This window comes from Triticum aestivum, chromosome 7A (assembly GCF_018294505.1).
Source record: "Triticum aestivum cultivar Chinese Spring chromosome 7A, IWGSC CS RefSeq v2.1, whole genome shotgun sequence".
In the NCBI taxonomy this organism is placed as follows: domain Eukaryota; kingdom Viridiplantae; phylum Streptophyta; class Magnoliopsida; order Poales; family Poaceae; genus Triticum; species Triticum aestivum.
Genome location: NC_057812.1, coordinates 164,833,940 through 164,906,028, shown reverse-complemented (window position 1 = coordinate 164,906,028; position 72,089 = coordinate 164,833,940). Strand labels below are relative to the sequence as shown.

General features: G+C 44.6%; 2 protein-coding genes and 2 long non-coding RNA genes across 9 annotated transcripts in view; 2 read left to right on the top strand and 2 right to left on the bottom strand.

Moving 5' to 3' along the window:
- The first annotated feature begins 26,365 nt into the window (after positions 1-26,365).
- LOC123152146 (uncharacterized) lies at positions 26,366-30,283 on the top strand. Of its 6 annotated transcripts, none has more exons than XR_006476049.1 (5): positions 26,366-26,639; positions 26,702-26,804; positions 27,141-27,395; positions 27,891-27,991; positions 28,110-30,283. It is a non-coding gene; the product is annotated as an uncharacterized lncRNA (long non-coding RNA). The 6 variants fall into 6 exon arrangements; XR_006476048.1 differs by lacking the exon at positions 27,141-27,395 and having other exon boundaries at positions 26,379-26,804; positions 28,110-28,244; positions 29,631-29,712; positions 29,857-30,283; XR_006476044.1 differs by lacking the exon at positions 27,141-27,395.
- Positions 30,284-40,617: 10,334 nt separating this feature from the next.
- Positions 40,618-42,950, bottom strand: LOC123152126 (F-box protein At5g03100). Its single transcript, XM_044571753.1, has 5 exons — positions 42,753-42,950; positions 42,475-42,635; positions 41,375-42,216; positions 41,154-41,297; positions 40,618-41,055 (listed from the first exon to the last, which is right to left on the bottom strand). Exons 3-4 carry the CDS (start codon positions 42,206-42,208, stop codon positions 41,163-41,165), a joined length of 969 nt encoding a protein of 322 aa, XP_044427688.1. The 5' UTR covers positions 42,209-42,216; positions 42,475-42,635; positions 42,753-42,950; the 3' UTR covers positions 40,618-41,055; positions 41,154-41,162.
- Positions 42,951-44,855: 1,905 nt separating this feature from the next.
- On the bottom strand, positions 44,856-49,167 carry LOC123151243 (uncharacterized). Its single transcript, XR_006475557.1, has 3 exons — positions 48,004-49,167; positions 46,967-47,582; positions 44,856-45,648 (listed from the first exon to the last, which is right to left on the bottom strand). It is a non-coding gene; the product is annotated as an uncharacterized lncRNA (long non-coding RNA).
- A 19,776-nt stretch (positions 49,168-68,943) lies between these two features.
- Positions 68,944-72,089, top strand: part of LOC123151664 (F-box/FBD/LRR-repeat protein At5g22660) — a 4,606-nt gene continuing 1,460 nt past the window's right edge. The window contains exons 1-3 of the mRNA XM_044571339.1: positions 68,944-70,281; positions 71,621-71,782; positions 71,866-72,070. Coding sequence (XP_044427274.1) covers positions 69,364-70,281; positions 71,621-71,782; positions 71,866-72,070 — 1,285 coding nt within the window. The 5' untranslated portion in view covers positions 68,944-69,363. The remainder of the gene's footprint in view (positions 70,282-71,620; positions 71,783-71,865; positions 72,071-72,089) is intronic.

The following is a 72,089-nucleotide window of genomic DNA, read 5'->3' as shown; positions in this document are numbered from 1 at the left end:
AAAGCTCGAACCCAAGTCGGAAAAATGCGTATTCATAGGATACCCTAAGGAAACTGTAGGGTATACCTTCTACTTAAGATCCGAAGGCAAGATCTTTGTAGCCAAGAACGGATGCTTTCTGGAAAAAGAGTTTCTCTCGAAAGAAGTAAGTGGGAGGAAAGTAGAACTCGATGAAGTACTACCTCTTGAGCAGGAAAGTGGCGCAGCGCAGGAAACCGTTCCTGTGATGCCCACACCAACTGAAGAGGAAAACAATGATGATGATCAAGGTACTTCGGATCAAGTTACTGCTGAACTTCGTAGGTCCACAAGGACACGTTCCGCACCAGAGTGGTACGGCAACCCTGTCCTGGAAATCATGTTGTTAGACAACAATGAACCTTCGAACTATGAAGAAGCAATGGCGGGCCCGGATTCCAACAAATGGCTTGAAGCCATGAAATCCGAGATAGAATCCATGTATGAAAACAAAGTATGGACTTTGACAGACTTGCCCGATGATCGGCGAGCGATAGAAAACAAATGGATCTTTAAGAAGAAGACGGACGCGGATGGTAATATTACCATCTATAAAGCTCGACTTGTCGCTAAGGGTTATCGACAGGTTCAAGGGATTGACTACGACGAGACATTCTCTCCCGTAGCGAAGCTAAAGTCCGTCCGAATCATGTTAGCAATTGCCGCATACTATGATTATGAGATATGGCAGATGGACGTCAAAACAGCATTCCTTAACGGGCATCTTAAGGAAGAACTGTATATGATGCAGCCGGAAGGTTTTGTCGATCCTCGGAACGCTAACAAAGTATGCAAGCTCCAGCGATCCATTTATGGACTGGTGCAAGCATCTCGGAGTTGGAACATTCGCTTTGATGAGATGATCAAAGCGTTTGGGTTTATGCAGACTTATGGAGAAGCCTGCGTTTACAAGAAAGTGAGTGGGAGCTCTGTAGCATTTCTCATATTATATGTAGATGACATACTCTTGATGGGAAATGATATAGAATTTCTGGACAGCATTAAGGCCTACTTGAATAAGTGTTTTTCAATGAAGGACCTTGGAGAAGCTGCTTATATATTAGGCATCAAGATCTATAGAGATAGATCGAGACGCCTCATAGGTCTTTCACAAAGCACATACCTTGATAAGATTTTGAAGAGATTCAGAATGGATCAGTCCAAGAAGGGGTTCTTGCCTATGTTACAAGGTGTGAGACTGAGCTCAGCTCAGTCACCGACCACGGCAAAAGATAAAGAAGAGATGAGTGTCATCCCCTATGCTTCAGCCATAGGATCTATTATGTATGCCATGCTGTGTACCAGACCCGATGTAAACCTTGCCGTAAGTTTGGTAGCAAGATACCAAAGTAATCCCGGCAAGGAACACTGGACAGCGGTCAAGAATATCCTGAAGTACCTGAAAAGGACGAAGGACATGTTTCTCGTTTATGGAGGAGACGAAGAGCTCGTCGTAAAGGGTTACGTCGACGCTAGCTTCGACTCAGATCTGGATGACTCTAAGTCACAAACCGGATACGTGTATATGTTGAATGGTGGAGCAGTAAGCTGGTGCAGCTGCAAGCAGAGCGTCGTGGCGGGATCTACGTGTGAAGCGGAGTACATGGCAGCCTCGGAGGCAGCACATGAAGCGATTTGGGTGAAGGAGTTCATCACCGACCTAGGAGTCATACCCAATGCGTCGGGGCCGATCAAACTCTTCTGTGACAACACTGGAGCTATTGCCCTCGCCAAGGAGCCCAGGTTTCACAAGAAGACCAGGCACATCAAGCGTCGTTTCAACTCCATCCGTGAAAATGTTCAAGATGGAGACATAGAGATTTGCAAAGTGCACACGGATCTGAATGTCGCAGATCCGCTGACTAAACCTCTCTCGCGTGCAAAACATGATCAACACCAGAACTCTATGGGTGTTCGATTCATCACAATGTAACTAGATTGGTGACTCTAGTGCAAGTGGGAGACTGTTGGAAATATGCCCTAGAGGCAATAATAAAAGTATTATTATATTTCATTGTTCATGATAATTGTCTTTTATTCATGCTATAACTGTATTATCCGGAAATCGTAATACACGTGTGAATACTTAGACCACAATATGTCCCTGGTAAGCCTCTAGTTGACCAGCTTGTTGTGATCAACAGATAGTCATGGTTTCCTGACTATGGACATTGGATGTCGTTGATAACGGGATCACATCATTAGGAGAATGATGTGATGGACAAGACCCAATCCTAAGCATAGCATAAAAGATCGTGTAGTTCGTATTGCTAGAGCTTTGTCAATGTCAAGTATCTCTTCCTTAGACCATGAGATCGTGTAACTCCCGGATACCGTAGAAGTGCCTTGGGTGTATCAAACGTCACAACGTAACTGGGTGACTATAAAGGTGCATTACAGGTATCTCCGAAAGTAGCTGTTGGGTTGACACGGATCGAGACTGGGATTTGTCACTCCGTATGACGGAGAGGTATCTCTGGGCCCACTCGGTAATGCATCATCATATTGAGCTCAATGTGACCAAGGTGTTGGACACGGGATCATGCATTACGGTACGAGTAAAGTGACTTGCCGGTAACGAGACTGAACAAGGTATTGGGATACCGACGATCGAGTCTCGGGCAAGTAACGTACCGATTGACAAAGGGAATTGCATACAGGGTTTGATCGAATCCTCGACATCGTGGTTCATCCGATGACAACATCGAGGAGCATGTGGGAGCCATCATGGGTATCCAGATCCCGCTGATGGTTATTGACTGAGAGCGTCTCGGTCATGTCTGCATGTCTCCCGAACCCGTAGGGTCTACACACTTAAGGTTCGGTGACGCTAGGGTTATGAAGATATGTATATGCAGAAACCCGAATGTTGTTCGGAGTCCCGGATGAGATCCCGGACGTCACAAGGAGTTCCGGAATGGTCCGGAGGTAAAGAATTATATATAGGAAGTGCTATTTCGGGCATCGGGACAAGTTTCGGGGTTATCGGTATTGTACCGGGACCACCGGAAGGGTCCCGGGGGTCCACCGGGTGGGGCCACCTGTCCCGGGGGGCCACATGGGCTGTAGGGGGTGCGCCTTGGCCTTCATGGGCCAAGGGCACCAGCCCCTATAGGCCCATGCGCCTAGGGTTTCCCCCTAGGAGGAGTCCTAGTGGTGGAAGGCACCCCTAGGTGCCTTGGGGGGGAGGGAAACCTCCCCTAGGCCGCCGCCCCCCCTAGTAGATCTCATCTACTAGGGCCGGCGCCCCCCCTGGCACCCCTATATATAGTGGGGGAGAGGAGGGACTTCATACACCAGCCCCTGGCGCCTCCATCTCCCCCCGTTACGTCTCTCCCTCGTAGTCTCGGCGAAGCCCTGCTGCTGTGACGCCCTGCATCCACCACCACGCCGTCGTGCTGCTGGATCTTCATCAACCTCTCCTTCCACCTTGCTGGATCAAGAAGGAGGAGACGTCTCCCGTCCCGTACGTGTGTTGAACGCGGAGGTGCCGTCCGTTCGGCGCTGGTCATCGGTGATTTGAATCACGTCGAGTACGACTACATCATCACCTTGCAAGCTTCCGCACGCGATCTACAAGTGGTATGTAGATGCAAACTCTCTCCCTTGACTCGTTGCTTAGATGAACTCATAGATGGATCTTGGTGAAACCGTAGGAAAAATTTTAATTTTCTGCAACGTTCCCCAACAATATGTTCATGGTTCACTTATGGTGGGTTGCGAGAGTGACAGAAGCTTAAACCCGAGTAAGTGGGGCATGACGTATGGGAGTAAACAGGACTTGATACTGTAAGTGCATCTAGTGCCCCTTAGTGATTTTGGTGTATTGAAGACTTATAGGTTAAGGGACTAATGTGTTTATGAGTGTACACAGGTCTATAAGTCAATGAGGAGTTTGATATTTACAAAGTAAGTCGACCCCTAAAAATGAAGTTCTTTGACTGAAGACTTTGGACTTATGAAGACCATCTGAAGACTTTGAAAGTAAAGAAATTGGTGCAATCCTGAAGACTTGGTATTCATTCGAGGAACATGAAGCTTGAAGACTTTTGTTTTTATAGTTTCATTTTCTCTTTCTTAAGTCGTAGGAAACACCGTACTGTTAAAGGGGGTCGAGGAAATACTAAGCAAAAATTTCCATGTGATGCTCAACTCAAAATCCTACACCTATCAATCCCTTCGAGTGAAGCCATTGGAAATCTGATACAGTTCAGTCATATTCTTCAGTGAGAGAGACGAAGTTCTTCTGATCTCTGAGGAATTTGTTCTGACTGAGGAGTTAGGAATTCGCCAGTGCGGATTGCCTACATAGTGAGGAACATGATTGCCCTGAGGATTTTGATACTCAAAACTCCGACCATTGTTGTGCTATGCGCCAGTTGTCCCAAAATATCTATCCACCTAACGGTCATATCATTGAAGGGCATTTATGTCTTATCATGTCGGGCTGCTCCCTAGGCTATAAATAGCCGCCCCCTACAACCACTAGCTGGTTGGCTGCTCCGAGAGAAACTGACACTTGTCATTTGAGAGCATCCCATCCTCCGAGGACTTTGAGCGAAAATCATCAAGTGAGGAAAACCCAAACCCAACACCTACAAACCCCAAGTGATTGAGCATCACCGAAGAGATTGATCCTGCGTGGATCCGACGCTTGTTACCTTTGAAGACTGTGCTTCTTCCAAACGGTTAGGCGTCAAGGTCTAGAGCATCCAAGAGGAATTGTGGATCGCCGAGTGACCAAGTTTGTGAAGGTTTGGAAGTCACCTGAAGACTTACCACGAGTGATGGGGCGAGGTTTGTGTGACCTTAGCTCAAGGAGAATACGGTGAGGACTGTGTGTCCGGGACTGTGTGTCCTCAGGTTTAAATACCTAGCCGCTCCAACCAGATGTACAACTGAGACAGCAGTTGGAACTGGTATACCAAATCATTGTCTTCACCAAGCTCACTGGTTCCATTTCCTCAACTCTTTCATTTCCTCATAATTGTGTTGAGTGATTGTTCATATCTGTGTTTGAAGACTTTGACTAAAGACTTTCTCAAATTCCTTAGCTCAATTTCTTTAGTCTGTTTGTCTTCATCCTGTGTTATCGTGTGCTTACGATTTCTGTACTCTGTGCTTGTCTTCATTTCATCGTGATGATTATGCTTGTGTTCTGTTATGTTTAATTTTGAGTACTTATTCCACTGCTAATAGTTCTTCACTAAGGAATTTCTTCACCTGCAAATTCCTGAGTGAAGAATTCATAAAAATCGCCTATTCGCCCCCCCCCCCCGCGCCCTCTAGTCGATATAACGCACTTTCAATTGGTATCAAAGCAAGGTACTCCCTTGTTCTGTGTGATTTTGGTTTAACCGCCTGGAGTTTTAGTTATGTCGACCGCAGGTAAGAAGAAAGTGACATGCCCCATCTTTGACGGTCACGAGTATCCCAAGTGGAAGGCCATGATGAAGAAGCGCCTCATGGCGATGAACAGCGAGCTGTGGACCGTCACTGAGATTGGTCTGATCGATCTGTGCAAGATGGCGGAAGCTGATGACATTCGCAAGTACACTCTTCTCAACCTCACGGTGAAGGACGTCGTCTGCTCCTGTCTGTCTCAAAATCAGTTCAGGAATATCATGCATCTCGATCATGCGAAGCTTATCTGGGACCGTCTCTCTGAGGTCTATGAAGGTCATCGAACCTGTCATGATCCTTGGTTTGAGGACTTCAAGGAATCTCTCAAAGCGATGACATTCGAACCAGAATCATCATCTTCTGCATCATGCCTTATGGCAAAAGATGCTAAGGTAACTGAATGCTACCTATCCGAGTCTAGTGATGATGAATCTGGTGATGAATTTGGACCCAACTATGTCAAACTTGCTTCCCTTGCCACTAAACAACAAAGAGCTTTAGAAAAAGTTGAATACATGCTAAATAAGAGCGATGATATGTTGGGTGAAGAAATGGATCAGTCAAAAGCTCTGGATGAAAGTCTTCGGAGACTTCATACTAAGTATGACACCCTTCAAGATCATCATAACACTCTCTTATCTGATCATGAGAAGCTTTCATATGAATTTCTTCAAAGAAAGCAAGATCTTGAAAAGCTAAGAGTGAGTTATGAAGATCTTCAGAAGGAGCGCGATTCATTACTTGCTCAACAAATTTGCGCTTCTCAGGAAGAATTTGTTCCTCCATGCTTGAAGTGCATTGAACGTGAATCTGCTAATTCTTCACCTGAATGTTCAAATGCTGCTAATGTTTCAAATTTTTCACATGCCTGTGCTATCACTAATTCCTCATCTGAGGACACTGCTAGTATCACTGACGATGCAGGGCTGAAGGAATTGTACATGACAGGCATGTACAAAATCTTCAAAGGGCATCAGACTCTTTGTGATGTGCTTAAAAAGTAGATCCTCAACAGGAACCCAAGAAAAGAGGGTATTGCCTTTGAGAGGAAACTCAATGCTGATGGTACATATTGGAAGCCTGAGCAGTACCCCAAAACCTCATGGGTTGCTGCAAAGGGACCTCCAGTTGATCCATCTAACTTATCTGGCTTTGCATGTGAATCTCCTCGTTCTGATGATGAGTCATTTGACTCCAACTATAAACTGTTCAAAAATCAGAATGGTGAAATATTTGCTAGATATGTTGGCACTAACTGCAGGAACGGTCCTCCTATGAAGAAAATCTGGGTTCCCAAAAGGTGCCTTGAAAGTCTTCAGGTGAATGTCCTCAGGACACCACCTGTGAAGAATAGGAACCCCAGATCAAATTCTTCATATGGACCAAATTCCTCAAAAGGATCAAAGTCCTCATATGAATATCATCATGCTAACAACTCTATTTTGTAGGGAAGAGCTAAGGGCTATGAATATGCGCATTATTCTTCTAATCATTATGTTCATAAGTCCTCGAAGAATTTCTCTGCTTATTCATATGCTTATCCTAACTCCTCTTATGTGAAACGAAATGGACTGGCTTCTATGCCACCTTTCTCGTATGGAGCTCGCAGAGTGATGAACTCTTTGCCACCCCTTCAGATGTGGGTGGTGAAAAAGAACTAATCTCTTCTGCAGGGTCAGGTCTCCAGACGTACGTAATCGTCTGAAGAATTTGCTGGAGACCTGAGTGTGCCTGAAAGGACGCAGGCTAATCATGAAGAAATGAACTTTCATTTCTCACGTTGTCATACTGCTTTATCTGTTCTGTTGCTTGATGAAATTGATCTGATGAATTGATGTCATATTCTTCACTGATGAAGTATATGAGTTCGTAAGTTGCACTAATTCATCTGCAGGATGATCAACCCAAAGCCACTGAGTGGGTCCTCGATAGTGGATGTACAAATCACATGACTGGTGACAAGAATCTATTGATGGATGCTCCCTTATCACCATCGCATCTGAAGCATATCATCTTTGTTGACAAAGGCAAAAGTCAGGTATTGGGTCTAGGTAAGGTTGCGATCACGAAGGATCGACACATGGACAAAGTCATGCTTGTCGAGTCTTTAGGATACAACCTCATGTCTGTCTCAATGCTTTGCGATCTTGATATGGTTGTTGTCTTTGGCAAGTACCGTTGTGTTGTGGTTATGTAAGCTGACAATTCCAAAGTCATCGTAGGCTTTAGGAGAGGAGACCTGTATATTGTTGATTTCTCTGCAGGACCGCAACGAGCCATGTGTCTACTTGCAAAAGCTTCAGAAGGCTGGCTCTGGCATCGACGACTTGGTCATGCAGGCATGAGGAATTTGTACACGCTTGCAAAGAAGAAGCATGTCATTGGCATCGAGAATGTCAAATTCCTCAAGGACCACTTATGCGGAGCCCGTGAAGCTGGGAAGATGACAAAGGCTAAGCATCCAGCAAGACTATCATGACCACCACTCGTCCATTTGAATTGCTTCACATGGATCTCTTCGGTCCTAACCATTATTCTGCAGTCTCAAATGAGGCATCTCAATATGGATTTGTTATTGTTGATGATTACTCTTGATACACATGGGTACACATTGTTACTTACAAACATGAAGTGCAGGAAGTCTTCAAACGATTTTCCTCGAGGGCTTCAACCAACTTTGGTGTGAAGATCAAGCACATCAGAAGTGACAATGGAACTGAGTTCAAGAATTCTAGTCTTGATGACTATCTTGATGAACTTGGTATTACTCATGAGTTATCTGCTCCTTATACTCCTCAGTAGAATGGCGTCATGGAGCGCAAAAACAGGACTCTTGCGGAGATGGCTCGCACTATGCTTGATGAATATAAAACGCCTCGTCGTTTCTGGATTGAGGCAATTGATACTGCGTGCCACATCATCAACAGAGTATATCTTCACAAATTCTTCAAGAAGACTGCCTATGAACTCCTCACTGATAAGAAACCCAATGTAAGTTATTTCAAAGTCTTCGGTGCTAAATGTTGGATTAGAGATCCTCATCACAACTCAAAATTTGCACCGAAAGCACATGAAGGTTTTATGCTTGGTTACGGAAAGGACTCGCACACCTACAGAGTTTTCAACAACGTTCTTCACAAGGTTGTTGAAACTGTAGATGTGCGGTTCGATGAAACTAATGGCTCGCAAAGAGAGCACCTACCTTCTGTGATAGATGAACCAGCACCTGAGGAAACTATCAAGTTCAAGGCTACTGAGGATGTCATTCCTACTGAAGAATCTGCTGAAGAATTCATTCCAAAACATGAAGAACGTCGAGCTAATGCACCTGAAGAAAATACTAAAGAAAATGGTGCTGAAGAAAATGCTGATCAAATTCCTCAACGACAACTAGCTCATCCTCGCGTTGCAAAAGAAGTGCAAGTTGAAAAGATCATCAATGACATTAAAGCGCCAGGTCCTTTCACACGCTCAAAAGCTTCACATTTATCTAACTTTTGTGGGCACTATGCTTTTGTCTCTATCACAGAGCCCACTAAGGTAGATGAAGCATTTCTGGAGCCTGAGTGGATTCAGGCCATGCAAGAAGAATTACATCAGTTCGAGCTCAACAACGTCTGGGAACTGGTCAAACGTCCAGATCCTCGCAAGCACAATATCATTGGCACAAAATGGATCTATCGCAACAAGAAAGACGAAAATGGCCTTGTGGTAAGGAATAAGGCACGACTTGTAGCTCAAGGCTACACACAGGTTAAAGGAATTGATTTCGATGAAACTTTTGCACCTGTTGCTAGACTTGAGGCTATTCGCATATTACTTGCTTATGCTAACCATCATGATATCACTCTATATCAAATGGATGTGAAAAGTGCATTCCTCAATGGTAAGCTTGAGGAAGAAGTATATGTTGCTCAACCCCCAGGTTTTGAAGATCCAAAGCATCCTGACAAAGTCTTCAGACTCAATAAGGCCCTCTATGGCCTCAAGCAGGCCCCACGGGCGTGGTATGATACTTTGAAGGAATTCCTTATGAAGAAAGGCTTCAAACCCGGTTCACTCGACCCTACTCTTTTCACTAAATCTTATGATGGTGAATTGTTTGTGTGCCAAATATATGTTGATGATATTATCTTTGGCTGTACTGACCAACGTTATAGTGATGAATTTGCCTATATGATGAGTGAAGAATATCAAATGTCTATGATGGGAGAATTGAAATTCTTCTTAGGTCTTCAAATTCGTCAACAACGCAATGGCATATTCATATCTCAGGAGAAATACCTCAAGGATGTACTGAGGAAATTCGGCATGCAAGATTGCAAAGGTGTCAAAATTCCTATGCCCACAAATGGCCATCTGTGCACTGATGAAAATGGTATCGACTTCGATCATAAGGTATACCGCTCTATGATTGGTTCTTTATTGTACTTATGTGCATCTAGGCTAGATATTATACTTAGTGTTTGCATGTGTGCCCGATTTCAAGCTACACCGAAGGAATCACACCATAAGGCTGTGAAGCATATTCTTCGATATCTAGCTCACACACCAACACTTGGATTATGGTACCCCAAGGGCTCGGCTTTTGATCTCATTGGATATTCTAACTTTGACTATGCTGGTGATCGTGTGGACCGCAAGTCAACATCTGGTACATGTCATTTCCTCGGACGATCTTTGGTCTGTTGGTCCTCGAAGAAACAGAACTGTGTATCACTATCTACTACTAAAGCTGAGTACATTGTCACTAGTTCTTGCTGTGCTCAATTGCTATGGATGAAGCAAACTCTCAAGGAATACGACATCAACATGAAGAATGTGCCTCTCTTATGTGACAATGAGAGTGCCATCAAGATTGCTCACAACCCAGTTCGGCACTCGAAGACAAAGCACATTCAGATTCGTCATCATTTTCTTCGTGATCATGTGTTGAAGGGCGACATTTCTATTGAGCATGTGAAGACTGAAGAATAGCTAGCCGATATCTTCACAAAGCCTTTGGATGAGAAGATATTTAGCAAGTTGCGGTGTGAGCTAAATATCTTAGAACCTTCGAATGTTCTTTGAAAAGGACACTCATCCTAACACTTATGCAAAATTGATGACTTAGATGTGCAACACATGAAGAAACGTTTTTCTTCAATCAATGAAGAATAACACTCTAAGTGTGAAGAAATTAGCGAAGAATTTGATTCTTAGAACCCTACGACAATTGTACGCGGTGTCTGAAATCATCATTCTTATACGGTGGGTCACGCCACCACCAAAAGTTGAAATTCCTCAGTTGTTCAAATTCTTCAACTTTGCATTGTCTTCACTATTTCCGCCGTTTTTCTTCATTGGCGTTATATATATATATATATATATATATGAGTTTATGTCCTCTACAGCATTCACTTATGGCTATTTCTTCAAGTTGGTTTTTCTGCTAACTGAATGTGATCGGACCCCTCCCCCTCTATGCTATACTCAACCCAATCTGTTCACAAATTCTTCATGTGCGTTCTATTTGAAACTCGTTCAAAATCTTCACTGTGTTCTTGTCAGCTGAAGAAATTGCGAACGGAACTTCAAAACCTATCTTATCTAAATTTTCGGCTTTGCCGCTCAAACCGTTCCGCATCCCATGATATACTTATGTATTCACCCACGATCGCACACGATCTCCACTTCTCAGTACGTGGGTGACACATGTCAAGCGAATGAGAAGGGTCAGGGGCTTCGGGCGAACAGTTTTTCACCGTGACTATAAATACCCCCTTTCCCTTTCTCACTTCCTTTACTCCGCTCGACCTCTCTCTAGCTCGAGCTTCTCAAACCCTAGCGCCGCCGCTACATCATCATCTCCGGTGAGGAAAAGCTTCACTGCCTCGACCTCATCGCCGTTGTACTCGCGCCGGCCGCGGAAATCTTCACTCTGTCGCCGCCGTAGCTGTCTTCCTCCGCCAAGTTAGGGCGTGGAAGATCTGCACTAACGAACTTCACATCTCCACATACCAGTTCGTCGTGTTCTTCGTCCAGGGTAATTAAAAGTTACTTTTACTTCCCTCGTTGATTCAAATGATTTCTACAAAATCCTCAAAGATGTTTTCTTCATATCTTCACACACTAAAACACCTCACGTGTCGTCTGTTCTTGATTCGTTTCTCTAAGCTATGTTTTTCTTCAAGATTCCTCAAATGTGTGGATTTTTGATCTATACATCTCTGGAACCTAAGACAAAGAATGCTTAGTGAAATTCTTCAAGACTCATCTGGTCAAATTCCTCAAACTTGTACTTTATAAAAAACCTTCTGAGAATGCATATGACCTCTCCAAATTCCTCGCAACTATACTCTGTTCACAGGTACTCATGTCAGCTGCTCAATCACTAGGTTCTCATCAACTTAACTCATTTGTAGCGTTCCTCGAAGAAAAGTTGCATACCTCTTCAGAGAATTCAGTTGTTCAAATTCCTCAACTGAAGGAAATGGCTGATGGTAAGAAGCCACAGAAAGGAGGAAAGAGGCCTGAGGTCAACACTGCCTTTGAAATACCTGAGGACATCTATGTTGGGTACTGCACACCCCCTGAGGAAGATAAAAATCAGTGCAAGGTGCGCATTCAAAAGATTGAGAGGAGATGGGCAAGAGAGTGGAGGGAGTACAGATATGTCACTCCCAAATATATGAAGAAATTTGCACTAAATCCTCCATGCCCAAGACCTCTGTTGGCACATGGCCAAATAGCTGATCCCACCAGCCTCAAGCGCGGTGAGGACTATCCTGACGAATGGGCCAAGCGCCAGGCCAAGTTGGCCAAACAAGCAAAAGATGCAGTGAGAAAATTCAATGAAGACTCTACTACCGCTGCTGCTGTTGAGGCCTCTGTAAAGCCGAAGAAGGTAATGCCAAAAAAAGCCTGCTCACAAGCCCAGTGCTTCACCAGCAATGCCCTCACGGCCAAGTTCCTCAGCTATGCCCTCACGGCCAGATTCCTCAAAGCCCTCATGGCCAATTCCTCACGCTGATCCTGCTCCTCCAAAATCTTCGATTGCTCCGACCAAATCCTCAACACCTGTGCATCTCACCATGTGCCAAAGGACCACAGGCATATCTATTGCCTCAGGAGCCTCTGCAAGTTCCTCAGCTGCTCCCTCTCTTCTGAAGAAGAAGACCACTGTTGGACGAGGTCCTCGACCAAGTCCTCACAAGAAACAAGTTGCTTTCTAAGTGCCCTCTGATGATGATGAAGCTGATGATGAAGAACTAGCAGAAATCATCAGAGACAGGCAAGTCAGGGCCGCTAGAGCCAAGGGTACAAGTGTGCCTCTACTTTTGGATCTAAAGTTGATCCTCGAGTACATTGATGTTTGGCATAAGGACCCCAACACTCCCATGCCTGACTTCAAGCTGACTCATGGCCAAAGTCATATGTTGACTCACTTCATACAGGAAGAGAAATGGAAGTTTGAGAAGGCCAGGCAGATCAAGAAAGCGTAGTACAAGAAGGAACGCTTTGTGAAGAAAAACGTTGTCTCTATGACAACTGAAGAACTTGTCACTATTCAAACTGAGATCAAGAAACTCAGTGATGAATTTGATGCATACCGCGTTGACTTGCTTGGAGCCAAGGTTCGTTTTGTGAAACTTGCTGACAACTTCACCTCAAATGTTGCAGCCCCAACACAACAGGAAATTCCTCAGGCTGAAGCATCTGCTTAGCCGACTGAGGAACATGCCAGCACTGCTGATGAAAATCAGGCTGCTGAAGAAAATGTGAGTTCCAGGGCTGATGACTGCATTCCAGCCATTGAAGAAATTGCCAGGGCATCCACTAGTGGTGCGCCTGAAGAAAATGAAGAAACTCAACCCAATTCCTCTGCTCCTCATGCACCTACATCAACTCCAATCCTTCCATCTGCATTAGATGTGAAGAAGACTAAGCCTGCAGAGCGTGCAGCAGTGAAGAAAAGGAAGGCATCAACTTCTTTAGACTCTTCAGCCCTGAAGAAGATGAAGCCATTGACTAGCTCATTTGCAAACCCCATTGATGTTGTTCCTATCTCAACCATGCCATCAAAGGACCTTGTTCCTTTTGATGAAGAATATGTGATTCCAAGTGAATCCGATGAAGAGAATCCCTCTGCTGCTTCGTCGGAGCAGATGTGTGAAGAAATTGAAGTGGATACAATCCCTTCAACACCAGTTGTCTCCTCGCCTATGCCTCAGTTTACTGCTGAAGGGGCCGGCGTTGAAGAAATGGAAGATGAAGATGTGGACATTGGCTGTACCACACCTATGCTAAGTGATGAATTTTGGGAAAGTCAGCACCCCAACTCTCCACTCTTCACACCATTACAACAAATTCCTCAGACCCCAGAAACTACTGTACAAATGGGATCTGATGAACCACATGCCACATCGTCTGTCCATGAAGAAATTCCAGCCACTAGTGCTAAAGATCATGTAAATGAAGAATTGAAGTCCCAGGCTGCCACTGAAGCAGCACCTGAAATTCCTCAGCCTGTGGAACCTGAGATCAAGATCCTAGAGGTTTTCATGCAATTGACTGACACTCCTCACCCCAAGCCAAAGGATCCATTCTCAAAGAAGCAGAAATTCAAGGTTGATGATTTCTTCGGCGAGCACGTGTTCTTCACTGACTACAATCCTTATGACTCTGCTCGTCTAAGGAGGAAGCGTTTCTAGACTGCAAGCCAGGCCAACTTCTATTCTTCGCTACTTTTCAACAAAGACAAAATCTTCTACCATGAGCATATTCCTCACATGGACATGGAATCATTACCTTGCTTCTCTCCTGTGCTCAGTGTTCTTCATGATGCAGGCCTCCTCAACTTTTGCTCTGACATTGTTGATTGGAATGAAGAGCTTATTCTTCATTTCTACGCTACATTGCATATCATAGGTGATCCTGAATATAACAACGCCTGGGTCTTGGACTGGATGACCGAAAACACTCACTATAAGGCACCGACCGCTGAATTGCTTCACGCCCTGCCCATCAGTCCACCCAGTGAAGGAGCTCGCTGCCTGTATCATGAACTAGAACTCACAGCTCATTACATGCAAGTGTTAATGAAGCCTTTGAAGCCCGGTCAGGCCCCAAGGACCAAATTCCTCGTGAAGGATTTACTCTATGTGCCTAGAACTGTCTATCGCATTCTGACGAGGACAATGAGTCCCATCAAAGGCCACGACTCATCTGATGAGGAAATAGTTGGCATCATGAAGAATCTGCTATTCAACATCATTCATAGCATTCCTATCAACTATCACGATTTCTTCATGAGGACTCTGGCAAATGATGCACTTTCTCCATTTGAGCTGAAACCTTATGCACCTTGGATTATGAGATTCCTCAGGACAAGGTCTTCACTCAACTACAAGGCTGATTTTCAGAATCACCTTAGCTATCTGCCCCCGATTGAAGTCCTCAAGCAGGCTTTTACTTCAACTGATGAAAAGGGTAAGGCTCCTGTTGTCATTGATGAAGGCATTCGTCCATTGGATGGTCAGTTTCACAAAGCTGCATCTTATTCCACCAATGATGACTCTGCCACTCATGACTCTGCTGCCAATGCACCCAAGTCTACTCCTCAAGCCACTGCTCCTCGTGTGATGACTCACCGTGAGCTTCTGCTTAGTCTTCACCAGAAGGTGGATCGAAACCATAAATGGGTTAAGCGTCAGTTTGGTTCATCTCTTCACAACATGACTACTACACACAATCCAGTGAAGAAAAACCATTACTACCTCCATGAAGTCTTCGGTCGCACCTGGGCTATTCTATCACATCTGTATGGTGAAGAAGATCTCAAGAAAATGGGTCTCAAGGAAGATTTTGACTGGTCTACGCCTCCACGGAAGAAATACAAGAAGGTCAAGGTTCCTCCTTTGGTGTCCAGCTCATATTCTTCATCGCGTGACACCGATGAGCATGAAGACTTGGACGACACTGCGGCAGGCCCTTCCATGACAAACGACCCCAACAACGTTGGCGCTCCTTCATCAACTTGATATTCTTTAGGGCGCTAGTCCTCATTTTCGATCCTTTTGGTCATTCGATGACAAAGGGGGAGAATTTTGAGTTAGTCTTCAAGCGGGTGTGTCTATATGGGCGTTTTTTTGCAAAGTTACAACTCTCACTCTTCTGAAACTTTATTGGATCAAGTTGTAAACTTAAACCCGATGGTGCTCTGATACTTTTGATGTGTCTTTCTGCATGCTTATTCCTCATATATGTTAATGCACGCATGCTGAATTACATCAGTCACCATATTTCATCATGCATTTCAAATTCCTCATTATGATATGTCAAATGCGTGTATGAATTACAAGATATAGGGGGAGATCTCCATGATTCTACTCCTCAAGTGTGCAATGCTTCAAAAGCAAATTCCTCATCATGCACATCTTCAGGGGGAGTTCTTTTATATCTTGCAATCAAATTCCTCAATATCAGTATTTACACTTCATATGTTTATCCCCGTTGAAAACTTAACCTATATTTTCATCAATCACCTAAAAGGGGGAGATTGTAAGTGCATCTAGTGCCCCTTAGTGATTTTGGTGTATTGAAGACTTATAGGTTAAGGGACTAATGTGTTTATGAGTGTACACAGGTGTAACGCCCCGGACACACCCGCTGGTGGTCGTTACTCCTGGCGAGATCTAGACTGGCCCCACAGATCAATACTAGTCTTTTCTGCGCACTTTGTCCTCACTCATGCGCACCCGGGAGCAACTTCCCGGTTGGTCACCCATCCTGACACTACTCCAAGCTGAGCACGCTTAACTTTGGAGTTCTGTCTGAATGGGCTCCCGAAAAAGAAGGAATTCCTTATTGATATGAGTAGTCTATCATCCCTAATAAGCCAGGCCATCACATACACCCCCACTCAGAGGAACCGACGTCCTCGTCGGGCCACAGGAACATTCCCTCTTGGCACATATGTATGTGCATCCAGTCCGGTACATGTGCCATGTCGGGTGCCACGACGGGTCACAAACGTCATGAACAACATGACTGCACACCTGTCCGCAAACATCCGTGTAACCACGAGGGTCGGCTCTGATACCAACTTGTAACGCCCTGGACACACCCGCCAGTGGTCGTTACTCCTGACGAGATCTAGACTGGCCCCACAGATCAATACTAGTCTTTTCTGCGCACTTTGTCCTCACTCATGCGCACCCGGGAGCAACTTCCCAGTCGGTCACCCATCCTGACACTACTCCAAGCTGAGCACGCTTAACTTTGGAGTTTTGTCCAAATGGGCTCCCGGAAAAGAAGGAATTCCTTATTGATATGGGTAGTCTATCATCCCTAATAAGAGAGGCCATCACAACAGGTTTATAAGTCTATGAGGAGTTTGATATTTACAGAGAAAGTCGACCCCTAAAAATGAAGTTCTTCGACTGAAGACTTTGGACTTCTGAAGACTTTGAAAGTAAAGAAATTGGTGCAATCCTGAAGACTTGGTATTCATTAGAGGAACATGAAGCATGAAGACTTTTGTTTTTATAGTTTCATTTTCTCTTTCTTGAGTCGTAGGAAACACCGTACTGTTAAAGGGGGTTGAGGAAATACTAAGGAAAAATTTCAATGTGATGCTCAACTCAAAATCCTACACCTACCAATCCCTTCGAATGAAGCCATTGGAAATCTCATACAGTTCATTCATATTCTTCAGTGACAGAGACGAAGTTCTTCTGATCTCTGAGGAATTTGTTCTGACTGAGGAGTTAGGAATTCGCTAGTGCAGATTGCCTACATTGTGAGGAACATGATAGCCCTGAGGATTTTGATACTCAAAATTCCGATTGTTGTTGTGTTATGCGCCAGCTGTCCCAAAATATCTACCCACCTAACGGTCATACCATTGAAGGGCATTTATGTCTTATCATGTCGGGCTGCTCCCTAGGCTATAAATAGCTGCCCCCACAACCACTAGCTGGTTGGCTGCTCCGAGAGAAACTGACACTTGTCATTTGAGAGCATCCCATCCTCCGAGGACTTTGAGCGAAAATCATCAAGTGAGGAAAACCCAAACCCAACACCTACAAACCCCAAGTGATTGAGCATCACTGAAGAGATTGATCCTGCGTGGATCCGACGCTTGTTACCTTTGAAGACCGCGCTTCTTCTAGACGGTTAGGCGTCAAGGTCTAGAGCATCCAAGAGGAATTGCGGATCGCCGAGTGACCAAGTTTGTGAAGGTTTGGAAGTCACCTGAAGACTTACCACGAGTGATTGGGCGAGGTCTGTGTGACCTTAGCTCAAGGAGAATACGGTGAGGACTGTGTGTCTGGGACTGTGAGTCCTCAGGTTTAAATACCTAGCCGCTCCAACCAGATGTACAACTGAGACATCAGTTGGAACTGGTCTACCAAATCATTGTCTTCGCCAAGCTCACTGGTTCCATTTCCTCAACTCTTTCATTTCCTCATAACTGTGTTGAGTGATTGTTCATATCTGTGTTTGAAGACTTTGACTGAAGACTTTCTCAAATTCTTCAGTTCAATTTCTTCAGTCTGTTTGTCTTCATCCTGTGTTATCATGTGCTTACGCTTTTTGTACTCTGTGCTTGTCTTTATTTCATCATGATGACTATGCTTGTGTTCTGTTATGTTTACCTTTGAGTACTTATTCCGCTGCTAATAGTTCTTCGCTAAGGAATTTCCTCACTTGCAAATTCCTCAGTGGAATTCATAAAAATCGCCTATTCACCCCCCTCAGGTCGATATAACGCACTTTCAGATACTTAATGCTATGGTTGGGTTTCACGACCTTAATGATCTTTAGTAGTTGCGGATGGTTGCTAAGGGTCCAATCATAAATGCATATGATCCAAGTAGAGAAAGTATGTTAGCTCATTCCTCTCCCTCATATAAAAGTGTAAGAATGATTACCGGTACTTGTTATCGATTGCCTAGGAACAAATAACTTTCTTGTTGACACAAACCCTTTTTATAAACACCTAACTTTTATTATCCTGCAAAGCACTTCTAGTTTTATTCTTGCAAAGTAGTTCTAGCATCACTCCTACAAACTAGTTTCATATTTGTTTTCGGTAAAGCAAATGTCAAGTGTGCGTAGAGTTGTATCGGTGGTAAATAGAACTTGAAGGAATATTTGTTCTGACTTTAGCTCCTCATTGGGTTCGACACTCTTATTTATCAAAAAAGGCTACAAACGACCCCCCCCCTATCCTTGTGGGTTATCATGCCGCGCCTAGCGCAGAGGCGCCACACTATGTGGTGCAACGCCTAGCTCCGAGGCGTTGCACAATATAGTGTGGCGCCTCTGTGCGAGGCGCCGCACCAACACTTAGTGATTTTTTGGCCCTCAAACTGGGTAATTTCAGGCACATTTTCAATAGTTATACGTATACTTGCATAACAGAAAAAACAATAATGATCATCATTATGACATTCTCAACACCTCTTCAACTTCAACATAGAAAACATTAGTAAGAGTGACTCACCACTTCAAGTTCAACATTACTAAGAGATACAATCACTTCAAGTTCAACATTAATAAGAGCTACCATCACTTCAAGTTCAATGACATAACAAGTTCGACATAAGAAAGCGCCCACTAGGCGAGTTACATAACAAATAGAGGACGACGACTAGTTCCTTCTGCGCTTATTGACTCTTCCCCCCTCCTGATGGATATCTTCTTTGTCTTCCTAGCATGAGCAACCAACTCCGGCTCTGGCTCCGGTTCCTCCACCTCATCCACATAGTCATCCAAAGCCGCCATCAGCGAGGTGCCGACCGTCCTCTTGCCTCTTTCGTGAAGTCTTCGGGTGTGTATTTATTGGTTCCCCTCCTAGGCTTTAACATGTATGCTGACCAAACTTGATAGGTCTTCAAGGTCATGTCATCATCAACCTATTACAAAAACAAACGATATGGAAAAGACCGTGTGTGAGGGATAAAGTTAGCAATGCATCAATAATTGAATATATGCTATTGGCATATTTCTTGGGTGACCACACCCACATACTCATCCTCCAAAGGAGCACCATGGCCAGAACTGGGATCTGATGGTGTCGCCGACCTAGACCGCTGAGGTGATACATATTCGGGGTCACAAAACCAACAAGGTTCGATAACGGCCTTAACCTTTGGCCCTGGCACTGCAACATGTACAAGTGAATGAGATACCTAACATAGCAAGACATGTTACATGGACAATTTAAGGAGATGTGAACCTTAATGAATGCTCAAAGTGCGCCTTCCCCGTCGCTTTTCCCAACCGGGGTTGTCTCCAGAATAGTCTCGGTCTCATCAGTTGCTTTTTTGATCTGGGTATGCTATGAACAGAAATGACATTAACGTGTTAGGCAAGCAAAGATGTGAATAGTGCGAATGGGAAAACAAAGAGGAAAATACCAAAACGTTCATCATTGGAGCTGAAGGGACTCGGGTGCCTTCCCTGACTAATTTGTTGTACTGGTGCTGGGTTAGCTCATCGAAGACGGTGGGATCTTCCAAAATCTCCTCATCATACGTCGGCTTGCATATCTCCACATGGGTACTTGCAAGAAACCATGTGAGATAGTTGTTGAACGTGATCGGGCAGTGCTGACGAAGCTGGGATCATTTTCCAGCCTTAGCTTGCTCCACACTAAGCGCGAACTGTATGATATACTTCTTGTTATGCATGTCCCATTCCTTGATCTTTCGTTGCCTTCTCCTATCCAACCTGCAAGTTAGAAACAGAATATTAGCACCATCAAAACCGCCGAGAAGCTGCTAAGTGCTCAAGGTTAATTCTATCTTACGTGTGTAGTAACTTGTCCGTGTCCTCCCACTCCAGCGGGTGTGGCTGGAACAAACCTAACTGGAGGTACACCCGATGTGGCATGTGAAGCTCAACCACCCAGTTGCACATGAGTGGGCACCACATATGCCAAAGATCCCTATCCCTAAGGCACATCGGATTCAGCATGAACTCTCTAGGGTTACCAAAACTATCCCCTTTTCCATACGACTCCCATTCCACCTACAACATAGCATAGAATGCAAAATTGATTTCAAGTTATGATAGAAGCATGAGAATCACTTATGCAATGTCGAGTCACCTGCTCAGCTGTAATCGTGTCCATCTCGCTCGTGTACAACTTGTACATGACCGAGGGATCATCCGTCGTCTCATTTAACACATCCCACTTGTAAGCCCAAGTGGAGAACCGTAGTGGGTCGTCTTTGTTGTCCCAATCCTCGTACTTCACGGTCTTCGGTTGTACAAACAGCAATCGCTCCCAGCTCCATACAGAAAGTGCGAGCATACAACCACCAATACCTCCGTCCTTTGAGGTCCTACGATAGGCTTCATCCAACTACACATAAAAGAGAACATGGTTGAATTAACAGGAAGATCACATTGATAATGTAGCAATGAAGTGAAAAAGAAACAATTGTCTACATGTCTATATAAGTAAGCCAGTGTCGCTGATCCCCAACTCCATTTGCTATGGAAGACGGTCAACGCCTTCAGCCACATCCATGGAGCATTCTTGCCTGTGCCATCAGCAAACATAGTCCTGGATATAACGTACCACATGTAGACACGAGCATATGTCTTGACCTCATCCTCATTAGCATCCTCAGGGCAAGTACCAAAGTTCCATGCAATCCAGGTGAAAGGAGCAACGGCTGCGACTCTTTCCTTCTTCTTGTCTTCTGCTTCTAGTTCCCGAGGCTCCGGAGGAACCATACCGATAAGGGCATGCATCTTCTCGCGCCACCCATCAGAATCGGTGCTCATACAAAGAGGATTCCCCTCGATAGGAAGAGTAGCATAGCAATATCCTGGAGCATCACGGTCATCTTCCTGGTCCGAAGATGGAAAATGTGTGTCTTCGGCCTCAAAGGATCAACAAGCATGATGATTGCTGCACCACTGAGGGGTGGCGTCGACCGGCTGACCAACTGAATGAAAGGGAGGAGTCTTGTCTCCCTTAAATACGGTGTGTACCGCTCATCATAGTGCATCCCCCCAAGGTTGACCCCGTGAGACCGAATCTTCAGAGGTTGAAGCTCCTACAAACAAGAAAATCAGAAAATTACATATGGGGCATTTGTGTTTGAAATAAACATGAAATTCATAATACCGGCCACTTTCATTATTACCCTCTGCTGCACCGACATAAAGTACGTCCGGTGTTGATGGTCCCGGTGATCATCGAGAAGCCAAACCATCCTACAGATTTCAAACAAGTAACATACGTTAGCTTATGTAACACCCACGATGCGCCTATATCTCCCACGTGTCGGAGCACGACTTAGAGGCATAACCGGATTGTAGGCAATGTCGCAAGAGAGGTAATCTTCACAACAACCCATGTAATGAATAAGGAAAGGGATACATAGTTGGCATACAATCGCCAGTTCACACAATACATGAATAAAGCATTACATCATCCAGATACAATCAAGGTCCGACTACGGAACCAAAATAAAAGAAGACTACCCCTAATGCTACAGATCCCTGATCGACCCCAACTAGGCTCCACTACTGATCAACTGGAAACGAAAATGACATAACGAACACGATCTTCATCGAGCTCCTCCTTGAGCTCTGTTGCGTCACCTACACGATATCATCGGCACCTGCAAGCTGGTTTTGGAAGTAATCTGTGAGTCACGGGGACTCAACAATCTCACACCCTCGCGATCAAGACTATTTAAGCTTATAGGTAGGGAAAAGGTATGAGGTGGAGCTGCAGCAAGCACTAGCATATATGGTGGCTAACATACGCAAATGAGAGCGAGGAGAGAAGGCAAAGCACGGTCGAGAAACTATGATCAAGAAGTGATCCAAGACTACTTACGTTCAAGCATAACTCCAACGCCGTGTTCACTTCCCGGACTCCACCGGAAAGAGACCATCACGGCTACACACGCGGTTGATGCATTTTAATTAAGTAAAGTTTCAGGTTTTCTACAACCGGACATTAACTAATTCCCATCTGCCCATAACCGCGGGCACGGCTTTCGAAAGTTCAAATCCCTGCAGGGGTGTCCCAACTTAGCCCATCACAAGCTCTCACGGTCAAGGAAGGATATTCCTTCTCCCAAGACAACCCGATCAGACTCGGAATCCCGGTTACAAGACATCTCGACAATGGTAAAACTAAACCAGCAAGACCGCCCGATGCACCGACATCCCGATAGGAGCTGCACATATCTCGCTCTTAGGGCAACACCGGATGAGACATCCTACGAGTAAAACCAAACCTCAAGTTTCCCCGAGGTGGCCCCGCAGTCTACTCGGTTCAGACCAACACTTAGACAAGCACTGGCCCGGGGGGGCTTAAATAAAGATGACCCTCAGGCTGGCCGACCCAAGGGAAGGGTAGGTGGTAGTTAGGCAAAAGTAAAACCAAGGTTGGGCCTTGTTGGAGGAGTTTTATTCAAAGCGAAATGTCAAGGGGTCCCCATAACACCCAACCGTGTAAGGAACGCAAAATCAAGGAACATAACACCGGTATGACGGAAACTAGGGCGGCAAGAGTGGAATAAAACACCAGGCATAAGGCCAAGCCTTCCACCCTTTACCAAGTATATAGATGCATTAATTAAATAAGAGATATTGTGATATCCCAACAAATATCCATGTTCCAACATGGAACAAACTCCATCTTCACCTGCAATTAACAACGCTATAAGAGGGGCTGAGCAAAGCGGTAACATAGCCAAACAACGGTTTGCTAGGACAAGGTGGGTTAGAGGTTTGACATGGCAATATGGGAGGCATGATAAGCAAGTGGTAGGTATTGTAGCATAGGCATAGCAAAAGAGCGAGCAACTAGCAAGCAAAGATGGAAGTGATTTTGAGGGTATGATCATCTTGCCTGAGATCCCGCAAGGAAGAAGAACGAGTCCATGAAGAAGACAAACGGACGTAGATGAACGGATCCTCACAACTCCGGAACGAAATCGAAGCTAACGCGAGAAGTAATCCGGAAAGAAGCAAACAACATAGTAAACAACCACCACATGAACATGGCATGATGCATAACCAAGTATGATGCATGTTCGATTTAATGAGGCATGGCATGACAAAGTGCACAAGAAATTCTACAAATTAAGTGGAGATCAATATGCAACGAGTTGCATATTGACGAAACACCACGAGTCTTATTTAGTTCGATCTCGTTTATGTACCCATCAATATTAAATGCTGATTAACATGGCAAGAGGTGAAGCAAATGAAAACTACCTATCTAGACAAGTTTAAATGAGGCCGGAACAAAAAGCAACAAGTCTGGAAACTCCTCATGTGCAATTTTTAAGGTTTGGTATTGTTCTGCCCTAAACCATATTTTTGAGTTGTTAAACATGCAAAGAGATGCCACCATGTTAAACTAGGCAAAATTCTACCCCATTTACATATAAAGTTTGTTAGGTTTGGATCTACGGTTATTTAGTTATGAAATAAATCATTTTAACAAGTTATTTAAGCAAATTTAAACAAACAGCATTTTAAACATTTTAGACATAGATGAAAGTTGGATATTTTGAATCTAGACAAAATTCTAAACAATTTTCATATATAAATCATTTTAAACCGATGCATGGTTGTTAAGTTATTATATGCATGAAGTTTATGGACCTTTCTGTAAAACTGCGTTCTCTGGAATAAATAGGAAATTCGTAGATCTAGAAAAAAATGAACGGGCCGAATCTGGCTGGGCCAACCGGAGCAGAGGCGATGGGGGTCTCACCATGGGCCAAGGCCCGGTCGATGGAGCGGGAGGCTGGAAGGGGGCGCTGGGCCTTGGCGCGATCGAACCAGGAGGCAGGGCGTGGTCAACGGGACGACGAGCAAGCTGTTGTTGCTCGTTGCAGGGGAATAAGAGGACGCCACGGCGGCCTGGTGCGGCTGGGACTTGGCGTGACGGCAGCGGTGCAGACGAACGGGACGGGGAGGAGGCCGGCTGGGCGCACTGGATCCTGGGCCGCGGCAAGCGAGGCAGCGGCTCGGGCGGAGTCAATGGGCGTGCAGAGGCGCAGCGCCGCGATGCAGAGGATACAGGCACTCGCTTGTCTCCATTGCTCGAACAGAAGGAGAGGCCGCGCTGCTCCTGCAGCTGACGACGAGGGGATAGCGGCGCTTGCAGGCAGGGAGGCCAGAGAGCGACGGAGATAGCGGGGCCCGGTGCTAGGGCTTCGGATCTGCACGGGGTCGGAAGAGGACGGCGCCACAGTGGCTGCTCCAAGGTGCGGCGGCGCTGGTGGCAGGGGACTTGCGACGACGCCTATACGAACGAGAAGACAGAGACCGGCCAACTCAGAGAGGTAGGGGAAGATGGCGTGGTCGGGCAGGTGGTTGACGATACGGGAGCTCCCGGCTGCTGTTGCGGCGGGTAGCGGCTTGCGGTCGACGGTGGGAGCAGGGACGAGGCAGCGGAGGAGCTCCACTCCTCTGGATCGAAGAGGGAGGAGGAGGCTCTCGATCGAGGCAGCAGGGTTCTCTGGTGGCTTTGAACCGAAGAGCTCGGGCTCGAGCTCTGGTTGGTGGGAGGAGGAATGGGAGGATCCCGATGTGGATTCGGTGGAGTGTGGCGGCGGCTGAGGGGGGACAAAAGACCTAGATTTTAGGGTTGCTGCCTAGGGGATTGGTCTATATATATAGCACTGGATTTTGGTTAGGGGTTAGCTAGTCCCTCAGATCGAAATCAGACGGTCGAGAGAAAAAATAGACTAGGGAGTCCAATAAATAAAACGATGATGTTTTATAGACGTTTGGGGATGATCTGGACACAACGGTGACGACTGCCCGAGTCGGGTCCGGGACAGCTTTCGGGTTCGCGCGCGAGGAGGGTCGCGGGCTGACGAGAGAGGTTAGGTAGGGCCTGGCGGTGAGAGGTAGTGCAGAAGGCAATGGGCTAAGAAGAGAGAAGAGAGAAAGGCCCGGCGACTGTTTCCGGAGACCGAAAACTTCCGACGTTAGACCGGCTATACTGCCGCTATAGTTTAACGGTTGGGCTATCAAACGGACTCCGAATGCGATGAAACTTGGCAGGCGACCTACTAACACTATAGCAATACCGCATGCCAACTTTCAACCCAATCCGAGGACATTTTCCGGCCACTTATAAAATAATATTTTGGGGGTGCCGCGGGCGCGTGCAAGTGTGTCTGGGCTCAGAACGGACAACGGACGGAACTGGGGAACCCGAACGGAGGAAAGTTTTGAAAACATAATGATGCAATGCACATGATGACATGGCATAATGCAACACGCAAGCGAATGACATGACAACGTCAGCGAATAACTGGAAGACACCTGGCTCATCGGTCTCAAGGCGTCACGGCTTACTCCCTATACTCCCTAATATATGTATCCAAAACAATATAATGTTCTATAATGATTTCATGTAAATAACATCTCAACATATGTATCCAAAGCATTCTTGTCAATACGAATATCTTTTCAATAGAAACAAACTAAACTAGGCCTACTTTATGCAAGATTCAGTACGAATATCTTTTCAATACAAATAACATCTAAACATATATATCCAAAGCATATCTTTTCAATACAAATAAAATAAACTAGGGTTACAAAATAATTACATACTCCCTCCGTCCAAAAATACTTGTCATCAAAATGGATAAAAAGCTATGTATCTAGAACTAAAATTCATCTAAATACACCCCTTTTATTTATTTTGATAACAAGTATTTCCGGACGGAGGAAGTATTATCTACAAATCTTGAAGTCCCACAAATCTATATGCATGCAACATTCTAATCTAATCAAGGGTTCCACAAATCTATATACATGCAACATTCTAATCTAATCAAACCAAGATTCCATAAATTAAACCCATTAACAGTCGCCACAATGGCGCTCTCTCACGATAGACAGGTCATCAGGGCCGCTGTGTCGATGGAAGAAAAGAAAAAAAAAAGGCGTTGGGAGAAAAAAAGAAAAGGGCGCTCGTTACCTGGACACGTTCTACTCGTCTCCCTTCCTCACGAAGCAAACCCCACCGCGTCCGCCGCCGCCCATCCCTGCTCCTCCGGCGTCGGCCACCGAACAAGGTGTCCTCCTCAGATCCGCTTCTCCCCCAAACCTTCTCGTCTTCACGTTCCACCAGCCCGCCATGATTGTTTCTGAGGAGGGGAAGAAGGGGATGACATCGAGGTTCTGACGGAGGCCCTAGCTCAAGGCGGCGAGTTGCAGAGGTACGGTGGTTCCTCTCATTCTTTTGTCGTTTTGCCCCGTCCTGAACTTGTTGATTTTGTAGGGTTCTTGCCGGCTCATTCAGCGCGTCTGAGGCGTTGGAGGGAGCCAACTACCAACTGACTAGAAAGATGGAGGTGTTGCAGTTGGTCGATTGCGACTATGAGGTGAGGATCCTTTTCTTTCTTTTGTCTTCTTCTTTTTTGTGATTGGTTGATTGGTTGCAGGGTAAGTTGGAATTTTGTCCCATATCACAATGTTTTGTCTGTTGGTGTAGAGCTTTTCCTATTTTATTATGGGTTTCTTATTGGGAAACACACCAAATTAAGGGTAATTTGATTTGTGAGTTATGAGTATCAAGGTCCTGTGAGATATCCGTACTTAACAGGCAACACCTTCTTATGTGAAGAACCACCTAATTAATCAGCCTACTAATCCTTCTTTGACATTGAGAGGCAAGAGATTGCTATCTCCAGCGATTGATGTGGGAGGTGGTAGTGCAGACAGCGGCTTCAGGCAGGGAGATACTGGAGGTGGCTCGATCGTCGCCTGACAGGCTGGACAGGTGGCAGAGGTGGAGGTCGTGCGAGGCGGCTCTTCGGCCGATCTGTTCATTCAAGCCCTTGCCCCTTGGTTGCCTGCCTTGCTAGCAAGCACGACCACTGCCATGTCTTCTCCGGTGCTACCAGCAAGCGGCCGACCATGCCGCTGCCATGCCTCCGGCGCTCCCTGGCAGCCAGCCCTACATGTCCAAATTTGTGAGCATTGATGCTTGTGCTTTCTTGTTCATGTTCTGGTGAGGAAGAAGGGAAAACGTTAGAGCCAATGGATATTTAGTGGTACCATGTTCTGTTTTAATGACAATGCTAAAGGAAGCACATGCCATAGATTTCTCTCAATCATTGTTTTATCTCTCAAACTTGTTTTTTGGATGGTGAGAATTCACAATGCCTAGGTTAATTAATTATTTGTTCTGATAATTTGTCTCAATGCAATGAAGGAACCAAAATATGGGGATGACGTTCATTCTTGGCCGGTTATTGATTGCGCTTCCGAATAAGTTGGAGCAAGGTGAAGGCTCAAGTTGCTAGAAGGAGCAATGATAATATAAATGTTCAACATATGAGTTTTCTGCACCTGTGTTTTTACGGGTGCCACCCTTCCTGTTACAGTAGGTTTTGCAGCCTAATATTGTTCATCTTTGTGCCTGTTTCCTGATTCCCTTTTTCTCGTCCGTGATATGATGCTCATAGGAAAAGGAAGAGTAAGAAGAAATCCATGAAAGAAAGATGGTTGATCGGCTGACGACGACGCGGCTGTTCCCTCCAACGTTAATACCGCGACTGTCAACAAGGTCCTGGACCCTCTTTTCTCCCCTTGGTTCGATTCGATTCGATTTGGATGTTGCGTTGTTGTTACTCATGGAGGCCTAATTTAATTTCCTTTCTGATGTGGTCGGTTTCATCACGCAGGTCGTCGTCTTCAAGGCCTCGAGCTGGCTGCAACCAAGCACGACCTCTTGCTCGTCCTACACCGTGCTTGCAATCGCACGTGATAGCCACGGGCTGCTCCATGCACGGACGACAAGCACGACGGCCCCGACCAAGGTGCTCTCGCCCCTCTAATCTTCCCTGTGCCTCTATCCATCTCCCCCTGGTAGTTGCTGTTTGGAGTAGCTCTATTGGTTAGACTTATTTAGATGTAGCATTCCGGATTTGCAGTAGTGCGCAGTAATCCTATCAAAGGCATGCTATTGTGTTTCTTCAAGTTCCAACTGTGGTTTTAAGTTGGGGCTAAGCGAGTGAAGAGATTTATGTTCATTATGTTTTCACAATTGCTAGGGCTTTTAGGTTAGAAGGACATTTCTTTGCGACACTGCAATGTGACAGTTTACCTACTTCTTATGTTTAGTTCCTGAATCCCAATAAAACTATAAAAATTCTAAGCTACCTCTACACTGACAGAGCTTACAAGTTGGCGTAATTAGTATGAACACACATGTTTACCTTATCAGTGTGACCCCCAACAGGAAGTAGCTTCACATCTAATAAGAAGTGATACACACAACCTTGTTTATGCTTGCTCGAGCTGAAGAGATCTCTCGGAAGATAAATGCTGTGTAAAATGCACATGGAACTTAATATAGAAGAAAGTAATGATAGTTAAACACTTAATTAGCAGTAAAAAGAGCTGACACTATACTGAAATATAAAGCTGGGAACCTGGACGACTCTACCTTTTTCATGATAATCATCCGGCATACTTATCTGAACTGAACAAATCAAGGAACCGATTGAACTACCACATAAAACAGTGGAAAAAAAATAGGAAGAAAATAGTCTAGGATGTGATCGACATGGCCATCGGACATTGTGGCGATATTGGCAGTTTATTTGACAACATATGTTTGGTTTATTTCCACTACAAGGCAAAGCAAGTGAAAAGAACAAATAAATCTTGTGTGGCTGTGTGATGCGACTCTTGTTGGTATACGACTGTGACGATATACTGAATATTATTTATCTTTTTCCTTTCTGAATTTTGTAGTAGAGGAGGAACAGTGTTTTTTTGTTATCCATCAGGAACTACGCTTTTGTGCTATTGAATAATGGCCTCAATTTTTTTCTGATGGAATTAGTGATGAAAATGACTTCTCGTTGATCACAGTAGTGGTGGAGGGAATCAAGAAGTTGCCTCATGAACTGTCATTTATCTCTCTAATTTCCATTTACTCAAAGTGGTACATCATCATTTCTTATGTGTATTTTTAATAATTATGATGCTATCTTCATAATTATTCACAAACTGAGCATCTAGCTTCGTTTTGTTGACATGGTAATATTTACATTCTCCTGGACAATGATATGTTTCGTTGGTTTGACATTGAAATTTAGCGGACTGTTTCAATATCCATGCCTTTTGTTGTAGTGTCAGTAGATCTTCTCTTTTCTCCTTGTTTACTGTGAGATGATATATCTATTTCTATAATATAGGTTAACCAAAGGATAGCTGTGTTTGCTCAAACAAAGTTCCAAAGAGATGGCATCGAGTTGAGTACAGGATTAAGAGATAAAGGTCTCTGTTGATTCGATTGCAGTGAAGTGCAAACCATCTGGTGGACTGCCGCGTATATTTATTATGTGGACTGCCGTGTGATACTCAAGCTGTCAATCCATATTCTAGATGCATTTTATCTAACCATAATGATGTTGGTTTCAGATAATTTCAAGTCGCAAGGTATTGGCATAGACCCAAGCATGTTTGTGTTTCAAGACGAGGAGCTAGGCCTGACGGCAACTACGAGGAAGAGGTGGTGCAGTGGAAGAATACGGCGTGGACGATTCCAGCGAGATGTGGTTCGAGTGGATGTCAGTGATGCAACAATGAGAAGATCCTCTGCTTTGGCTGCTCTCCAGTCCTCCCAATCCCTCTGTTTTCTTAGAATATATTTCTCTTTATTTCATGAGTAGGGACATAATCTTTCAAAGTTTCTACAAAGGGTTTGCTGACCACCTGATTGATATTCCTCTTCTGTTTGCCTGTCTTTTGGAGCATGTTAGGCTTTAATTTCAATTTAATGATTTACTCTATCATCCACCTTGTAAGACTGTCACCTATATAATAATATGGACCTATTACCTTGCTATGCCAAATGATTGAACACTTTTCTGCTAAGCTTTTGTTAACTCTATTTATATTTTAGCAACTGAGCTACTCTGGCATGCACATGCACATTCACAACTTCACAACCAAGGCAGGCGCGCAAAGGACCGCAGAGGAGACGCGCCCCAACCACTAGTCTCAAAATAAGATACATTATATAGATAGAAAGGGGATCGAACGAGAGTACCTTCTAGAATGGATTGGTGAAGAAATCAACGGACCAAATCGTCAGATCTGAAGGATTTGGAAAAGAGGATTGAGAGGGGGAGACGAGGAGCCACAGCCGCCGCTGCTTCTGTAACTGAACGAATGGGGTGGGGTGGGGGAGGGCGAGCGGGTTGCATCTAAGTCACAGTGCAACGCCTACGGGCTAGGCGTTGCACATTACATGTGTGACGCCTAGCTCTGAGGCGCTGCACTGCTCAGTGCGGGCCCCGGGGCTGCCACGCCGGACAGAAGTGCAACGCTCGTGAACTAAACGCTGCACCCTAGGATGTGGCGCCTCAATATCAGGCGTCACTCAAAACGGTCAGCTGAGTGGAAAAATATACAAGGCTGTTCATTTTGTGAAATGACTAGCAAATAGGCATGTGCGTTACCACGGGAGAAAAAAAAAGATTATGAGTGTGACGCCCGGCGTTGATTCGAAACCCAAATTAAAAATCAAAATCAAGTCAAACAGTAAAGATTTTCAAATATTAAAACTAAAATGTTCGGGTTGTGCCAAATAATGCATAGGTAATTACGATGGAAATACCACACTTTTATAAAAGGTTTGAATGCCCTAAAATAGTTTAAGCGTTAACTAAAACATTATTTAAATGCCTTTGGTATTTTATAAAATACTAAACTACATTATTTTGGGTTAAAGCCTTTTATGGCTGAGGGTTATTTTGAAACGTTATTTTAGGAGCTGTTGTCATATTTTACTAAGTAAAAATAATGTGGAACTAAAATGAAAACAGAAGGGAAAAATAAGTAAAAAGAAAAAAAAAAGGAAAACACAAATAAACAAAAACAAAAGGAAATCCCCCACTGGGCCACGGCCCAGCTGGCCTCTGCACCCACCAGGCCGGTCCAAACGGCCCAGCCGCCCCCCACCTGCGCCCAACCCCACTCAGTTGCCTTCCACCTCGCTACAGGGAAGCCGACCGAGGCGCGCCCGTCGGTCGTCCCCGACCACCTCGCCATTCCCGCCGGGGGAAGATAAGGACGCCACCCCCTGCAGCCCCCTCGGCCATCATCGCCTCCCCTCCAATTGCCTCTCCCACTTCTTCCCCACACTCGCCCCTCTTCCCGATCTGAAGGAGACCACCGCCACCGTCGCCATGGCCGGCGTCTTCCTCGCGCCCACCGACCACCCCTTGGCCTAGGACCTTGTTCAGGAGACCGGCTGCGTCCCTCTGCTTCGTCCGCGCCGAAGAACGCGAGCACCGCGCCACCGCATCGACTGAATCGACCTCATCCTCCCCACGGCTGCTGCTGGCGATCTTCTTCAGATCCGGCGACGCCTGATGCTCCTAAACTATCGACGGGTCCTCGTGTGCCTACACAGTGAGCTCCTCTGCCGATTCCCCCTTTTTCCCTTTCCGTTCGTCGCCGTTTGTCGTCGTCACCGAGCTCGGATGTCCTCGTCCATGGCCATGCTCAAGTTTCCGCGTACGCGCGCGCCCCCAGCGGCTCGCGCGCCTTAGCCGCGCCGCCCGCCCACTATGGCCTTCTGCTGCCGCTGCTGCTTTCTCTGCCGCCCGGCTGACCTGCTGCTGCTCGTCCGCACGCAGCGCCTCCCCCTGCCGCTGACCGCCGCAGCCGCGCCCGACGCACCCTTGCCCGCGCGCCCGTGCGTGGCCTCGCCATCGCCCGCTGCTGCCCGCAGCGCTGCTAACCGCTGATGGACCTGCTGCTGCATCCTACTACTACGCTGCTGCTCTACTGAACCTACTATTACTACTAACTACTGTAGCTACTACTATGGTTAGCTTTACAAATATTACATCGGGTAACCCCCTCGGCAGTCCCTAAACTCCGGTTAAACAACTACTAACAGGCCAAAAATAAATATGAGTAGAATGTACACTTGACAAACTTCATATTACTCTACTGGACCAAATTCATTTGATGCATGGTTTAAATCCTACAAAAATCACAAAATGCTTTGTTGGAACAAAAGTAACCCCTAGCTATGTGTGTTGCGTGTGTGTACCCACGGCTGACTATGCCACCGGCCGGCCCATGGTTTAATTAGGCTAGGATTAATTAGGGCTAGTTTAGGTAGGATGTAATTTAGTGCTAATTAGTCTATATAAACAATGCCATGTGGCCCCCTAGTTTAAATTAATTTAGCCTAAGTAATCTACACCTATGTCCATGACATGTGGGCCACCACCTCTCCTTTTGACTAGTCACATTGACTTGGTCAATTCGGATTTAAATTAAACACAAAATTCTAGAATATTGATAAAACTTTGGAAAAATTAACCGTAACTTCGATGAAAAAACTTTGTACATGAAAGTTGCTCAGAACGACGAGACGAATCCAGATACGCGGACCGTTCGTCCACCACGCATCCCTAGCATAGGGAACCTGCAACATTTCACCTCCGGTTTATCTGTCCGGAATCGTGAAACACCGGGAATACTTTCCCGGATATTTTCCCTCTTCGCCGGTATCGCCTATCCCTACGTTAGGTCACTCCTAGCACAACGTATTGTCGTGTCTTGCTTTGTGTTACATTTGATTGCTCTGTTATTTATTGTGTTCCCCCTCCGTTACTCCTTTTCGGTAGACTTCGAGACCGCTGCCGATGTTCGTGTGTTCGACTACATCGAAGATGACCCCTCCTTCTTGCCAGAGCAACTAGGCAAGCCCCCCCCCCTTGATCACCAGATATCGCCTACTCTCCTCTATACTGCTTGCATTAGAGTAGTGTAGCATGTTACTGCTTTCCGTTAATCCTATACCGCTGCATAGCCTGTCCTTGCTACTACTGTTGTTACCTTTACCTGCTATCCTACTGCTTAGTATAGGATGCTAGTGTTTCATCAGTGGCCCTACACTCTTGTCCGTTTGCCATGCTATACTACTGGGCCGTGATCACTTTGGGAGGTGATCACGGGCATATGCTATATACTTTACACTGTTACATTACTGGTGATACTGTTTGGAGATGGGGGCTGAAGGGGCAGGTGGCTCCATCCAGGTAGTGGTGGGCCTGAGTTCCCGGCGGCCCCCGACTGTTACTTTGTGGCGAAGCGACAGGGCAGGTTGTGACCACCTAGGAGAGAGGTGGGCCTGGCCCTGGTCGGTGTTCGCGGATACTTAACACGTTTAACGAGATCCTGGTATTTGATCTGAGTCTGGCTACTGGCCTATACGCACTAACCATCTACGCGGGGACAGTTATGGGCACTCGACGTCGTGGTATCAGCCGAAGCCTTCGTGACGTCAGCGATTGAGTGGCGCGCGCCGGATTGGACGGTAAGCCTGCTCTTGTATTAAGGGGGCTAGTTCTGCTTCCGTCCGCGTTCGCAACGTGCAGGTGTGCAAAGGGCGATGGGCCCAGACCCCTGCGCCATAGGATTTAGACCGGCGTGCTGACCTCTCTGTTGTGCCTAGGTAGGGTTGCAACGTGTTGATCTTTCGAGGCCGGGCATGACCCAGGAAAGTGTGTCCGGCCAAATGGGATCGAGCGTGTTGGGTTATGTGGTGCACCCCTGCAGGGAAGTTAATCTATTCGAATAGCCGTGATCTTCGGTAACAGGACGACTTGGAGTTGTACCTTGACCTTATGACAACTAGAACCGGATACTTAATAAAACACACCCTTCCAAGTGCCAGATACAACCGGTGATCGTTCTCTCACAGGGCGACGAGGGGAGGATCATCGGTTAGGATTATGCTACGTGATGATACTTGGAGGACTTCAGTCTACTCTCTTCTACATGCTGCAAGACGGAGGCTGCCAGAAGCGTAGTCTTCGAAAGGACTAGCTATCCCCCTCTTATTCCGGCATTCTGCAGTTCAGTCCACATATGATAGCCTTATTCCAGTTGATACCAATGCATACATATGTAGTGTAGCTCCTTGCTTGCGAGTACTTTGGATGAGTACTCACGTTTGCTTTCTCCCTCTTTTCCCCCTATCCCTTCTACCTGGTTGTCGCAACCAGATGTTGGAGCCCAGGAGCCAGACGCCACCTTCGACAACGACTCCTACTACACGGGAGGTGCCTACTACTACGTGCTGCCCGCTGTCGACGACCAGGAATAGTTTAGGAGGATCCCAGGCAGGAGGCATGCGCCTCTTTCGATCTGTATCCCAGTTTGTGTTAGCCTTCTTAAGGCAAACTTGTTTAACTTATGTCTGTATTCAGATATTGTTGCTTCCGCTGACGCATCTTTGATCGAGTTATTGTATTCGAGCCTTCGAGGCCCCTGGCTTGTAATATAAAGCTTGTATTATTTTAATTTGTGTCTAGAGTTGTGTTGTGATATCTTCCAGTGAGTCCTTAATCTTGATCGTACACATTTGCGTGTATGATTAGTGTACGATCAAATCGGGGGCGTCACAATGAGATACGGGCTTTTAAAATGCCACTTCATAAAGTACGTTAAAATCATGTCATGGTGAGATAAGAGACTTTTTAAAAGTCATTTCAAAAACAAAAAATGTGATGGTCTCATGACGACTTTATTTCCTAAGGCGTCACAACGAAATGTTTTTTGGTTGAGGAAATTGTATTGATAGACCCTGTCTAAGGTAGACTGATGAATGATGTGTCTCGCCTTGATCTAGCGTCATGGTGTTTTTCATGACCAATGAAACTATAGTACCACAATAAATATAGATATGTATGAAAGCAAATTAGACATTTAGTCATTTCATATAGCTTACAAAAACAAAACCATTGGAAAATGTGTCAATTTTTTTGGGCTCAACGTTGTAAAGAACACAGAAACCTTTTTTTACCCGATGTGCAATGGACTAAATAAAATAATAAAACAACCTCTCCAGATCCCCTCAAAAAGTTTATGCAAGCCATGGTTTGTTTTGTTTGTTATTTACGTATTTGTTTCAATAGATCTAATTGAATTTTTGTGATCCTTTTCGAAAATTTCATGGTCATTTTTTCCAATTCCCGAAAGCGTGTTGAATACACAAGCATTTTCTAAGAATCAGGAACATTATTTTATTTGGTGAACATATTTTTTGAAATCGAGAATTTTTCTATGACAGGCAAACATTTTTTTAAAAAATTGCGAACATTTTGATTTCCCGACCATTTTCTGAATTCATGGAAATTTTATGATTTCTCAAAAAAAATCAAAACTCACAACATTTTAAAATTTTGGAATCCCGAATTAATTTAAATATGAGAAAACAAAAACAAAAATGAGAAAAAAAGGCAAAAAATGAAATGAAGAAAAGAGTTATTTTAAAATCACGAAGAGTTTATGCTTTCCAGAACATTTTTTGAATTTACAAACGTTTTATATTTCTTTAAAAACTCGCAACCTTTTGAATTTTTGGAAATCCCTAATAATTAATTTATAGAAGGAAAAACTCAAAAACAGAAATGAGAAACGAACAAGCAAAATGCAAACTGAAAAAAAACAGACGCATGGGCCGGCCCATTAATGCAGGGAGGGTTAGCAAAAGAGAGAGAAAATGCGGTCGAACCTGGGATCGAACACAAGTCTCCTTGGTGGAGTGCTAAGGGCATCTCCAGCCGCGCCCCCAACAGGCCCCCCCAGGCCACTTTTTCGGCGCCGGTGCCGAAAAAACGGCTTAGTCGCGCCCCCATGACGCCGAAAATCGCCGGTTCGGACTTTTTTTCGCCTGGCGGTCACAGGCCAAACCCGGCGCGCTGGGGAGCCGTTGGGGGCTCCGGCGCTAGGGAAAAGCACGCCTGGCCCACACCAACAGGGGAAAAGTCAAGGTTTTCTTCCCCCGACTCGCCTCGCACCCCCCGCGCCCTCGGCCACCACTAGCTATATCCCGGTGACGGCCGCCGTCCTACTCCGCTAGATAGCCATTCCCCGCCCGAAAATAGCAGCGCTTCGCCGCGGCAGCCCCTCCCACAGCAGCTGGGCGTTTCCGGCCGCCGTTTCCGGCCGCGGAGGCGCGGTTTAACGGCGGATACACGCCCACCGAGCGCAAGGTGTTTGGCGTTTTGCCTGTCTCGGCGATGGACTCGGATGAGGAGGAAGAGCTCGCCGCGCTGCTGGAGGAGGAAGCCGCGGCCGACGTCTAGGAAGAAGAGCATCTCATGGTACTCGTCGCCCTCGCCCAGCTGCTGGCGAGCAATGAAAAGCCGTGGCGAGGTGGCTCGGCGCCGGGGCGGGTGAAAGCAAAGAACCGGCATCGTCTCCAAGGCTACTACATGCTCTACTCCGACTACTTCGCCGATGCTCCACTTCATGGCGAGAGAACATTTCGGCGCCGTTATCGGATGAGCCGAAAGCTCTTCCTCGGGATTGTGAATTCCATCCGGGAGTTCGACAACTACTTCAAGTGCAAGATGGATTGCACTGGCGCTCTTGGATTCACCTCCATCCAGAAGTGCACGACAGCGATGAGGATGCTTGCATATGGAGCTCCCAGTGATTCACTTGACGACTATGGGCGCATGGCTGAGTCCACCAGCATAGAGTGTTTCTACAAGTTCTGTCGGGCAGTGGTGGCAGTGTTTGGGCCACAATACTTGAGAACACCCAATGCGGAAGACACTGCTCGGATCCTAGCCCAGAATGCAGCAAGAGGATTTCCTGGGATGCTTGGAAGCATCGACTGCATGCATTGGAAATGGAAGAACTACCCATTTCGTTGGCAGGGAATGTACAAAGGCGCCAAAGGCGGTTGCAGTGTGGTGCTTGAGGCGGTAGCCACACAGGACCTCTGGATTTGGCACTCCTTCTTTGGTATGCCAGGAACTCACAATGACATCAACGTGCTGCAGTGCTCTCCTGTTTTTGCCAAGCTCGTTGAGGGCCATTCTCCTCCGGTGAACTTCGAGATCAATGGGCACCAATACAACAAGGGGTACTATCTAGCTGACGGCATCTATACGATATGGTCAATATTTGTGAAGACGATCTCAAACCCTGTGGCAGGAGGCAAGAACGCCTGGTTTGCGAAGCTTCAGGAGGCTTGCAGGAAGGATGTCAAGCGGGCATTTGGTGTGCTCCAATCTTGATTCGTTGTTGTTCGGTACCCCGCTCAGACCTGGTCGAAAGATCAAATGTGGGAGATCATGACTTGCTGTGTCATCTTGCACAACATGATCATCGAGAGCGAGCAAGAAGACCCAGTGTTTGACACTGAACCATACTACAGGCAGGGTCCTCTAGCCGAAGTTGATCACCAGCTACCGGCAACTTGGACCGCCTATCTCAGTATGCGTCAGGAGATCCGAGACCCACAGGTGCATCATCAACTGCAGAAAGATCTGATTGAGCACCTATGGAGGCTCAAGGGGGACGCCGCGTGATGAAATACGAGTTTTTATTTGTTGAACTATATAATTTGTATTGAACTATTTGTTGTTGTAGTATTTTGTTGAAGTATTTGATTTTTCTGTGATGAAATATGTGATAAGAAATAATTGTGTTGATAATTGAACGCCGAGGCACGGCGAAACCACGTCGAATATGGGCCTATTCTCGTTCATATGGGCCGTTTATTCGCCGAAATTGAGCTGCAAAGTGGGCCAATTTCGGCGCCTGGGGGCGAGCTGGGGGCGACGACTGGGCGCAAAATCGCCCCCAGCGCCGAGTGTATCGCCGGCTCGCCCCCAAAGGGCGATTTTTATGCGTCCTGAGGGGAGGGGGGCAACGGCTGGAGATGCCCTAAGGCATTAGCCACCGCGCTACGCCTTCAGTTGCGTTATAGGATATACCAGTATAAGAACCAAATCCAACGGGATTTTGAGAAAAACCGAACCGTTCTGTTCATTTATGGGTGATATGGTGAGTAATTTATGTCAACTTCGAGGGTAATTTTAATGACGTACAACCAGAAGCACTAGTCAAAATTATCAAATTTGCCCAAATCTCCAGCAGCCACCTCCCCGTCGGCGGCCTCTCCGTGCTCGCGCCCGCGTGCGGCCAGATGACGACGGGCGACGGAGGCCTGTCCCCCAGTAGCTTGGTCGTACCGGCGGTTGACGCCCCGCCGTCCTTCTTTGCCGTCGTCATCGACGACAGCGCTACGGTCACCGGCACCGGCACCGCCACTGCCACGGGCGACACGGGTGGACATCCAGGCGTCCCCGCGGGGCGTCGTCGTCGCCTGGAGCTGGTCCGGCCCAAGTTCGAGGAAAAGACCCCAGCGGTCGAGGCGGACGGCAAGAAGCTGTCTCCGACGAGCGGCGTCGCTGAAGACGCCGCGTCCTCCTCTGGAAACGGCGCTTCGGGTCTTAAGATTCGGGTAGCTGGTCGCCGTCCTCGTACAGACACCTCCGACAAAGGTGCGTCTTCACCTCGGCTCGCCCTCCCTTGGACGGCGACGGCCGTCACATCTGAAGCCATGCCGCCAGCATCGAAGCGGCGGAAACTAGTTCGTCCGTCCTTGGAAGGACCAGTTCGCTTCCTTCGTGTCAGTAGCAAGGCTGATGCCTCCATGGCTGTTGATGCGTTGAAGGCAGGGCAGGACCTGAAGATCGCCATCTCAGAGGATCTCCCACTCGGCGAGGCCTCTGATGTGGCGAAAGCGATTCTGCCGTTTTACCCGCGCGTCCTCGAGGGACCGGACTTGTTGCTCCTGTGCAACAAGATCGGTGAGGAGGCCGCGGTGAACTCCCGCCTGCAGATCAACCAGTCTGCGCTCGCGGTTCTGGAGACGCAGTCCAGAGATCTGAGCCTGTCGATTGCGAGGGACACAGCTATGTTACACTAGAGCTAGACCGTTACATAGCAACTACTGTAGCTTAGTCAAGAAATCATAATACATTGGATGATTCTCTTGTCTTGTACTGGATTTAGTGGATTATTATGCAATGATCTGGTTTCGACTCCTTCAGTTTATACTGCCTTCGGTGTTGTTTATCAAAGTTGTTTAATGTCGAATCTTCAAAGTGCTCTTTCTTTGTGTTGTTGGAAAATCCGAGGATTGGAGTTTGTCCGGTTGGTGGGGTTTTTGTTGCATGGAATTCCAACAAGTTCTCATTTTCTTTTTTGAAAGACAAACAAGTTCTCATTTTCAAATTCACTTCTTTAGCGACAGAAGATCAGTAACTGTTACAGTTGGTTTCTGTGATATCTTAACTTAATTTTTGGGAGACTAATTGTTTATGGCCCGATAAGTGCAGCAGATGGGCGAACTTTTTCAATGAGATCGCTGAGATGAAGCCACAGATCTCTGGCCCTTGGCTCATTGCCGGGGACCTTAACCGTGTATGTGTATGTTGCCAAATTCACAGGAAGACTGGCAGGGCTTCGCTCTCTGAAATGAATCGGTATAACGACAACTGGATTAGACAAATGCAAACACAAGATATTCCTCTGTTGGGCAGAGATTACGCCTGGTATAGTAATGCACAATCCTCCGATCCTTACCATAATTGATGTGAGTCTTTATTAGTGCTGATTGGGGACTTTGTCTCTACCGAACTCAACCTTGCATTGCTTGACTCAAGTAAATTCTGACCATTTTCCTCCTATATTGGAAGCTTCCACCACTATTCAGAGGGCAAGTTTGTTCAGGTAAGAGAGTAATTGAAAATCCTGATGCTGTTTTGCTGACTTGGTTAGTTCTGTTTCTGTCTGGGACTTTCAGGTTAGCCAGTCTCATGCAGCAGCAATTCCGTCTACCAAGCTGAAGCGTCTGATAAGTACGATATCAAAATGCAAAAGGAAGTTGACACCGGAAAAGGTTCGCAGGTTCTTTGCTTGCCTGCTTATCATGCAAAGGATCAAAGTGAGATACGTGCTGAAGCAAGGCAGCAGGATGAGGGGTATTCTGAATTTAGTAGGCATTGAGTTAAGTGGCAACGAGGAGCTGATTAACGTCTCCAATTTGTGTGGCACGCAATATTAGCATATGAAGCGAAGATCTTGGACTTTGGCGGCTACAGCTATTTTCTGGACTATGTGGCTCACCAGAAATCGGTAAGTTTTCGACAACAATTGGGTTCCCCTGGTGATAATCGCGGAACAGTGTCTATGCAGACAGGACCAAGCTATGGCACATAGAACTCGCGGGGCGGAGAGACGTTCTGTTCAGAGTTGGCTTATATAGATGATCAGGGAGGCAAAGGTAATACGATTGCATGAAATGAAACCATGGTTTATACAAGATGCAAAGTCCTCTACACATTGTACAGAAACTGCGTCAATTAATTTGGATAGGAGGGAGTAGAATTATTCCTAAAACCAAGCCCCTGCACAGTAATGCATCATCGTTGCAACCTCATCTACAACATTCAATCATCATCACAGAACATCAAACCGTGCACCCTGTGCGACTCTCCTGGCAAGGTACTTCTTAGCATTCTTACGGGCAAGATCCCAGTACATAGCTCTTCCCTCGGGCGTTAAAGTAAGCATATTGCTATCCACACCTCTCATGACTGGATCTATGACCAAGGCCTGAAGCCTGGTGGAGTTATCTGCAACATGAGCTGCAAGTTCAATCTCACCCCGGGCCCCATGGAACCCTGTGATGAGCACCCTCTTTAGATGACCGTGGCGACACGGAGGAAGGCTCCTGATAGGTAACTTCTCAAAGTCATTCAGCGGAAAGGAGCGGCGCTGAAACTGCATAGATCAAGATTAACATTAGCATTTTATTCTTGTACAGTGGCTTGTTCAGTCACAGAGAATAATATAGGAGGGATAAGATGATGATAACTTACATGTATATCTCACTCTTCTAGTAGAGGGGCAGCTTTGAGAAAAGAAGCCAAGGAGAGGAGATTGTCCTGACCAGAAAAATACAACCTCAGCTGTAGATACTTCAGATGAGAAAACTTGGTCACACCCTCTGGCAAGCAAAATACCTACAAATGCAGGTTTAACCAAGTGAATAGATGTGAGGGGGGTGTAATCATAGCATCAGAGTGATCGAGCAGCAAACCTTCAATGTCATACATGCACTCAGATTCAGGTTCTGTGCATGGGGCATCGCTCGGGGAAGTTCGGTAATGGCATGCTCTAGCGTTAACGAAGGAAAGTTCATTTCCACATGTCCTAGTTGCAGACTTTCACTGAGATCAAGAGGTACCATAAATCCATCATACACAAAAGTTCGGAGGTTCTTGGAGATGAAGTGTATTTTGTTTATGCAACTGTGCGCCACGTGCAAGTGTTGCAGACGCGGAAGTGACACCCTTATGTCATCATGCGGATGGCACATAGCGATGCTTAATCTCTCAAGATTGGAGCAACTTGACAGAACAAGCTGAAGATCATTTGAAGAGACATCCACACTTCTTAGATCAAGCGCTTTGATGTTTGGAAAACCACTAAAGTTGGGTCGTGCTTTAAGTGATACGAAGCTGAGACGAATTGCCTCAAGGCGGGACATGCTTTGCTTGTCGAAAAGCTCAAACGGGAACGGATGTTTGCAGCATCTTGAGTCCTCGGGCTCCAACTCAATTGCTAGATTCTTTGCCCGTGACAAGACAGCAAATTTCACCCAGTTATTGAGATGATCAACTAGCAGGTTGTCGAATGGGAACTTGATCTGAAATTCTTCAACAGCCGTAGCACCACACTGCTTCAAGACAGCATTGACACTTGCAATGAAAACCCGCGCGCGCTGCTCTTTGCTGGAAGTAGTACTGTTGGCACACATCGTGGCAGCATCAAATATTAGATTAGGGCATGATGTCCATGTGTGTCTCCACTTGGTTGAAAGAGTGCTCGTCCGAACAATTTCATCAGGGGCAGCTTTGATAGGATCAAGCATAGGACATCCTGAAGCACAACCATGTCAGGAGAAGCAATTAAATTTCTGGCAACACACACACATAAACAGATTTTGTTACAACAGAATATCATCAAATTCATGTTCGTTTGCTGATTTCTTTTGAGAGAGAGAATGACATATTGTTTTTTCTGGTTATTTTGGAGTTTATTACTCAGCTGTTTTTGATAGAATCTAAGTAAACTGGCGATAAATCACAAGTCACGCGCACTGAATACTACTATTACGTGGTAGATAAAAATGCACACCTGTGGAAGGCTTTGGAACGGATCGTTGGATTGTTGTTTCTTGGTGGAGGCTGGTCTGTCCTGTTGCTGTTTCTTCGTGGAGACTGATCTATCATGAGAAAGCTTTGCTCTCTTACTTCTACACATTATAATGGTACGATCTTGGCCGCCTAATCTGAAATCTGCAAAATTAGTTAGTTCAGACCCGATTATATGGAACCTCAGTGTTTTTTTTTTTTTTAGAAACATACGGAAACATAGTTGGTTGGAGGTAGATAAATTCGGACCCTGCCGCTTACCTGGCGAGTTGGTGCGGGCGCTGGTCGTGAGATCCACCTGCGTGCAGGCAGAGATCCTGGAGTTGGAGCACTGGCTGGCTCCCGCATATATGGGCTGAGGATTGAAGGTTTCCGACTAGGGAACAAAATATCTTCTCGTATCGTTATATTTATATATATATATTTATTTTATTATATATCATACTCGAAAACGGTCACTCCCGGCCGGCGAGCGACGCCGTTTTTCCAGGCCAGAAGACGGCCATGGGTATCGCGTATGCACCACACGGCTCCGCCTCCTTATCCACCGTCATCCTTCATCCGTTGCGACGCAGTTTTCCATCCATTCGGTGCGCCTACGCGCCTCGGCCTTCAAGTTTGAGCCAACGTTCGCGTACGAACGCATTTTTCTTTTTGGGGGTGTAGAAGGAGCAAGCTCGGCCAAGCCTTTTGGCTCCTCTTTTGTGAGCGCGACTTCACCTCTCTTTTCTTTCTACTAGATGACCCGGTGCGTCAAATGGCGCAGAGACCTATTTGAAACCATGTTCGTGTTGAGAAATATTTGCCTTTTTTAGTAATTTTATGTTTGATCAAGGATAGCGAACATGTCAAACCCAAAGTGTTTTGAACGTGTATTTGGACAATGTGCCATTTGGCTCTATGTTACCCAAGTAAGGTGCAAGGTCCAAATTCAAGCATCAAGGGTAATGATTCTAAACCTTTTGTAACAGAAATGTTTGCATTTGTTAGTATCGAGTTTTAGCACCGAGGATAATAATTCTAAACCTTTTATAAAAATTAAGGAATACCTATGTTCAAACTATATATATACCATGTGAAGCTAATTCAAACTGTGCAAGTTGAAATATTTTGAGACCGATCATAAAATTGCCGGCTCCACTCTACTATAACGCGAGGGCCGGCTTGCTACACCTTCCCACATAATTGGCCAGAAGGTATTTTAAAATTTTGAATTGTCTACATTAGTAGTTCTTAGACACCATATAGGAGATGAGAGAACAGTAAAAAAAATTGTTAAATGAAAACTATGTACCTTAGCTATCTAAGGCTTATGAAAACTGCAATCTTTGAAAGAGGAAAACAACATTAGAAATCTTAATGTTCCTGGTTCTGAATAGTGTATTCGTCTAAATATGTAGTTGATCACCCGGTGCAAAAAACTTCTCATGATATACCACTGGGAACCTAAAAGCAAGTGATCACACATACAAACATTCCAAGAGAAAATGCGTAAACTCACAACTCAAACAAATTACTAACAGGACCATGTATGATTTTGGAGCTTAGAATCTACATAAAACAAAACAGTGCAGGTAACCTCTACCTAAATCTCACTACTAACTTTATTCAAACATTTGTTCCTAGATCATCCGTACTCCTTCTATGTACAAATCATGCAATATCTCTGTCTAAATCAATGCCAATGCATGCACATGCACAAGTCTGAACTAAACAACATATATGATATAGCATAATTATATGATCTAAAATAGATGCATGATCAGGGGAGGAAGATGGTGAAGCCAAAGATGAGCAACTGAGATTGGGAACCAACGACCGGCGAGCAGCAGCCCATAGTGATGGCCGGCTCCATTCAACCATGACGCGAGCAACGCCGGAGCTCCGGCCTGGATGCTCCTTCCCCATGCCCGTCCTACTCATCCTCCCGTGCTTCTCCACACCAAGCATGAAGACCACACCAGCCAGGCTCTCTTATGGTGACACCTGCGCCCGATCGAGAATCACAATATGTGGCAGCGCCGGATCGAGAACGCGGGGAGACGCTGTCCCGTGGGGAAGAGAAAGAGGATAACATGGTACAAAATAAAGTAGTCATTTTTCATGTAGTGAAACTTTAGTTTTGGGCAAGATGATCAAAAATAAAAATAGAGCAGTGCTATGCAGCCAACTTTCTGGCCGATGCGTGCACGGCAGGCGCTAATCATCGTTAGATGAAATCCCTTCATAAATAAGGAACGTGAGATCTTAGCATCGTCCACATGACGTCTATAAAACATCGTGTGTGAAGCTATTCCGATAAAAATATAACTAATGCAACAGGAGAACCACATATGGAGGCACTCAAGTGGACAGACACAACAGTTCAAACAAACCCAAAAATATCTCATTGTTCACCTTAAACCTTCAGAGGTTTAAACTGCTAGTTGAACTGAAAGGCACCGTTGCTAGGTGACAAAAAAATCAGTACGCTCTGCAGTAATTTGATATGATAAAAACCAGTTGGATAAAGACCAAAAAATGTTCAGCAATAACATGGAAACATTTGATGGCGTGTCTTTTTGAGCACATATACCTCACTTGCCTTCTTACACTTTCTCTTCTTCACAAATAAAATGCTAGATCGCTTTCTCTGCTTCATAAATAAAGTGCCTGCTCACCAATAGATATCAGACTTTTACCCTGCTACACATTTCTTATGGATGAGCTTTTACCAATTGAAATTCTGGAAGAGACTGCAATCTTGGACAGTCGCAGTCGTTATACACTACATGCAGTTTTTGTTTAGGTTAATCTTAGATTTCCTCTTCCATGCATCTCACTACCGAGATCCGGTTTGAGAGCATCTTTCTCATATCACTCCTCGTGTGGCTTGCATACTTTTGGAATGAGCAGAATAGTACTCAAAATCCTCTTAGCTGACATCTTCAACGTCGAACAAAACAACGATTGATTTAATGATGTCTTCATTTTGTAGGAGCTCCAAAAAGAACAGTCAATGTTATCTAAGGCTGTCCGTTCTCCTTCTGTGAAGTGCATTTGCTCGGTCATCAACTTGGTTTAAAGAAATGATTGAGAGGCAGAGTAGGACCAGAAATAATGCAGTTCATCATCTTGAAAAATAAAAAAGGCTTTCCTTCAGACCAGTACGTTGTCCCTGAGAAAAGAGACTTACAGTCAATATATAGCAACCAATTTGTTGAGCCAGTAATCAGCACATATACTTCTCAACATTTAATTGCTATCTAATAAAAAAACTGATTGGCAGGGACATGAAAAATATGATTACTTGTTGTCCATGTGCAAAAAGAATGCAAGATTGGTATCTATTTTGGCAGTGGCGCAGACGGGGGTCGGCAGGGGACCTGCCCCCCTAATCAGTGATTTGCTCCTAAATTTCCTATAAACAGTGCTTTTTTATATATTTTTTCTCTCTAACGGGCCCTCCTGAACATGCAAGTTCAATGAATCCTGCCCCCATTACTGTATATCGATCAACCTATAGCACATGTTACATCCTGAAAGAACTGAATAAACATGCTTGCCGAGTAATGTACATTTTATACGTGGTGCGGAACCTATCTGGCAATTATAGGAGGTCCCCGATTTTAGATTATCATTATGAAATAAATCTATAACCACACATATTGATGGTATTGACTCATTGAATAATTTTGCTGGGGGTAGCAGGCAAAGATGTTATACCACAATAGGGTTAATGCAAGTTAAGCCAGTGGAAATAAACTATGCAGACATCTAGAAACAGAGAACAATGTAACAAGCTGTAACGATGTATCCAAAAAGGGTATGCGTAGGTGAGATCACCTCTACAATCATAATATACCACACTACTCTGAAATCTGGACACAAGTTGACCATGAACATATATGAGGCCCAGCATAAAGATAACATGAAGAATCTCTAGAAAAGTGCGAAAATCCAAATCTGAGCCCGAGCTCATCTGCACCTGCGCTCACCAAAAAAATCAAAATAAATACTAAAACAATTCAAAAAATTCCGAAAAAAATTGGGGTGGTGGACAATTTGATGCGTGAGGTGCGCCCTAATTTTCAAAACATTTGGACTTATGTGCAGCTCTCAGCAAAAAAGACAAATCGGAGGTCTGTAAAAATGTGTACTGTTCATATACTGTTTTGGTCTGATTTGTCTTTTTTGCTGAGAGCTGCACATAAGTCCAAATGTTTTGAAAATTGGGGCGCACCTCACGCATCAAATTGTCCACCACCTCAATTTTTTTCGGAATTTTTTGAATTTTTCTGAATGTTTTACGAATTTTTTTTGAACGGGTGCAGATGCACCCGGGCACCGAAACGCCGCACTCAGAAAAGTGTCACTAAAAAATACATCTTGTCAAAAGAAACAGCACAAAAACTGTAGAGAAAAAAAATCTAAGGACAAGTCGAAAGAATAATGTGACGAGCGAAAGGACAGAAGAGGATGGAAGAAGAACAAACGTCAAACACACGAACGGAGCAGAGGAAGCTACCCCATCGCCGTAGACAAAATGAAATAATCGCCGACTGAGATGAACAAAGAACTGGCGTGTGTGCCGGCATCGTTGCTCTGGATGCAGAGCTGACAAGATGTAGGGCAATGATAGATGTTAATAGCAGAAAAACATTTAGCCAACCTCACTAAAAATGTAGTAATTTACTAAAGGCACTCAAACAACATTAGTGCCTATGCTGTAGGAGTATGCGCATATAACATCTTCAATAGTTACATAAACCAAGGAAATCAAGTTCAGTATCTATACAACGTGGCACAGTAGCGGCTAGGCAAGCTTCCATGGACCCAACAGTGATTCTGATGTACAGATATGAGATGTCCAGCTCTGGTTTGAGACTCGGTAGTATCTCAGTGTACACAGAATCAATCATAATGTCAACCAAGATAAAGTACTTCTGAGTTTTGGTAAGCAAAGAACAAAATAACATGTAAATGTTGGCAAGAACATAAGGGTATGAAATCATGAGATGCCATACCTCTGGAGTTTCACTCTGGTGTTTTTATTTCCATACCTCTAGGGTCGTTGACATCAAGTTCTATTCTCTCTTCCTTTGTGTGAGACTGCATAATAAAGTCAGATTCATACATGAGCTTTTCTACATGCATAACTAAACAAAGAAAGTAAAGGGGGAATGGAAAACATGGATCATATATACCTAGCGGCATGTCTAGAAGCAACAATCATATTCCTTAGAAAAGAAACCGAGGGTTTTGTTCGAAGTGTTGCCAATTGCAGTGCACATGTTAAAATATCAAATTGCAGACTACACAAGTAACTTCAATAATTAAGAGCTTGTGGAACTTCTTTCTTTATTGCATCAAGTTAACAGTGTATATAATTACAAAATTGAAATTGCATATCTTGATCCTATAGATCTGAAGAAAATAAGGTTCTCCTGTGAGGACAAAACTACAACAATCATGGTGAGGTAATCAAGAAATTAGTACAAAAGCCTGAAGCTGGTCCATTATAGAACTCAACTACAACATCATCTGTTGCTGTTGTGGTCTTGTCGTTGGGAAGAACTGCTAGTTGATCCTCAGCTTGTCTCTGGCTCACCCGGCCATCATTGTCCTGGGCAAGGCAGAGGACAACGACAACAATAGTCCATCGAGGTCAGAGTAGGGGTGACGGATCGGATTTCTGAAACTGAAGTGCACCAAAATAATCTGAAATCATAAATAGGGACAGGCTAACAGATGATCTCTTAATTCGATAAGAATCACAAATCCCAGAAATTTTGACATAATTATCAAGGAAGCTGATTCTGACGATATCCTCCAAACAAGGCTGGGGTGGGGGTTGGGGTCGCTGTCGTGTGGGGGGAGAGAGGAGGAGCTGCGCCTGCCGCCTCCCGCGAAGAAGAGGTTGGAGCCCCCTGCGGTTACTGCTCCCCTACACCAGATCAAGGTCGCGCTCGACGGCTCGAGAGGTCCCCGATGGCCGGTGCTTCTGTCCCCGCCGCTCCTCCCTCCATCGCCGGCCTCCCCTACTGGACGTCCTTCTCCATGGCAATGGCTGGTTCGAGGCGGGGGAGCGGAGCAGGGCCTCTCCTTCCTCTTCTCCTCCTGCCCCCGTCTCCTTCCTCTTCTCCTCATGCCCCTGTCTCCTATTTGTCCATCCCTCTCCTTCTCTCATGGTGGGGGAGTCAATGTCCCCGTCGCTCCTCCCTCCACCGTCGGCCTCCCCTATTGGCCGTCCTTCTCCATGGCAACGGCTGGTTCGAGGCGGGGGGGCGGAGCAGGGCCTCTCCTTCCTCTTCTCCCCCTGCCCCCGTCTCCTATTTGTCCATCCCTCTCCTTCTCTCATGGTGGGGGAGTCAATGTCCCCGTCGCTCCTCCCTCCACCTCCGGCCTCCCCTATTGGTCGTCCTTCTCCATGGCAACGGCTGGTTCGAGGCGGGGGGGGGGGGGGGCGGAGCAGGGCCTCTCCTTCCTCTTCTCCTCCTGCCCCCGTCTCCTTCCTCTTCTCCTCATGCCCCTGTCTCCTATTTGTCCATCCCTCTCCTTCTCTCATGGTGGGGCAGTCAATCCCTCTCTCTCATGGTGGGGGGAGGCAGAGGGGCCGGGGAAAGAGGTGGAGGGCGTGGATGGATCCGGCGGCTGCGCCGGGAGTGGAGAGGGGAGGAGGGATGCGGCGCTTCGCCGGAGGAGACGGGCGCGAGTGGCGGCGGCTGGCCGGGTGGAGGAGACGGTGGCGGCAGGGCAGGAAGGCGGGCGCGGTCTAGCTAGGGTTTGGAGGGAGAGAGAGGAGAGGGGTGTGGCGCGAGTGCGGGATGGGCAGAAGGCTAGGTTACCTTCACTGAAACGGCTGCCTTTTATACGCCAGGTTGCAAAATGACGAAAATGCCCTCGGCGGGGCACGAAAATAATAGGCGCGAGTGCGGGATGGGCAGAAGGCTAGGTTACCTTCACTGAAACGGCTGCCTTTTATACGCCAGGTTGCGAAATGACGAAAATGCCCTCGGCGGGGCACGAAAATAACAGGAGGTGGCACGAGCAATTTAAAGGCGACGTGGCTGCCTTCGTTGTGACTACCACTCTAGCCGGGTTTATATGTTCAATATCACGAAACACGAAATGCATGCGTTTGCGAGTTCCCTTCAAGATTCTCCGCTGACAACAAGTGGTGTGCGTAGCACCGGCTGTACCTAAAACATAGTTGTGATGTGACGATTTTTTTAGGGTGCATTCTGCTATCTCTTGAGCACTGCGTTGGTTTTCTCCGAAGAGGAAGGGATGATGCAGCAAAGTAGCGTAAGTATTTCCCTCAGTTTTTAAAAACCAAGGTATCAATCCAGTAGGAGGCTACGCGTGAGTCCCTCGTACCTGCACAAAACAAATAAATCCTCGCAACCAATGCAAATAGGGGTTGTCAATCCCTACTCGGCCACTTACGAGAGTGAGATCTGATAGATATGGTAAGATAATATTCTATGGTGGGTGAACAAATTACTGTTGAGCAATTGACAGAATTGAGCATACTTATGAGAATATCTAGGTATGATCATGTATATAGGCATCACGTCCGAGATAAATAGACCGACTTCTGTCTGCATCTACTACTATTACTCCACTCATCGACCGCTATCCAGCATGCATCTAGAGTATTAAGTTAATGAAAACAGAGTAACGCCTTAAGCAAGATGACATGATGTAGAGGGATAAACTCATGCAATATGATGAAAACCCCATCTTGTTATCCTCGATGGCAACAATACAATACGTGCCTTACTGCCCCTACTGTCACTGGGAAAGGACACCGCAAGATTGAACCCAAAGCTAAGCACTTCTCCCATTGCAAGAAAGATCAATCTAGTAGGCCAAACCAAACTGATAATTCGAAGCGACTTGCAAAGATAACCAATCATACATAAAAGAATTCAGAGAAGATTCAAATATTGTTCAGATAGACTTGATCATAAACCCACAATTCATCGGTCTCAACAAACACACCGCAAAAAGAAGATTACATCGAATAGGTCTCCACAAGAGAGGGGAACTTTGTATTGAGATTCAAAAAGAGAGAAGAAGCCATCTAGCTACTAACTATGGACCCGTAGGTCTGAAGTAAACTACTCACACTTCATCGGAGGGGCTATGGTGTTGATGTAGAAGCCCTCCGTGATCGATGCCCCCTCCAGCGGAGCTCCGGAACAGGCCCCCAGATGGGATCTCCTGGATACAGAAAGTTGCGGCGGTGGAATTAGGGTTTTGGCTTCGTATCTGATCGTTTGGTGGTATGTAGGTATACATACGAGGAAGGAGTACGTCGATGGAGCAACAGGGGGCCCACGAGGGTAGAGGGCGCGCCTGGGGGAGGTAGGCGCGCCCCCTACCTCATGGCCTCCTCTTTTGTGTCTTGACGTAGGGTTCAAGTCTCCTGGGTCTTGTTCATTAAAAAAATCACGTTCCCGAAGGTTTCATTCCGTTTGGACTCCGTTTGATATTCCTTTTTTTGGAAACCCTAAAACAAGCAAAAAATATGAATTCTGGGCTGGGCCTCCGGTTAATAGGTTAGTCCCAAAAATAATATAAAAGTGGATAATAAAGCCCAATAATGTCCAAAACAGTAGATAATATAGCATAGAGCAATAAAAAATTATAGATACATTGGAGACGTATCAAGCATCCCCAGGCTTAATTCCTGCTCGTTCTCGAGTAGGTAAATGATAAAAACAGAATTTTTGATGCGGAGTGCTACTTGGCATAATTTTAATGTAATTCTTCTTAATTGTGGTATGAATATTGAGATCCGAAAAATTCAAGACAAAAGTTCATATTGACATAAAAATAATAATACTTCAAGCATACTAACAAAGCAATTATGTCTTCTCAAAATAACATGGCCAAAGAAAGTTCATCCCTATAAAATTATATAGTTTAGTCATGCTTCATTTTCGTCACACAAGAATGCTCTCATCATGCACAACCCCAATGACAAGCCAAGCAATTGTTTCATACTTTAGTAATCTCAAATCTATAAACTTTCACGCAATATATGAGCGTGAGCCATGGACATAGCACTATGGGTGGAATAGAATATAATGAGGGGGTTATGTGGAGAAGACAAAAAAGGAGAAAGTCTCACATCAACGAGGCTAATCAATGGGCTATGGAGATGCCCACCGATTGATGTTAATGCAAGGAGTAGGGATTGCCATGCAACGGATGCACTAGAGCTATAAATGTATGAAAGCTCAACAAAAAAAACTAAGTGGGTGTGCATCCAACTTGCTTGCTCACGAAGACCTAGGGCACTTGAGGAGGCCCATTGTTGGAATATACAAGCCAAGTTCTATAATAAAAAATTCCCACTAGTATATGAAAGTGACAAAACAAGAGACTCTCTATCATAAAGATCATGGTGCCATTTTGAAGCACAAGTGTGGAAAAAGGATAGTAGCATTGTCTCTTTTTTATTATTATTTTTTTATTTTTTTTATTTGGCCTTTCTTTTTTTGGCCTTTCTCTTTTTTTTGCCTTCCTTTTTTATTTGGCCTTTCTCTTTTTTTTCTTTTTTTTGGGACAATACTCTATGAATGATGATCATCACACTTCTATTTATTTACAACTCAATGATTACAACTCGATACTAGAACAAAGTATGACTCTATGTGAATGCCTCCGGCGGTGTACCGGGATTGCGATGAATCAAGAGCGACATGTATAAAAAATTATGAACGGTGGCTTTGCCACAAATACGATGTCAACTATATGATCATGCAAAGCAATATGACAATGATGATGTGTGTCATAATAAACAGAACGGCGGAAAGTTGCATGGCAATATATCTCGGAATGGCTATGAAAATGCCATAATAGGTAGGTATGGTGGCTGTTTTGAGGAAGATATAAGGAGGTTTATGTGTGACAGAGCGTATCATATCACGGGGTTTGGATGCACCGGCGAAGTTTGCACCAACTCTCAAGGTGAGAAAGGGCAATACACGGTACCGAAGAGGCTAGCAAGGATGGAAAGGTGAGAGTGCGTATAATTTATGGACTCAGCATTAGTCATAAAAAACTCACATACTTATTGCAAAAATCTACAAGTCATCAAAAACCTCGGTACTACGCACATGCTCCTAGGGGGATAGATTGGTAGGAAAAGACCATCGTTCGTCCCCGACCGCCACTCATAAGAAAGACAATCAAATAACACCTCATGTTTCAAATTTGTTACATAACGTTTATCATACTTGCATGCTACGGGACTTGCAAACTTCAACACAAACATTTTTCAATTTCACAACTACTCAACTAGCACGACTTTGATATTATTACCTCTATATCTCAAAACAATCATCAAGCATCAAACTTCTCTTAGTATTCAAAACGTTCATAAGAAAATTTTACTAATCTTGAATACCTAGCATATCAGGATTTTAAGCAAATTACCATGCTATTTAAGACTATCAAAATAATCTAAGTGAAGCATGAGAGTTCATCTATTTCTTCAAAATAAAACTACCACCATGCTCTAAAAGATATAGGTGAAGCATTAGAGCAAATGACAAACTATTCCGAAAGATATAAGAGAAGATCAATGAGTAGTTGAATAATTATGCAACTATGTGAAGACTCTCTAACATTTAATAATTTCAAATCTTGGTATTTTATTCAACCAGCAAGCAAAGCAAAATAAAATGACATTCTAAGAATGGCAAACATCATGTGAAGAAGCAAAAATTTAGGATCAACCGAAACTAACCGATAGTTGTTGAAGAAGAAAGGTGGGATGCCAGGCATCCCCAAGCTTAGATGCTTGAGATTTCTTGAAATATTATCTTGGGATGCCTTGGGCATCCCCAAGCTTGAGCTTTTGTGTCTCCTTAATTCCTCTCATATCACGGTCTCCCTAAATCTCAAAAGCTTCATCCACACAAAACTCAACAAGGACTCGTGAGATAAGTTAGTATAAACCATTGCAAAAACCTTATCATACTCTACTGTAGCCAATCACTAAAATTATTATTCAATATTGCATACTAAATGCATCTGCATATTTAATAGTCCTATCCTCAAATAGAATCATTAAAGAAGCAAACATATGCAAACAATGCAAACATAACAACAATCTGCCTAAACAGGAGTCTGTAAAGAATGCAGCAACATCCATACTTCCCTAGCTTCAAAAATTATGAAAGAAAATTCACACTGTAGTAAATTTATCAAATCTTAATATGCAAAAGGTTTCAACATTTTATCATATTCTGAATTTTGTAGGGAATTATTGCAACAGCGGTAAACTTTCTGTTTTCAAACAGCAACATGTGGACTTGTAACATAGGCATAGTAAAGACTATCAATGCCACTTTTATTGGAATAAAAGATGCAAAAAATTGTTCTAAATAACAGCAAGCAAATCCTAACAAAATAAGTCGACGCTCCAAGCAGAACACATATCATGTGGTGAATAAAAATATAGCTCCAAGTAAAGTTACCGATGGAAGTAGACGAAAGAGGGGATGCCTTCCGGGGCATCCCCAAGCTTAGGCTTTTGGCTATCCTTGAATATTACATTGGGGTGCCTTGGGCATCCCCAAGCTTAGGCTCTTGCCACTCCTTATTCCATAGTCCATAGAATCCTTACCCAAAACTTGAAAACTTCACAACACAAAACTTAACAGAAAACTCATAAGCTTCGTTAGTATAAGAAAATAAATCACCACTTTAAGGTACTATAATGAACTCATTCTTTATTTATATTGGCGTTAAACCTACTGTATTCCAACTTCTCTATGGTTTATAAACTCTTTTACTAGCCATAGATTCATCAAAATAAGTAAACAACACATGAAAAACAGAACCTGTCAAAAACAGAACAGTCTGTAGTAATCTGGATCAAACGTGTACTTATAGAACTCATAAAATTCTCAAATAAATTGTTGTACCTGAGTAATTTATCTACTAATCATCTGAAAAAAGAATTAACTAAATAGCACTCTCCAAATAAAAATGGCAGCAATTCTCGTGAGCGCTAAAGTTTCTGTTTTTTACAGCATGATCGTAAAGACTTCCCCCAAGTCTTCCCAAAGGTTCTACTTGGCACAAACACTAATTAAAAGTATAAAACCGCATCTAAACATAGGCTAGATGAATTATTTATTACTAAACAGGAACAAAAAGCAAGGAACAAAAATAAAGTTGGGTTGCCTCCCAACAAGCGCTATCGTTTAACGCCCCTGGCTAGGCATGATGATTTCAATGATGCTCACATAAAAGATAAAAATTGAAACATAAAGAGAGCATCATGAAGAATATGACTAGCACATTTAAGTCTAACATACTTCCTATGCATAGGGATTTTGTGTGCAAACAACTTATGGGAACAAGAATCCACTTGCATAGGAGGGTAAAGCAAGCAACACTTCAAGATTTTAAGCACATAGAGAGGAAACTTGATATTATTGCAATTCCTACAAGTATATGTTCCTCCCTCATAATAATTTTCAGTAGCATCATGAATGAATTCAACAATATAACCAGCACCTAAAGCATTCTTTTCATGATCTACAAGCATAGAAATTTTACTACTCTCCACATAAGCAAAATTCTTCTCATGAATAATAGTGGGAGCAAACTCAATAAAATAATTATCATGTGAGGCATAATCCAATTGAAACTAAAATCATGATGACAAGTTTCATGGATATCATTATTCTTTATAGCATACAAGTCATCACAATAATCATCATATATAGGAGGCATGCTTTCATCATAATAAATTTGCTCATCAAAACTTGGGGGACTAAAAATATCATCTTCATCAAACATAGCTTCCCCAAGCTTGTGGCTTTGCATATCATTAGCATCATGGATATTCAAGGAATTCATACTAACAACATTGCAATCATGCTCATCATTTAGAGATCTAGTGCCAAATATTTTATAGATTTCTTCTTCTAGCACTTGAGCACAATTATCCTTTCCATCATACTCACGAAAGATATTAAAAAGGTGAAGCGTATGAGACAAACTCAATTCCATTTTTTTATAGTTTTCTTTTATAAACTAAACGAGTGATAAAACAAGAAACTAAAAGACTCGATTGCAAGATCTAAAGATATACCTTCAAGCACTCACCTCCCCGGCAACGACGCCAGAAAAGAGTTTGATGTCTACTACACAACCTTTTTCTTATAGACGTTGTTGGGCCTCCAGGTGCAGAGGTTTGTAGGACAGTAGAAAATTTCCCTCCAGTGGATGGCCTAAGGTTTATCAATCCGTAGGAGGCGTAGGATGAAGATGGTCTCTCTCAAGCAACCCTACAACCAAATAACAAAGAGTCTCTTGTGTCCCCAACACACCCAATATAATGGTAAATTGTATAGGTCCACTAGTTCGGCGAAGAGATGGTGATACAAGTGGTATATGGATAGTAGATAAAGGTTTTTGTAATCTGAAATTATAAAAACAGCAAGTTAGCAAGTGATAAAAGTGAGCATAAACGGTATTGCAATGATAGGAAACAAGGCCTAGGGTTCATACTTTCACTAGTGCAAGTCCTCTCAACAATAATAACATAATTGGATCGTATAACTATCCATCAACATGCAACAAAGAGTAACTCCAAATTCACTAATAGCGGAGAACAAACGAAGAGATTATGGTAGGGTACGAAACCACCTCAAAGTTATTCTTTCCAATCAATCCGTTGGGCTATTCCTATAAGTGTCACAAATAGCCCTAGAGTTCGTACTAGAATAACACCTTAAGACACAAATCAACCAAAACCCTAATGTCACCTAGATACTCCAATGTCACCTCAAGTATCCGTGGGTATGATTATACGATATGCATCACATAATCTCAGATTCATCTATTCAACCAACACATAGAACCTCAAAGAGTACCCCAAAGTTTCTACCGGAGAATCACGACAAAAACGTGTGCCAACCCCTATGCATAGGTTCATGGGCGGAACCCGCAAGTTGATCACCAAAACATACATCAAGTGAATCACGTGATATCCCATTGTCACCACAGATACGCACGGCAAGACATACATCAAGTGTTCTCAAATCTTTAAAGACTCAATCCGATAAGATAACTTCAAAGGGGAAACTCAATCCATTACAAGAGAGTAGAGGGGGGGAAGAAACATAAGATCCAACTATAATAGCAAAGCTCGCGATACATCAAGATCGTGCCAAATCAAGAACACGAGAGAGAGAGAGAGAGAGATCAAACACATAGCTACTGGTACATACCCTCAGCCCTGAGGGTGGACTACTCCCTCCTCGTCATGGAGAGTGCCGGGATGATGAAGATGGCCACCGGAGAAGGATTCCCCCTCCGGCAGGGTGCCGGAACGGGTCTAAATTGGCTTTCGGTGGCTACGGAGGCTTCTGGCGGCGGAACTCCCGATCTATTGTGCGTTCTGGAAGTTTTAGGGTACGTGAGTATATATGGGTGCAGGAAGTACGTCGGTGGAGCTTCGGAGGCCCCACGAGGCAGGGGGGCGCGCCCCCACCCTCGTGGGCACCTCCCTTTGCTCCTGACGTGGGGTCAAAGTCCATCCGGTAGCTTTCTTTCCAAAAATAACTTCTCCAGTTGATTTCGTTTCGTTTCGACTCCGTTTGATATTCCTTTTCTTCGAAACACTGAAATAGGCAAAAAAAGCAAATCTGGGTTGGGCCTCTGGTTAATAGATTAGTACCAAAAATAATATAAAAGTGGATAATAAAGCATTGTTCAAAACAGTAGATAATATAGCATGGAGCAATCAAAAATTATAGATACGTTGGAGATGTATCAAGCAGCAACGTGTAGCCCCCAAGGGCCGGATCAGTAAGATATTACTGAGATGGGACTTTGTATATGATTCATTGATAATAACATCATATGATGTAATATCGACCATGGGGCTTGAACCCACGTCCACACGGTTAAGAGCTTTGTGCTTTACCAACTGAGTAGTGGACCCTTCAATATAATGGAATAAAATTTGTATACCTTGAATTGTTGACAGGAGCAATTGGTAGCCCTCAAGGGCCGGCTCATTACAATGGGATGAGTCGGGTCTTCAATAAATTGATCAAAAAATGACTTTACATTAGCCCCCAAGTGCCATGGTGCATGCTGACAGTGACATGGGACTTGCATATTTCGATGTAATCTCAATTTAAATAATGTAGCCCCCAAGTGTCAGGTTGTAAGCCCGCAGCGACTCGGGACTATTCCTTCCATTGTAAAATAAATCATATTCATTGATAAAATAATAGCCATTGCGCCAAAGCGACTTTCAATACCTCATCTGTTGATAAGTAAACCTATAGTTTAAATACCCGGCGGCTCTTGGCCGATGACGATTTAATACGCCTCCGTTGTAAATCGGAATTTTTATAACCCGACGGCTTATAGCCTTTGAGAAAATCAAGAATTGATAACCCTTTTGAGACACCAATTTCAATCTTTAATGATGGGCTGGAACATAATCATTTATGTAAGTCATAGCTTTGTAAATCGTGCACAGAGTTTAAACAACATATGCCCTGGTGACTTAACGTCAAAAGCCAGGGCGGGTAACCACCCAAATGTAGTCTTATCCTGCACAAAAGTAAATCACAAGATCCCTTGGCGGTTTACCGCAGGGCGGGTCATAATATCCCACATATAACCACTGTGATATTGAATTTGTACTACGGTTTACATGACCTGTGCAGTACGGGTGATAACCCAATCCTTAGAAGCCAACACTTCCAAATATATGATGATTGTCACATGCTGGCGACTTATCGTCCAAAGCCAAGCCGGGTTTAAACGAAACCACACTTATACTTAGATCTAAATCAAAAAATCTCAAGACAAAACCAAAGATTGTTTGCAAAAACTTAAACCAAATAAAAATCGAGGTTTCCGATTCGAATACGATCAGTAAACCGTTCCAAAGGGGTTAAGCTAGGATTCGAATACGATCATGTAGCTCACAGTGGCTTTGGCAGTGTGCCGGTCAAGAGGGTACCGACAGCTATGTTCTCTTTGGTTCGAATACGCCCTATGTTGAAACAGGAAGCCCCCAAATGACCTTGAGAGGTTTTTAACGACCTTGATTCGAATACGATCCAAGTCGGACCCAAAAGTGGTTAAGCTATGATTCGAATACGATCAAGAAGCCCCCTAGTGAGTTTGGCAGTGTGCCGATCAAGAGGGTACCGACAGCTATGTTCTCTTTGGTTTGAATACGACCTATGTTTGAACAAGAAGCCCCCAAATGACCATATAAATTTTGACATCGCGCCGATCAAGAGGGTACCGACAGCTATGCTCGATGAGCAGAAAGCCCCCAAGTGACCATAATAAGATAAGCCGTAAGGTAGGATACCCATGTTTGAACCGCGCACCATGGCAGCAAATTTTCTTTGGCAACCTTTAATTTTTCTGAGAACTTGAATCTTGCGAGAGATTAATTCTTTTTACCGGAACTTTAAACCGGATTTGAAAGCTTTAAAACTTTGTGGGAGATAGATTGTCCTTGGCCGGATGTTTAAATCGGATTTGAGAGCTTAAAAGCTTTGTAAGAGACAAATTTACCTTGAGCCGGATGTTTGAACCGGATTTGAGAGCTTCAAAGCTTGTAGGAGAGAGATGTCTTTTGAACCGGATTTTAAACCGAAATCTTTATTTTGAACCCTTCAATTTTCTGACGGCCTTTAAATTTTCATTAATATGGCAGTGTCCTCCGGAACCGGGTTATCATTCCCTCCAATGACCCGGAGTTCCCGAGTCATGTCCTTGTAGCCCCCGAGTCTTAAGACTACTCGAGGAATTGGCTTGAGACTCTCCATATTTGACCATGATATAAATCGGTATGAGTCCTTCAACTGCGCAATGATATAATAACCTTGTCCTGCATTGGAGAACTTACAAGCCAGAATAATTGCTCTTTTAAAGAAAACAATATAAAATATATGTTGGATGGATTTCACTTGATATGTTAGGCCGGAAACTATTCACCGCGGAGTTGATGATCACTGAAATCCATCACGGGTGAATCGACCATAGGAGCAGAAAGATAAGCCGGTCACGGCGTTGTAAGCCGGCGCGGATGGGCGAGTCAATCGCAGGCGCGGTAAATCGTGCGGATGGCGAGTCAATCTCGGGCACAGTCCCAATGAGTTGATGTAAACCGGGCCACAGGGACGATGACTTGCGCATGTTCTTTCACCGGATGGTATGACACGGAAGAAACGCCGGTGCAGCACATTGATATCACGTGCTCCGTACCCGTAATATAACACCTCATTAGTAATGAACAATTGTCCTGCATCAAAAAGTATCGCAAGGTAAAATAATTGTTCACACAAAAATTAATATGTGTTGAAATAAATCGGACGGATATCACCTGTTCGTTTTTACTTGCAGGCTAGGAGAGCTTTCTCCGCATTATATGCATAATTGCATTATGCACTTACTGGTACTCCCTCCGGTTTTGCTTTTACTTTGCACAGAAGAGAAATCTCGAGTATCAAGGACAGCCATAGTTATAGCGTCCTGGATCTCCCTCGCAGTATGTGTATATCAATTTTCTTTAAGAGAGTGGTAAGCTTTGTTTTGTACTACTACCTCTGTTTTAGTTTATAAGTCCTACGTGTATACCTAGGTTGCCAATTTTATCATTTTCATATAAACTATATAATATAAAAATTATACGGTTTGAAAATAAAACATATGAAGTTTATATTGGTATATTTTTTGTAATATATAACTTGTATTAGGTTGGTTAAATTGACGACCTAGAAGCACGCGCATGCCTTGTAAACTGAGAGAGAGAGGTAGTACTACTTCATCCGCCCTTACGACTGCAATAACCAGGGTCTCATTGTTTCATAAAACATGATGATGCGTACGACGGCAGCGCCTCTGGGCTCTGGCGGAAATTTCAGGCAGTCACACTATTTTGTTCCTTTTCCAATCCCTTAGAACGATCCTGGATTGAGTGTAGCTAGTAAAACTCATCTTGCACTTCTAAATAATATTGAAGCAAACTCATCTTCAGATGCGAGCGCAGGTGCTCGGCAGAGGTGTTCGGTGACTTGTTCCAGCCGGCGGGTCAGCAAGGCAATTTGAGGCGCTCGGCGACTCAGCGGCCGACGGGTCAGTGGCCATGCGGGACGGAGGCGATGGCAGCAGCAGCTCAGTGATGGTGGACAAGCCGGCTGGAGTAGAGCGGAGGGCGCCAGGGCTCGTGGCTGCGGCTGGAGCCGGCCACGGCCAAGGCCGCGTGTGCGAGCAGGCGCTCGGGCGTTGAACCAGCAAGCGGAGGACGGCTCAGCTACGTGCCTGCGGCCGACTCAGAGCAGAAGAAAGTGGCGGAGACCGGCGTAGGTGGAAGTACAGGTAATGCCGCGATGATGGCGGCTCAAACTCAGGGCGAGACGAAGCGGCGCCGATAAGCCACGGCGACGGGGCGACTCATACAGGCGGCCTCGCGGCAGGGGCGGAGGCACCCAGGTGGCGCCGCGACACGGGAGCAGCAGGAGCCGTCGCGAGGGACGGCAGCGGCGCAGTCAGGTTGGGCGGATTAGGAAAAGGCGCATCGGCGGCTCGCGGCAGAGACAAGATCGGGAAAACGGCGGCTCAACATCGGCCGGCAGGTTGGAGGTGGTCAGAGGATAGCTCTCGGCGACAGAGGAAACGATGTGGCAAACCGGACAGAGCCGGGACGCGGCAGAGGCGGACCAGGCAATTTTTTTTTGATAACAACCAGGCAATTTGATCCTTTGATGCTTTGGTAATTCGATGGCGACTCAGATTAACAGCAGGTCAATGGAGGCGACTTGAAACAGAGGCGACGGCGGCTCTCCCGCTGCTTGAAACGGCAGAGGTGATGGCAAGGCGCGGCCGGCCCGATTACGCGACCCCGGTGGATGAGGCGGAGGCGGAGACTGATTCACTGGCTTCATCCACTTCCAAAACTGCAGGCGATCTTATCTTGTTCCTGTGAGGATGACTCGGGGTTTGAAATCAGCAAAACAGTGCATCGCAGTAGAAGTTAACTGTCTCGGCGGCTTGGTAATCTCGACAGCGACTTGCATGCTGCGGGCGACTCGGCAACGAAGCATAGTCCGGGTCGTGACCGAATCCTGAAGCCGTGTCGAGGCCGTTCCCTTCTTTCTTTCTTTTCTGACGTTTCGATCAGACAGCTTCAGCCAGGTTCACGTTCCTGTGTGTAGCATATTTTCGGCAGCTAGTAGTATATCTTGGTTGGATAGCAGATGGAATCCATGAGCAAACAGTAACTTATACAAGCTCCAAATAGCTGCGTATCCGAGAGCCTGCCTGCCTAATCCATGTATGAAATAGTAGTACTATTAACTCTCGGTTGCTCATGGCATTTTTTTCTTTCCTAGGGTCTAGAGCCCTTTCCTTTCCTGATGTAGCACTTGATATAAGGAATCTTTGGACAAATAAATTAGTTCCCCTTCTCTTTCTTTCTTTTTTAGTCCAATCCTCAATCCTCACAGACAACCGTCCTGGCCGTAGCTTTACGTAGGATGCAATAGTAGTATTGCTTGGTTCAACAAAGTAGCAGATCACTTCTTGTTTTCTTCATGTGATGAGTAGTAGCAGCGACCTGTCAAATCCCTTCCTGCAATGCCTGATCATCCCAGAACTTTTGCAGGCAGTCAGCTTCGCCCTGGTTTCTAATTACGGATGAACAGAAATCGACCGGGATTCGATGGATCCTCTGGATCCTCTGGTTGCGGCGGCGCGCACGACGCGACCCTAATCTTACTTGAACTTAAATTTCATTTCATACGGTTTATCCTGCACTGTTCCATGTCAGCTACTCTTCATCTAATTAATCGCGAGCTTCTCGACCCCTAAGAAAGATCCCTCCAAAAACTCGACATCACCGTGCGCAGGCCCCACGGTGAGAGCCAACTGTTGTGGAATTATCACGTCAGATGTCCTAACGTGAGGACTTAGTCGTGAGGCCAACGCATCTTTGTAGTAGCTTGAGAGGAGTTGAGCGGAATCGAGAGACGCAACACAAGACAATGATTTAGACAGCTTCGGGCCCCGGGAAACATCATCGGGAATAGCCCTACATGTTGTTTGTGGCTAGATCTCATTATGCTCACGAGAGAGTCGCCGCATAAGCCGACTCTCCTCTAGTTGTGTCTAGCCCTAGAGATTGTTTCTTCTTGATTGTTCCTCCTTGGGGAGCCCTGCCCCTCCTTATATATGTTGAAGGGCGGGTTACATGACTAGTCCTAATAGGATTAGGATTAACCTATTACAAGTGGAGTCCTAGTCTTGCTTCCTTTGTAGGAGAATATTCCTTATGCCTTTCCTCTTAAACCTGCCCATCATAAGTGAGCCGGCCTTCTAGGCCTTGGGCCTAATCTTCCATCTGACCCACCGTTAGGGCCATCCGTGAGTCTCCAGGTTCGTGAATCGCCACTCCGGCGGGTTACCAATGAAAACGTCAAGCCCGACCGGGTCATACTTCTGGCCGGGTGATACCGCGGTGTATATCCCCGACAATACGTGCATGCTACGGGACTTGCAAACTTCAACACAAGCATTTCTCAATTTCACAATTACTCAACTTGCACGACTTTGATATTATTGCCTCCATATCTCAAACAATCATCAAGCATCAAACTTCTCTTAGTATTCAAAACACTCATAAGAAAATTTTACTAATCTTAAATACCTAGCATATTAGGATTTTAAGCAAATTACCATGCTATTTAAGACTCTCAAAATAATCTAAGTGAAGCATGAGAGATCAATAGTTTTTATAAAACAAATCCACCATCGTGCTCTAAAAGATATAAGTGAAGTACTAGAGCAAAACTATATATCTCAAAACATATAAGTGAAGCACATAGAGTATTCTAACAAATTCCAAATCATATATGGCTCTCTCAAAAGGTGTGTACAACAAGGATGATTGTGGTAAACTAAAAAGTAAAGACTCAAATCATACAAGACGCTTCAAGCAAAACACATATCATGTGGCGAATAAAAATATAGCTTCAAGTAAAGTTACCGATAGAAGTAGACGAAAGAGGGGATGCCTTCCGGGGCATCCCCAAGCTTTGGCTTTTAGGTGTCCTTAGATTATCTTGAGGGTGTCATGGGCATCCCCAAGCTTAGGCTCTTGCCACTCCTTGTTTCATAATCCATCAAATCTTTACCCAAAACTTGAAAACTTCACAACACAAAACTCAAAGTAGAGAATCTCGTGAGCTCCGTTAGCGAAAGAAAACAAAAGACCACTTTAAGGTACTGTAATGAACTCATTCTTTTATTTATATTGGTGTTAAATCTACTATATTCCAACTTCTCTATGGTTTATAAACTATTTTTACTAGCCACAGATTCATCAAAATAAGCAAACAACACACGAAAAACAGAATCTGTCAAAAACAAATCAATCTGTAGTAATCTGTAGCTGGCACAATATCTGGAACCCCAAAAATTCTAAAATAAATTGCTGGACGTGAGGAATTTATCTATTAATCATATGCAAAAAGAATTAACTAAATAGCACTTTCCAAATAAAAACGACAGCAGTTCTCGTGAGCGCTAAAGTTTCTGTTTTTTACAGCAAGTTCAACAAGACTTTCCCCAAGTTTTTCCAACGGTTCTACTTGGCACAAACACTAATTAAACACAAAAAACACAACCTGAACAGAGGCTAGATAAATTATTTATTACTAAACAGGATCAAAAAGCAAGGAATAAAAATAAAATTGGGTTGCTTCCCAACAAGCGCTATCGTTTAATGCCCCTAGCTAGGCATTGATAATTTTAATGATGCTCACATGAAAGATAAGAATTGAAGCACAAAGAGAGCATCATAAAACACGTGGCAAACACATTTAAGTCTAACATACTTCTTATGCATAGGCATCTTATAGGCAAACAAATTATCAAGGTAAGCAAAAACTAGCATATGCAAGGAAGCGGAAAGAAACAATAGCAATCTCAACATAACGAGAGGTAATTTAGTAACATGAAAATTTCTACCATCATATTTTCCCCTCTCATAATAATTATATGTAGGATCATAAGCAAATTCAACAAAATAGCTATCACATAAAATATTTTCAACACGATCCGCATGCATGCAAAGTTGACACTCTTCCAAAATAGTGGGATTAACATTAACTAAAGTCATGACCTCTCCAAACCCACTTTTATCAAAAACTTCATAAGATTGAGCATACTCCAAATATGTGGGATCTAAAGTTGACACTCTTCCAAACCCACTTTCAATAATATTACAAACACTATTATCAATCTCATATTCATCATGGGGCTTAAATAATTTTTCAAGATCAAAAAAAGAATCACCCCAATCATGATCATTGCAACAAATAGTAGTCATAGCAAAACTAGCATCCCCAAGCTTAGGGTTTTGCATATCATTAACACAATTGACATTAAGAGAATTTATAATAACATCATTGCAATCATGCTTTTCGTCGAAGGAACTATTAAGTATGGGTGCAATAGCAACGATCTCATGTTTAACATAAGGAACTATAGCAAATTTATCTTCATAAATATTGGCATCATGGCCTCAGGAATAGCAAGCATCATGTTCATCAAGGGATATTTCAATCAAATCATCGGAATCATAATTATCTATAGATTCATGCATATCATTATTTTCTTCCGAAGCAACAGTCATTCTTTTAATAAATTCTTTGGCATAGACATTATGAGCATATTTTTCATAGCAATATTTAAGTATGTCAAAATTTTCAGATTAGTAGAGAGTAATATCATACTTTTCAATCAAAGAAGCAACTTCATAAGCACCCTTAAAAGCAACAAATTCTTCAATTCGTTCGATATCGTAGTAACTATAAACACCCTTTGCATAAGAAGATAAGATTTCAATATCATTAAACTCACATAGGTAGGGGAGGTGTTTTTTAGGGTTCTTAGAGCAACAAGTAAAATCACAAATTTCACAAAGATTCCAAGCATAACACAGCAATCTGTTTATTTGATTCCATAAGAGTCTCCCTTTTTCAGACAAATGGTGACGCACAAAATGAGCATGCTCATCTAAAGATTTCCCATCAACTAGGCTAGTTGGGGTTTCAGCACGAGCACATAAGGATCGAAGATGATCTAAGTAGAACACTTCAAGTGGATCCATATCAATAGATTTTTAGCAAGCAAATAGAAGGCACATGGAAACACAAACAAGGAGACATATGGGAAGAAGGCAAACAAAAGAAGAGGCAAATAGGGAAAGAGAAGGAGGACAGAGAGAGAGGGCGAATAAAACAGCAAGGGTGAAGTGGGGGAGAGAAAAACGAGAGGCAAATGGCAAATAATGTAATGTGGGAGATAAGGGTATGTGATGGGTACTTGGTATATTGACTTTTGCGTAGACCTCCCCGGCAACGGCGCCAGAAATCCTTCTTGCTACCTCTTGAGCATTGTGTTGGTTTTCTCCGACGAGGAAGGGATGATGCAGCAAAGTAGCGTAAGTATTTCCCTCAGTTTTTGAGAACCAAGGTATCAATCCAGTAGGAGGCTACGCGCGAGTCCCTCGTACCTGCACAAAACAAATAAATCCTCGCAACCAACGCAAATAGGGGTTGTCAATCCCTACTTGGCCACTTACGAGAGTGAGATCTGATAGATATGATAAGATAATATTTTTGGTATTTTTATGATAAAGATGCAAAGTAAAATAAAAGCAAAAGGAAATAACTAAGTATTGGTAGATTAATATGATGAAGATAGACCCGGGGGCCATAGGTTTCACTAGTGGCTTCTCTCGAGAGCATAAGTATTCTACGATGTGTGAACAAATTACTGTTGTGCAATTGACAGAATTGAGCATAGTTATGAGAATATCTAGGTATGATCATGTATACAGGCATCACGTCCGAGATAAGTAGATCGACTCCTGCCTGCATCTACTACTATTACTCCACTCATCGACCGCTATCCAGCATGCATCTAGAGTATTAAGTTAATGAAAACAGAGTAACGCCTTAAGTAAGATGACATGATGTAGAGGGATAAACTCATGCAATATGATAAAAACCCCATCTTGTTATACTTGACGGCAACAATACAATACGTGGCTTGCTGCCCCTACTGTCACTGGGAAAGGACACCGCAAGATTGAACCCAAAGCTAAGCACTTCTCCCATTGCAAGAAAGATCAATCTAGTAGGCCAAACCAAATTGATAATTCAAAGAGACTTGCAAAGGTAACCAATCATAAATAAAAGAATTCAGAGAAGATTCAAATATTGTTCATAGATAGACTTGATCATAAACCCACAATTCATCAGTCTCAACAAACACACCGCAAAAAGAAAATTATATCGAATAGATCTCCACAAGAGAAGGGGGGAACTTTGTATTGAGATCCAAAAAGAGAGAAGAAGTCATCTAGCTACTAACTATGGACCCGTAGGTCTGAAGTAAACTACTCACACTTCATCGGAGGGGCTATGGTGTTGATGTAGAAGCCCTCCGTGATCGATGCCCCCTCCGGTGGAGCTCCGGAACAGGCCCCAAGATGGGATCTCGTGGATACAGAAAGTTGCGGCGGTGGAATTAGGGTTTTGGCTCCGTATCTGATCGTTTGGGGTACGTAGATATATATAGGAGGAAGGAGTACGTCGGTGGAGCAACAGGGGGCCCATGAGGGTGGAGGGCGCGCCTGGGGGAGGTAGGCGCGCCCCCTACCTCATGGCCTCCTCTTTTGTGTCTTGACGTAGGGTCCAAGTCTCCTGGGTCTTGTTCGTTGAGAAAATCACGTTCCCGAAGGTTTCATTCCGTTTGGACTCGTTTGATATTCCTTTTCTTTGAAACCCTAAAACAGGCAAAAACATCAATTCTGGGCTGGGCCTCTGGTTAATAGGTTAGTCCTAAAATAATATAAAAGTGGATAATAAAGCCCAATAATGTCCAAAACAGTAGATAATATAGCATGGAGCAATCAAAAATTATAGATACGTTGGAGACGTATCACATTCACATCCTATTTCCTCCTGATTAGTTAAGAGTATCTACAGCCGAACTTGTTAAATCTGCCCCTTCAAATGTCTGCGGATATTGACAGGTCAAGTCTCGGTTTTTCCTTCTTACAACTGGACACCTAAATTGCCATACCTCAAATCCATACAAACTCATGCAAATAGGTTGATGCATTACATACATCGTTCGGCTACTACATCACTAACTTGTCATCGGACTACCAAAAGTTGGCGTGATTCGCTATGGTGGAGAAGATCATCCACGGCTGCCCTTGCCCTTCTTGGCATCTTTGCCACGGAAGCTCCGGTCGAAGACGAAGTATTAATCGAGCCGGATCTGCTGCTCACCGGAGTTGTCCGACCCATCGTTGTCCTCCTTCTCCTCCTTGGGTGGGCAGTCCGACCATTGCACGGACCATCTGATTCTGCTCTCGGGTGAGGGCGCGCGTGTTCCTTCGCAGCTGCTTCTTTACAATGCGGGCGCGGATGGCTTCCTCCTCTGCGGCCGCCATGTTGGCAACAAGGCAGGCCCCCGCCGCTCTTATCCTCTCCTTCCCACAGCGAGCACACCGGTCCTGATGGGACTCATACTCCACTGGAGCGGTGATGGGGAAGGGGAGATCTGCAGGCTCTTGGGACCGCGATGATCCAGCCCCGAAGGATCCGAGCGCCCGATGCGCCGACGCTATAGAGTCGCGCCGGATAGGTCCTTTCGTCGGCTGGGCGCTGTCGTCCCGGGAGTGGCGGAGTGCAATACGGACGGCCACTGCCTCCTCCAACTCACATGGGATGACACCCCAGTCAACGGATCCTGACTGGTCGGAGTCAGGTCTGCTGCACACCATGCTGGAGATCGCCGGACAGGAGTTTGGGTGGCGGAGGGGAGTGGAATGGAGTGGAGTGAAATGACTAAGGTTTGGTCCAACGAGCGGATGAGGAGGAATATATGTGGGGTCTGCTAGGCCGGGTCCGACATGGCGATCACCTGCGCGCCCCCATATCCGCCTCATATTTGGGCTGGATATGAAGGGTGCCGGTCAATCCGGACATTTGAGGTTCGTTTAAGGCGCCCGTCTGGGTCGAATTTTTGTGACCGGTTAGTGGTCAGGTTGTTCATCCACACGTTTGAGGCTGTTTGGGGCGCCCGACCTTAGATGCTCTAAGGCGGCGGTGTTTGATCAATTTCTCCAAATGCATCATCAGATTCGCAATATAGGAATTCATACATTGCTTCAGAATGACCCGGTGGAGATTTTATGGACGCTTCATATAGACAATTATGTGTCCAAATAAATTAAATTCAAATTTGAATTGTTTAATTTTAAAACTTTATTATACTAGGTATTTGAACTGTAATTAGAACTACTCTTATTTCAATTGGAGATGCCTTTTTTTTGGTAATATCAATTGGAGATGCCTTGACGAGCCAAACAGCTCGTTCCAAACAGCTTGAGTAGGGACCGTGGATCACGGTGACCCGTCTGGGAGCGAATCCGCTAGTGGGGAACCCTCTGTGCCCTCCGCTTCGCCTCGCTGCAGCACTTCCTCCCCCCTCGTCTTCTCCGCTGGCCTACCCCGATCCAGTCGCCACGGCTACCGCCTCTCCCAGTTTCCACCTGTACGTCATTCCCTGTAGGCGCCGCCGTCCGCTGCACGTTCCACCACCTCTACCCCCGTCCACGGTGGCCATCGCCTAGGCCCCACCTCATTGTCCTCCTCTTGGGCGGCCGCCGGCGCCTCCGCCGTTGCTCCCATGGCGTTAGGGTCGAACGGTCCCGGGAGAGCCGACTGCTGACTGAAGCCCGAGCGCAGGTGTTTTCTTGCCCGGTGGAACTGAGGCCCGCCACCTGTTCGACGGAATGCCGAAGAGGCGCAGGACCAGCGAGGAGGCGACCGATGCGAGCGGCGAGGATCTCATCAGCGCCCTGCCTGACGCCGTCCTCCAGGTCGTGCTGTCCTTTCTGCCCTCGGACGAGACAGTGCGGACGTGCGTGCTCGCTCGGCGCTGGCGCCACCTCTGGAAGTCCACACCCGCCCTACGCATCATCCAGGGTGTTGTGATGTACTGGAATGCCGAGGAGATGAATAACTTCGTGAACTACCTTCTACTCTTCCGCGACCGCTTGCCCTTGGATGAATGTGAGATCAGTTACACCAATCCCTATGGCCTTGCCAATGAGGAATACAGTGAGATATTCCGGTTTGCTAATATGTGGATCCGCTATGCCGTGTCGCTCTGCCAAGCTCAGGTGCTCAAAGTCTGCATCCGCAATGTGCCCGTCTATCTGATGTGTGGCAATTCGACTCTCATGTCACAGTTTCTCAGGAGGGTGGAGCTTACAGGTGTGAATATGTGGAAACATTCACTAGACTTCTCAAGCTGCCCCGCATTGGAGCATCTGAATCTGTGCTCTTCAGCAATTTATGGCCCCAAGATCTCATCCCAATCAGTGAGACGTCTAAGCATCACTCAATGTGAATTCAATGTGAACACTGGTTCCCGCATATGTATTTCTGCCCCATGTCTTGTATACTTGCAACTAGCTGATGTTTTTGGGACTGCTCCTCTGCTTGAGAGAATGCCGTTGTTGGTAACAGCATTTATCAGGCTTGGTCACGGTGGTTTTGGTACCTGTACACATGAAGCTTACGGGGATTGTGATGAATGTTTTCCCTATGGTGGCTCCTTTAATTATCGTGACAGCAATGACTCTGTGCTTCTACAAGGCTTGTCAGGCACCACCAGTTTAGAGTTGACGACTATTGATCCTGATGTGGTATGCTTGCTCTTCTGCTTTAAATCCCAAAGTCTCCTAGTGGCTAGTGTTGCTTTCGATGTACTATACATGTGTATTTGTCATCAACTATACATATACTCACATTTTCAAAATCTCCTTACAGTTTGCATTGTCACCATGTAAAGTATTTGGGTAATCAAATTTTCATGACCAAACCTACTACTCCCTCCGATTCATATTAATTGTTGCTGGTTTAGTACAGCTTTAGTATAGTTGTACAAAACCAGCGACAATTAATATGGATCGGAGGGAGTAACTTTTTCATGATAATGAATTCGTGTATTATTCTTCAGATTCATCACTTGCCTGCATGCTTCCCATTCAACTAGATCGGTGTGTTAGCTTTCCGTTAGATATGGAACTGGATGATCAAGTATATAGGGATGTGGTGTAATCAATTGACATGTGCTTGCACAGATTATGCATGTAGCAAGACCGGGCGTAATTGAGCTACTAAACGAAAGTATCAGTGTGATGTATTGTAGTGCACATCTTGAGTGATCTGTTACATGTGGTTCCTGGTACAGTGATTATAGCACCGATCTGTATTGTAATTGCAGTACATAGTATAATTATAGCACTGATTATTTCAAAAGTACATGGAACACGTAGTTATTATATCCAGTAAGAAGCCCTTACCCATAACTCCAAGCATGTTACTATTGATTGAGATTTTACCACAGGAGGATCGTGTAAGATTCTGACATGCCAACATTTAGCACCATGTTACCAGGTTATATTGACTTATACTTGCAAACCAATTTTTTTGGCCCCAAAGTCAGCACTTCTGAAGTAAGCCATTTTGGTGCAAGCCCATCTGAGTTGATACGTACTTTGCCAGTCCAACATGGTGGCAGGGCTCTGAGCACATTTTGGGAATAGGGTGTTACTGTCTTACTGACATAAAGGACTCGACGTCAAATATTAGAGACCCAATTTATAAAACTGAAAGTGCAAGTACCAAATCGATAAACAAAAAGCGTCAGAGGGATCGGTACATAGTTTTAAGAAACGATTGTAGGTCAATATTGAAATTTTACTCACTTTGCACACAATATGTTTTTATACTCTTGGAATTTTCAATGTCAGACTTTTTGAAGTGTAGGATTGAGAATAATCAGCCGGTTACATTAATTCTTTAGGATTCTAAATCTGAAACCTATTCAATATGACGTGTTATCTGTCTTCTCCAGAAGGTCAATCTAGACTCAATAAGACCTACCAGAGCTCCTAGTCATTTCAATATAATTGGAAAATAGTATCTAGTACTTTTTAAAATTTCAATTTTGTTTGTTCTTACTGCTCGCGCTTGGTGCAGTTCACTTTCAGAAAGGATTTGAAACAGTGCCCTACATTTAGTATGCTCAAGACATTATTACTCAATGAGTGGTGTGTAGCGGCTGACTTTGGTGCACTAGTTAACTTTCTTCAGTGCACACCAATTCTGGAGAAACTTATTATTCAACTTCGACTTGAAAAGGTATATGTTGTCCAAGTATGGTAGCTTTGTCTTGTTGGAGGTACTATGTGTCATTTATTGATTTGAGTAAAATATTTTGTTAGCTTCCGAGAGAGAATTCTATGATAGAAACGTATGAAAGCTATAACCCAGCAGTACAGTTGGTATTGAAGCATCTCAAGGAAGTAGAAATCAAATGTCATAAGGAAGACGAGGTGGTTTGCCAGATTGTGAAGATCTTGAGTACCTTTGGAGTACTTTCTGATCAAATTGACATCCAAGTTATCCAAAAGGCATATGTTTCTGGAAGTAAGTTAGCTATTATTAC

Excerpts from the sequence above, each read along its gene's own strand:
- LOC123152126 (XM_044571753.1), bottom strand. The coding sequence starts at position 42,208 with ATGCTTGATCCTATCAAAGCTGCCCCTGATGAAATTGTTCGGACGAGC. Across the intron at positions 41,298-41,374 it reads GTGCATGTATGACATTGAAG|GTATTTTGCTTGCCAGAGGG; the intron begins GTTTGCTGCTCG and ends CTGCATTTGTAG.